Here is a 60,948-nt window from a genome sequence, read left to right on the forward strand (position 1 = left end):
CTAAGGATTGGGCAATCCGTATTTTAAAAATCTAAAATATCCTTTCATGTTAATCAAATGCCTTGGGGGCAACCTTTAGACAAGATTAAAACCAAAAAATTCTCGATCCACATATCTCTACCAAAACTCTTTCCATACCACCAATGCCAGAGATAGCTAGTGTTTACAACGACCTCAAGACCAATCCTGCTATGTTATATCCAAATACAAAGGCACTAGAAACCACTTTAAGTCCAAAAGCATCTGCAGCCAGATGAATTTTGTCATTGATTGGCACTAAATCTGTTTGTCAATCCCAATTAACTCCTAACTACTCGGTTCCATCACCCAATACCATGATCATGTTTTACAAACCCAAAGCAGCTCAACCGAATCTTTACCATTAACCAAGCTTCCAAAAACTGGCGTCTTTTAATTCAATAAGAATTAGCCAGTTCCACACAGTCAAGTCAGACAGCAATGTCCAATGCACAATCATGAATCATAGCAAAAGACTTTTCCGTCTTCTTGCGATGCTATCTTTATAGAATAATTCAGGTCGAGTCTGCCAAACTTACTTGCAAGCTGCAACTGGGAAGAACCTGAGAAGTGTCGACACGCCCTGGATGAGCAAAGTCCTGGCCTTCAACACTTCCTGCGCGACGGGAACCATACCCGGGACCGGATAATCCTGGGCCCTGCCTTCAATCCTCTTCAGAATCATAGGCCGGAGCTCTTTCAGGTCCACTTTCGCGCTGTAAAACCGAGCATACATGCTGCGAAAGCGTCTCCCTTCAAGAAAGATTCGACACAGTTCCCTCCCAGGAACCATTTGCAACTCCCCCAGCTAATGAAAATGGAAAAAACTCGCGGGTCCCTGTCAGTGAGGAATTTCATCAACTACCTGGCGGGCAAGGGAGCCAGGTGATTGGAATGTACGAGGAAGGAGAAACTGAAGATTGAAGATGACACCCAGTTGCTCGAAAAGAGAGGACGGATCGAAAATCGACGGTAGTGCTTTGGTTACACAGGCTAAGCGAGTGCGAGTCGTCTCCCTCCGGCTCGTTCGCTGCCTTGGGAGCAGAAATTCAGCGGATTCCGATGGTGGGTCGGAAGGAGATGGTCGTGGGGTGGATCAAGTCGGGATTTTGATTCGAATGTGCAGTTGGGTCTTTGGCCCCGGCGCCGAAGTCCTCAGCTTTCGCTATGCCTATCAGCAGAAGGATCCGTCGGACCGCAGCACACACACCGACATCAGCTGTGTTAGCCAACATAACCAATAATCCAATTCATTATTTTTAAAAACTATTTTTTTACGAAAAAAACATGAGCTTAAATTAAAAAACTCAAGGACGACTTTTATCTTGTTGAAAGTTTGACTTCTATTTCACTGTACACTTCACGTCTCAAATTCATCTAAACCAAGTTACAATATTTTTTACACTTGTTATCCAGGAAAATCATAAGTACTTTCTCATATTTTAAGTAAACAATGTATTTTGTTTTGAAATACCAGTGATCTGGTGTCGGAACATAGAATATTCAAACAAATTATGGAAACTGTAACTAATAAAGATCAAAGTCCAGAATAAAAATTATAAAGACGTCCTTAAAACACCACCAATTAGTTGCAAAGAGAATGAGAAAAAAAAAGGAAAAGAAAAAGAAAGAAAGAAGGGAAGTGAGAAGTCAAGATATATAGTTTTTGAGTTTTCTTTGAAGGCGGGTTTTTTCGATAAATTAATGTCAAGTTACTATGAACGGAACGTAACGTAAAAATGGCTGAAGAGCAGTAACGAATTTCAAGTTTGTCTAACGGTCCAAATATCGCACCCTTTTTTTTGCGTTCGTATTAAAACGGACCAAACTTAAGAGGGGGGGGCGGGGGTTGACCCTAACAAAAATACCATATCTGCAAGATTGATTTTTCTTTTGAATTTCCTTGGTAAAAGAAGATATTAAAATTAGAAACCGGGTTGACGATACACATCCCATCCTAGATCGCTTTTCCGGTTCAGTTCCAAAACGAGTGAACACACTGTTACAGCATCTCTCTCTCTCTCTCTCTCTCTCTCTCTCTCTCTCCACGCGACGCTCTGAATCGCCGCCGCCGCCGCCATGAGCTCGCCGTCGTCCCCTCTCGTCGTCCCCTCTTCGCCCGCTAGATCAAGACCCCACCCCGGTCGACCCGCCCCATCACCATCCGGAATCGCCCGAGACCCAAACCCTAGCCCTCGAGCCGGACCCTTCCTCGAAGTCCGACGGAGACTCCCAGATCCTTGTCCAGGACGACGACTCCAACCAAGACGACCCCGACCCGGCCCCCGCGCCGTCCCTGCACGCCCAAGACCCGACCTTTATGGCCCCCGCCCCCGCCTCCTCCTCCTCCCGCCGCAGCCCGACGAGAGCTGCAAGCTTTGTTTGGCTGGTTCTCACTTCTTTTTTTAAAATTACCTTTTTTTTAATAAAGTGTGTATTAAAAATTAGTAATGGACAGAAAACGATGTTATTTTAGTCATGCCTTCACCATGTAATATAGAGAAAATAATAAAAAAATTCACGTCAGCATTTTTTGTTAAATAAGTTAGATGGATTAAACGGAAAGACTCGATTGCACCAATTTGATAGATTTTGGAACTTAATTATATTTTTTATAAGTTTTATAACTCAATTATACTTTTATGATAAATTTTAGGAGTTCCAGTGCAATTATTTACAATAATTAATAAGATGTAAAAGTTGGAGGTTCGAAGCTAGAAAAGTATCCCATGATAATCAATTTAAACAACATCTCAGTGTTTCAACTGCTAGATAATGATTATTTGAATAAACCTTTTAATCACGCCTTTCACGCCTGCTCGTACATCACTAAACCCTTACTGAAACATGTTTCTCTTCTTTTCTTTTTTTTATTCTTTGGCTGGAGAAGCCTTATTTGCTATTGATTCTAACTTACCAACAGCAGTAAGAATTAGAGCATGAATTGGCGATGATTGAAATTTCGATCACGAAGGGTAGACCTCAATAAGTGATCGCAAGCCAAGTACAGGGATGATCTTGTAGTCCCCGAAGCCAGCAGCAACGAAGAGCTTAGCCCATTCTGTTTCGTTCCTCTCTCTTCCGGACGCACTGATCATCATCAACATGTCGAAGAAGTGCTGGGTTTCGATCATCTCTGTCACCTGCTGGATCGTCCACCACCATGTCGATTATGATCACCCTCTTCTTCTCGCCTTTGCCCTTGCTTATGGCCTCCTTGCATCGCTTCAGTATCTTCATGCTGTCTTCGTCGCTCCAGTCATGGAGTATCCACTGCACACCGCTTAAAATAAGCTATCAGCAGTCTATCGTTTTGTCCGTGTATCGTTCACGTGTTATTTCATAGATTCTCTTTGAACTTTAGGAGGACTTCTTGCAATAATTTAGATCGTCCATCACATGGAGAATCAATTGGAGTACTTTTCATGAATTATCTACATGCAAACTTTTTAGTAAGAGCACGTCCCAAGAATAGGGATTGGGAAAATTGTCATTCTCTTTTTGTTTTCCTTACTGCTTTTTTCCCTTCTCCACCACGTTGCTTCTCCAACTTTACCCAATCAGATCTGATCTACATTTGTCGCACACGTACCTTCAATAGAATTGCATCTGCAGGAGGTATGGCCTCAAACATGTCCCCCGGAACACATCTCACGTTCTCGCTAACTTCTAAACCAGCCACCACATGCGGAAGATCAAATATTGTGCATTCCATATGCGGAAGGGCGCTTGCTATGTTCTTGGCCATCGTTCCAGTTCCTCCTCCTACATCGACCAACGAGGTTATTCCGTTGAACACCCCTTTGTGCTCGTTAACCACCAAGCTAGCCACCAATCGGGCATCGCTAGCCATGCCGTCATTGAAGAAGCGGTTAAGCATTGGCTCTTGACCAGCATGCCTCCAAAGTGACATCCCTTGCGCCATCTCGAATGGCGTTGGGTCGACACCGTTGCGGAACCACTCGCTCAAACAGTGCCACGAGTTCACCAGGATAGGGTCAAGCATGACCAGTGCGAACGGTGCGACGCTCGAGGGATTGTCCTTAAGGACGAGCTCTGACATGTGGTTGAGCATGTAGGCGTCTCCACCTTCTGGCGCAAGCTTCTGTTGTCCGAAAAAGCCGGAGTGGACTAGAATGCGCATGAGGCGGCCGATGCAAGGACCTCTTGAGGGGTGATTTTGAAGTGCAGAGACCAAGGCATCGAGGGTCATGGGTTGGCCATGGTGGTGGATGGTGTCGGGAATGCCTAATTGAATGGCACATTTCAAGCACATGGAGTTGATGAAGTTGAATATGTGGTTCCATATGCGAGCTTGAGCCTGTAGTTGCTCGCTTCCCATCTCTCCATTCACCATATTCACGGTATGAAGTTTTTATCTCACCTCTCTAGTGCAAATTCTCTCGTTCATGAACACCGAGAACATAGGAATGGTGCGTATTTATACGATTTGGAAAGTGGATATGGAGCATTATTAATTAGTATACCTTCCGTCAGCCAAATAATTGTCATGTTTGCATGATTCACGTTAATACAGGGGGCCCCATAACCTTAAAATATTAATTTACCTACATTGGATTTTCCCTCATTATTATACCTCATAGGAGGCCCCATTTGCAATAATTGTTGAACTCTGTGAAGAATAAGTTGTTTATTTAGAGACATGGTTGGAACCTCTAACCTCTTGGACACCATCCAGTCCCTATACCATCAGAATTGGGTAGTCTTTTGCTTTATGAATGGCAAGAGATTGATTTGTGCACAATTTCTTCACCTTTTCCAAATAAGGTTCTCATCAGCGCCCGGTGAGATACAACCCCATGACCCCTAAAATAACTGGACGTGACACTACCTATTCGATATGGGTAAATAATTGTTATTTTTTATGCCGTCTAATTTTTCTAGTTGAATTAGTGAACGGTGTACCGTCGGTATAGCCTCCGATACGGTTTTCATAATAATGCTTTTGGTTGGCCATGTTGTTGAAGCCGCCATGATTTGTCCATTTAATGAAGGAACAGTTGACGTGACATGTTATATGACTAAAAGATGCATAAAAGTTGGTAATCTTGTAACGCACCCACCTCGGGTCATTAACGTGACGTCCCATTCATTATTATCTTTTAATAAGCAAAAGCGGAAACGTAAACTCGGGACAATCACATTTAGAACAATAGCGGAATTTAAATAAGTAGCATCATGAGCAAACCTTATGTTTACAGTGCATGCAAACATATGTTAACAAGCCATTCGGGCCATAGCAAACATCACATATTTTATACGCATATTCTAGAGGCTCATCCGTTTCTAGCCGACTATGAATAGCAAAACTCGGCTTGGGTGATCCTATCCCCTCTACTTCATCTTCTCGCTTCTAACTCCATCCACATCTCCTCCCCGCTTCCCATTCGCATGGCCGATCTACATCCCACCCGTGGCATGCCCCGGAGCCGGCCCGCCTACACCGCTAGAAGGTCCATTGAACCCATGTAGGGGTCCAACCCATTCTCCGTCAGTGTAGCCATGCCATGCTACGTATGGGTGAGGCACCAAGTCCGTTAGGCCCTCGTTGACCGTCACATACGTCGTGATCCGGCAGTAGGCTCGGCCTTCTCGGGCATCTATCATAGTGAGCACTTCGGTTCTCATTTCCATGGGGTTGCCGAATCGGGTCAGGGGAGAGATGCCATTCTTTGGACCTGAAAAGGAAACAACGACGGATGAGTCGAGGAGACTCAGCAAGTAAACCTACTAATATCAAGCGAGGACGAGGGGATCGCCGTTAACATAAGTCGGCTCTTACCGCACCCGCATCGAGGACAGATCAATAGCAAAGTTCATACAAGAGAATACCACGCATGGCTATAATGTGTGCACTTTACTAGCCAAATCTCGGTTCTAGCTCAAGACAAACATCAAACATGAAACATGGTCAAATCAAGGGATTGAACCAACTACGACTAACCAAACGACCGAGAAACGGTCCAAGCAAACCGTGTCACAACGCATCACAACTTCCTTTCCCGATATTAGGAAGTTTACTTACACAACGGTATAAAACAAGAACTAGAAAATGAAAGGCGTGTGATGGACACGAGGGCCTCGGCGAGTCTCGAGCGGTTCTTGGTGTGTGGCTTGAACACTATCACACGGGCCTTGGATGTGGCTTCCTATTGATCGAACAACAAGGAGAGACACGGGCTAGTCGGTGAGCTCTCTCTCTCTTTCTCTCTTTCTCGGCGTGAACAAAAAGCGAAGAAGCAAGAAGCGAGATGGTGATGGCGTGAGAATGAAGAGGAAATGGCGTGAGAGCTTGAGAGAGGAAGTGGCGTGAGGGAGGAGGGCTTCACGTGAGGCTCCCTTTCTCTCTCTCTTTCTCCCTATTTATAGAAGTCTTTCCTTGGTCATCACTCAAGAATTTAATAAAGAATGGACAAAAGCCATGATGAAGGGGTCTTCTAAGTCCAACTTCATGTAAGGCTTGTCATCATGAAGGGGGCTTCTAAGTCTAAGCCAATTAATACTAGTCATGATGAACCTTAATAAATTAAAGGAAGCTTGAAGGAGAAACTTTGACCATGTCAAAGCCTTATTTTCTAGCCTCTTCTAAACTTTTCCAGACCGTGGAGACCGTGGACTCCCTAGAGCCTTATGGATTTGCTGGTTTCTTGCGTAATTGATTCGGGCCAATCGGGTCACACGAAATAGACTCATTGGTACTAAAATCATAACCCGCATCATGCTTAGTTCTCAAGATTTTCCGAGGGTTTTCCGCGACAAAACACGTATAATAATCTCGTTCAACCCGAGGTTCGGCGCGGGAATGTCCTCAAATATCACCAAAAGACACCAAGTCGAGATTTCAACGTTCTTATATAGAAAATGATGAATCTTTGAAATCTGACAAAACCGGATAGTTTTGCACTGTTCACGAAATCGGACTTGCAAACATAGTAAATCGATTCCAAAAATTCTCAAATTTGAATATGTCATAAACAAGGCCTTAACAAACATTTTTCATGAAGAACACGAAATCTGAATCTTTATGTAAACACCGTTTTTAGTAGCTCAAAAACAGACTAAAAACAGTTTACTGGAACAGAATTCTTGTTTCTAAAAGTAAGCTCTTTCCAGAATCCAAATCATCTCGAAAAATTCCCAAATTTATATATGTTATAGAAAAAGAAGTTCTCAACAATTTTTGTGAAGGAAACTTTTCCAAAATCGGCCCAGAAAAGCTTGTAGAAAATAAAGAAAGTGTGAACATCGCCGAAATACCCATTCTGGACAGTTTTATACGGTCCGGAAATTAGGCTGTCGTACTACTCATATCAAGTCCAAAAATTCTGAAATTAAAGTACGTAAAACTTCAAGATGTTTGGAGAAACTTTCAAGAAGGAAGTGTTTGGAAATTCGGATCACAAAAGTCTCCACAAAAATAACAAACTAAGGGGTACAAAGGATCCGAAATTGGGTTTTCTAGAACAAGAGTAAAAATTGGTTCCAATTGAAACACTACCAAACTAACCATAGCCATTTTCCAGGGACTGAAATTGAGGATGTTACAAATCTGGCGAGTCGTCCTTCTCCTTTCACGCCCGTAAAATGCGCCCTAGAAGGGTTGAGCTGGCATGACCCCCAAATTAGTCCAACTTCGTACCTTTCCGAGATGATTTTAAACGGCGTAAAGTTAATTACCACATTCTATATTCGTCAGGCTTTCGCCATTGAGAAAGATTCCCCGTCGATGCCTTTTGTAGGAGTTTGGACGGTGTCTCTATCCCAACGAGGGTTGGCAGTCTTCTTAAACTAGTTACAGATCATCGTCTTCGTAAGCCACTGCCTCATCCACGATAAAGAACTTGTATAATGTGTTATGACATTTAGGGGCTGTTTGGTAACCGGCCAAACAGTATCCGATTCTATTTTTTTATTTCTCGAAATAAAAAAAGAACAGAAATCCGTTGGGTAAATTTTTTGTTCCTGGGCACAAATTTATTCCCATAATCAGTTTTGAAATAAAATCAAGAATAAAAAAAATAATTTGATTCTTGATTCCGAAAACAAAAATCAGAAATGGAAAAGAAATTTTTTTTTCTTCTTCTTCTTCTTTCTTGGCCTGTGGCCGGCGACCAGCCATAGACTAGGGCCGATGAGGGCGAGGGTCACCCAGGCCGTGACCTCGTCCAGGCCGCGAGCAGGAAGGGTGGCCCTCGCCGGCCTTTTCCAGCCCTCGCCCGAGCCGGCGAGGGCTGCCATCGAGGCTCGCGGGTTGGGCGAGGGCCACCCTCATCGCCGCCGCCCTCGCCCAGGCCACGAGCCTCGACGGCGGCACTCGCCGGCCCGGGCAAGGGCTAGAAAAGACCAGCGAGGGCGACCCTCACCCAGGCCACGAGGGTCCAGCTCTTGCCCTCGCCGGCCATGGCCAAGAAGGAGAAGAGAAGAAAAAAAGAAAAGAAAAAAAAAGGAATTTTAAAAATTTTAAAATATTATTAATAAAAAGAAATTTTGTGCAGTTACTAAACGTATTTCTGTTTTTTTTTCTATTTCAAGAATGGAAATTTTGGGTCATTATCAAACGCTTTCAAATGTTTAGAAATTATTTTCGTAAACAGAATAAAAAAAATTATTTCTGAGTAAAAATTATTTTTGAGAATAAAATAATTACTAAACGTACCCTTAATGTTGTCCGGTGGCGTGAAATTGCTGCCGATGTTCCGTAAAAAGCCTTCATTTCGTGTCGCATGAGCGAAGACTTTTGTTGATGTTGTTTACATGTGGTTTGCCCAAAAGTCAAGGCTCCATATCCATGGATGGCACGTGTTCTCCCTAAGCGACGATTACGCTAAGAACTAGCTTTGTGTAGTACTCTTAATTGTTCCCCCACCACATTTGTTTAAAGTCAAGGCAACTATTTTCCTAAGCAACATACTGCTTTTAATGTTGAGGGTCTATCACTAACGATGACAGAAATCAAACTTGCGTCACCAAAAACATTATGGATGACGTGCGGTTGCATTCATGCCACCTACATCACTCTTTTAAGGCAATAAAATTTACCCAAGAAAATCCGCTGAGTATATCATGTTTTCTTATCAAGGACTTAGTTAATTAGTGTAGGCCTAAATGTCACTTTATTAAGTATCTAATTAAGAAAATTTCTTAGTTTTCTACTTTGTATGGTACTTTTAATTGTTGCCCCACCACATTTGTTTAAAGTCGAGACAACTATTTTTCCTAAGCAACGCACTGCTTTTAATGTTGTCTATCTATCGTTAACGACTAGGACAGAAATCAAACATGTGTCACGAAGATTATGGATGATGTGCGATTGCATCCCTGCCACTTACGTCACTCTTTTGAGGCAATAATTGTTACCCAAGAAAATCCGTCGAGTATAAAATGTTTTCTTATCAAGGACTTAGTTAATTAGTGTGGGCCTCAAGGACACTTTATTAAGTATCTAATTAAGAAAATTTCTAAGTTTTCTACTTTGTGTGGTACTTTTAATTGTTGCCCCACCACATTTGTTTAAAGTCGAGGCAACTATTTCTCCTAAGCAATGCACTACTTTTAATGTTGTCAGTTTATTGCTAACGACTAAGACAAAAATCGAACATATGTCACGAAGATTATGGATGACATGTGATTGTGTCCATGCCACCTGCATCACTCTTTTGAGGCAATAATTCTTACCCAAGAAAATCTGTCAAATATATAATGTTTTCTTATGAAGGACTTAGTTAATTAGTGTGGACCTCAAGGACAATTTATTAAGTATCTAATTAAGAAAATTTCTCAGTTTTCTACTTTGTCTGATACTTTTAATTGTTGCCCCACCACATTTGTTTAAAGTCGAGGCAACTATTTCTCCTAAGCAATGCACTACTTTCAATGCTGTCAGTTTATCGCTAACGACTAGGACAAAAATCGAACATGTGTCACGAAGATTATGGATGATGGGCGATTGCGTCCATGCCACCTACATCACTCTTTTGAGACAATAATTCTTACCCAAGAAAATCTGTCTAGTAAATCATGTTTTCTTATGAAGGACTTAGTTAATTAGTGTGGACCTCAAGGACAATTTATTAAGTATCTGATTAAGAAAATTTCTTAGTTTTCTACTTTGTCTGTACTTTTAATTGTTGCCCCACCACATTTGTTTAAAGTCAAGGCAACTATTTTTCCTAAGCAATGCACTGCTTTTAATGTTGTCTGTCTATCGTTAATGACTAAGACAAAAATCAAACATGTGTCATGAAGATTATAGATGATGTGTGGTTGCATCCATGCCACCTACACTCACTCTTTTGAGGCAAATAATTCTCGCCCAAGAACATTGAATTGAGGGTCATGGGTTGGCCATCGTGGTGGATGGTGTCGGGATTGCCTAATTGAATGGCACATTTCGAGCACATGGAATTGATGAAGTTGAATATGTGGTTCCATATGTAAGCTTGAGCATGTAGCTGCTTGCATCCCTTCTCTTCATTCACCATATCCACATTTGTTTAATGTCGATGCAACTATTTTTCCTAAGCAACGCATTGCTTTTAATGTTGTCTGTCTATTGTTAATGACTAGGATAGAAATCAAACATGTGTCACGAAGATTATAGATGATGTGTGGTTGTGTCCACGCCACCTACACTCACTCTTTGGAGACAATAATTCTTACCCAAGAACATGGAATTGAGGGTCATGGGTTGGCCATGGTGGTAGATGGTGTCAGGATTGCCTAATTGAATGGCACATTTCGAGCACATGGAATTGATGAAGTTGAATATGTGGTTCCATATGTAAGCTTGAGCCTGTAGCTGCTCGCACCCCTTCTCTCCATTCACCATATCCACATTTGTTTAAAGTCGAGGCAACTATTTTTCCTAAGCAACGCAATGCTTTTAATGTTGTCTGTCTATCGTTAACGAATAGGACAGAAATCAAACATGTGTCACGAAAATTATAGTTGATGTGTGGTTGCATCCACGCCACCTACACTCACTCTTTTGAGGCAATACTTCTTACCCAAGAACATGGAATTGAGGGTCATGGGTTGGCCATGGTGGTGGATGGTGTCGGGATTGCCTAATTGAACGGCATATTTCGAGCACATTGAATTGATGAAGTTGAATATGTGGTTCCATATGTAAGCTTGAGCCTGTAGCTGCTCGCCTCCCTTCTCTCCATTCATCATATCCACGGAGCGAAGTTATAATCTTTCACCTCTATAGTGCAATTTCTCGTTCATGAACTCCGAGAATATAGGAATGGTGCGTTTTTATCATGGTCTGGAAAGTGGGTATGGAGCATCATTTTTGGTATACCTTCCATCAGCCAAAATTTGTCATGTTCACATGATTCACGTTGATATAGGAGGTCCCATAACCTTAAAATAATTTACGTGCATCGGATTTTCCCTCGTTCTTATTCCTTATCTAATTACTCGAAATTTCAAAGTTCGATTATAGAAAGTTTGTCTTAGTTCAGACCGGTTGGCTCGTGCAAGGCTCTCTAGAATCCAATGGGATCGCATGCCCCAAACTCTTGAAGATCGACAGAGAATATATCAACTCCGCCAACGTGGTTTAGCCTAGTTTTGATGTAAGGCATTAGGGCATTGATCCGAGGTCACGAGTTTAAAGTACAACAGAGATCGTGCTGCATAATTCTGTGACCCGAATGAATATTACTAATCGCTTTTTTGACGTTCAGATAAAAATAGAAATATAGCATGTGCAGACACCATCAACCTCATAATAAGTAGATGTCTCTTTCCAATTTTTGACGATATTGACCATGTCGATTGGTGCTCTTCCTTTGTTAATCTTTAAGTCTCCATGACGGGTGACGATCTTGATCTTCAAAGCTTTGAAAAAATTGTCCAGCTCATCCAACGCGTTTCTCGTGTTTCCTTTTTAAGAAATATTAACATCCAGAGGATTATTCAAATTGATTTGAGTTTTCATTAACCTCATGGATCGGGTAAGATGCGAGCTAAGGCTAGGGCCAGTGGTCCAAACATGTCGCTCGAAGGATGATACATCAACATGTTGGATTTTTTTTTTGTCTAAAGAAAATTGTATTCATTGCTTAAAAGGATACGGAGAAGTCTATAGACTTTCATGGCAAAGCAAATTGAAGTAGCGCAAAGCCCAGAATACAACAAAACAAAGCAAAATCCAGATAATAAAAATAATCAACAGAACACCGACAGGGTTAAGCACACACTCATGCTATCATTCCAATTATTCGATTGGTCTGTAATGTATGACATTGTAACAAAAATCTGATTTCCAGGGTTCCTCGTGTCTCCCTTCATCCTCCAAAGAGGATCTTGAGTAGACAGATGCCTCCAATTTCTTCTGCTAGAAATTTGAGTTGATATTGTCCCACTTACATGCATTGCTAGTTGTTAGTCACGTGTATTGCGACTCATATTGAGGGTGACTCCACTTACTATGTTGAAGCTTTTATTCTGGAAATTGTCTTTGATCTTAACTTTTCCCAGATAACTTATGTAAACCCTATTATTTGGTTGAGTTCTATTGAACGATAAACCATTATCTAGAAGCATACATGATTTCGTGCATTCATTAGTCCACAACCAATAGCAATCTCATGCACTTGAAGTTAACTTGAACCGAAGTGACGGACGGGATAGCACGGTTCTCACCTTCAATGAGGGGGTCTGGATGGCTGCTCGACTCTTGGCCTCTCAAATGTATGAACTCGCCACTCGATACATGAATAGACACGAATAGCACTGTCGACACACACGAACACGCACTCGACAACTCGTGAACAGTCCCGGCACACCACACTTGCGCCTTTCTCCTTTCTCTTTTTCTTTCTTGAGAGGTCTCCCCCAAACGAAAGGACTTACCAGAAAATTGTGGATAAGGGGTTTGATTTAATTTTGCCACTTGACCTTCATTAGTGATAACCATTGGCAGTTATTACTTTCAAGTTTTAACAATCACCATAACCTAATAGAAAACAGCCAAAGCAAGCCACCTCAAGCCCAAAATAAGAAGAAAGGCAACATGAAGTAAAGGTGTTGGAGGCTTAAAACCATGAGCAGAGCTGCACCAGAAAGCGGTCAAAAAGGGTGTTGATTGATTTTGCCAATTGACCTTCATTAGTGATAACCATTGCTCAAACTTCCACCAAATTCGATCAAGTCAATTTTCTCATTTGGACACACATGTTTACATTCAAGATAATGCCTGTATTCTTCACGGTATGTACAGCTAGTGATCAACAGGTCCACATCCTATTTTCAACAGAAAAGCTTGCATGGAGAAGACAGATCAGACTGAAGTTCATAAGGGCCCCTTCTATGTCCCTGGCCCTCAAGGGATGGTTCTTGTAGTGACGTGGTATGTAGCCACGCTACACATTCGCATTGCAAGGTATCACATTACAATGCACACTTTGAAAATCTAGGGTAATCTGATGACTACGGTCTCTAAGAAACAGTTCCGTAGCCCAAATTTAAGCAGGAAAATTTATCAAAACAGAGGGCCAAAGAATTCCGGGTGACTTGGAAGTGCTATCAGAACCAAACATAAAGTACAATCTAGCACAAAAGAGAGCCTTTCCTCGTAGCAAATCAACAACCGAGAGGCTTTCAGACGTCCAAGTTGCCCTAATTACAACACATACGAGATCAACAATACTCCTCGAGCAAAGGGTAAAAGAAGTTATGCACAAATCCACGACAAACAGCAACACATGTATCCTCTCAGACATACTACTTCACTGTACTACCTCAAAACCCCGAGCTTGTCATCTAAAGGGAAGGCGCGACCAAAAAGAGAACACCCCACCTCAAAACGACGACGACCTTTCGACCCCGGAATCGAAAGAAGGGGAGACGTCCAGCACCTCAGGGGTCTTCAGCGGGAAGGAGCCGCGGTTGCGGGCGGTGCGCGGCTGGAGGGAATCCAGCATGCGCCGCGCGATCGCCCTGGCGTATGCCTGGAGGACGTCCGCCCTGTCATCGTCGGCGGAGGCGGCGGCGGCAGTGGTGTCGTACCCTCCTGCTCGATGGCGCGGGCGACGGGAGCCGCCTTGTCCCGGGGCAGGGTGCCGTAGCGAGCGGGCAGCGCCGACAGAGCGGACGGCATCTCCACGAGGCGCGAGACAATCGCGTCGCGCGTGGTGCAGGTTGGGGGCCAGAGGCGAAACGCGGTGTCGGGGCCGGGCTCTTCGGGAGGCGCTTCTATTTGCAGCGGCGGCGGCTGCGAATCCTGCTCCTGGAGGAGGAGGCAGCGACGGCGGCGGCGACGGAGCCACAGCTTCTTCCGATTCAGACATGGGAGAAGAGCAGGGAAAGGATGAGAGTACACGAAACGAGTCGAGGGATGAGTAGAGCAGGAGAGCGAGCAGGGGATTTACACTAATAACTAAGTAAAATAACTTCGCGACGATAATTTATTTACAGAGCTCGTAACACGAAAATGATAACGCGATTTTACTCTATCGATCGTATCTTATACGTACTAATAGTTGCACTTGGAACTAGTAACATCCATTGATAATGATAAATTTATTTATAGAGTTTGTAACATGAAAATGTTAGCATTCAATTCGAGAAGTAATTCAGATTGTTATAAGTGACTGCAGCTATATTTAGTAGTTGTCCTTAATAATGGTAATTTCTTTACAAGTTCTTGTCAATGAAAAGTTAGTAACCATCTTTTGCATGTAGTTATTAACCTTAAGTCCGGTAAGGTTGAACATTCAAGCCTCAATGACCTTGTATGAAAAATCACAATAATCTTGAATTCATTGTAAATGTCTTTTCCTATTCTTAGGAACCTACCTATATGATCGTAACAATTCTTTACGGTTTGTGAACTAAAAGACCCTATCAGTGGGCAATAGTCCTCACATGTCATTATCTTTCTTAATCACTAGTAACATTGACAGTTTTATAGTCCATTATTTCCTTAAATGTTCATAAGCTACTATCTTTTTAAAGTCATTCCACGTTTGAAATTTTCTCCACAATAGTGAACATGACAAATCGGACCGGTTTCATAAATTGCTAGACTGGATCGCAGAATTTCCCCAAGCAGGGCATGCACTGATCCATAATGTTGCTTACCAACAAGGAAAGTATTCAATGACTGCCACATAGTACTGAAATGCATTTAAACGGTCCGCATTGTTTCACATGAACTTCATTTGAGAGTCATCATGTTAAATGGTCAAGATCCATTTTAAAATATGAGTCACGGTAGGCACTCATCAAGTATACCATATTTAAAATAATTTAATTTTCATTGCACTAATCGTGCATAACAGAAAGGCAATCGACACATTAAACACTATAAAGTTTTCTTAATTAGTTGCTTAACAAGTATGTCCGGGGTCCTCATTAATATAATCCTTAAAAAGTTCGTCACACACCAAGTAAATAATATTTCATGTAAGTGTGCACAGGTACAAGCGCAGTTGAATGAAAAAAGTGCAAATTACATGAACTAAGCAACCAAGCAAACCAAGTTAAAGAACTCTCTCCAGAAAGCAACTAAGTTCTCATTGGGTGACCAAGAAAGCTTCAGGAATTTCGTGAAGTGATCATCAAGACCGATCCGCCATGGGAAAGTGAAAGCGAAAGCGGGGGTTATGGCAAGTTAGGAAAGACAGAGCCGAACGAGATGTTTCCAAGAAAAGCTTTCCATCTTGAGTGGAATTGTTAACAGAGAAGATGAGAAAGGAAGTCGCACCTAGCAAAGAAACCTAGGAGGAGACGCCAAGAAACTAGCAGCAACGATTCCACCAAGGAACAAGATATGTACCGATTATAACTGTCAGACTCGAACTATCAGGTATGAGCAACTCACTCCAAGCAACTCACCCACTCTACGTCCTATGCAGAGCCACTGTCCACCACCACTAGTAGCCACCACCAGTTGCCATCGGCCACTATGGTCGACATCGCTGCCTAGCATTGCTCTCTCTCTCTCTAGCTTCGTTAGCTCTGTCATGCTTGCGTTGCCATCACGATGACACCAATTGTAAATCTATCTCTTTCCTTGACGGCCTCGAAATTTAGAGTATACTAAAGCGCTCTCTCTCTCAAACCAATGTGTTTTCTCTGTGCAACTGCCAAATCGCTGTACTTACACAATAACCTCTAACCCGATGACATTGGATTTGCCTAGGGACCGATATGATGTCCAGAGGAGATGTCAATCAAACCTCGAAATCCAGAGTATACCAAGGAGATGAAAATCATATTGTAACTTTACTTAACGGCAGGTCCATTCTTCAAACATACATATCATCTTACAATAATAATTGTCCAAAGTATTCTCAAACCGTTCAAAGACCTAATGAAAGTCCATGTGAATGGGCATTTCATTAATATATTACACATCCCGTCTTCTTGTCTTTTCCTTTAACACATTATCATTAGACACGAACTAGAATTCTTATTTCATTCCACTCTACTTTGTGTTTTTTTCTCCCTTCCATTCATTTCCACCTCATTTCATTCATACCAACTTACTTTGTTATTACACATTAGTTCATAAGCATTGCGGCGGTTGAACATGACCAAAATAAATTCACTGGAGAACGACCTTCTCAAAGCTGTGCAAGAACATTAGCAATCATGCATTGGCGCACTTTGCACATAGCCTCCAATGGCTGTCTCTTGGGCATTGTGAGTCCCGTGCCTTCCGACAAGTCCACCGGCTCTTTGTCGGCTCATTCCCACTCGAAGCATTGAATAAGCGCCAATAGAGCCAAACCTACCACTCTATTGGCAAGGCCAGCACCGGGACACCTCCTCCTCCCCATGCCAAACGGCAACAACCGGTACGCATGATCCCCTTCCAATCCCTCGTATCTCCTTGGTTTAAAATTTGTTGGATCGTCCCACACTTTTGGGTCTCTCTGAATTGCCCACGCATTTACTAGGATCATGGTGCCTTGGGGTACGTCGAACCCGCCGATTGTGCACTCCTCAGAGGACTCGTGAGGCACTCGGAGTGGCGCCGGCAAAAACAACCGAAGCGCTTCGTTGATGATGTTTTGAAGGCAAGGCAGCTTGTGGATGTCTGCTTCGTCAGCTAGACGGTCTCGGCCAACGACGCCGTCTACTTCTGCTTGAACTTTCTTCAGGACGTCCGGATGGTTCAGTAGGAGGGACATGGCCCATTCTATTGTCACCGAGGACGTGTCCGTGCCCGCAGCTAACATTGACTGCCGCAGATTATGGTTAAGTAATTTGCTAAGTATGCTCATTGGTTTCAAAGAGTGATGAAACTGGTTTTCAAAATTGAAGAACCATCGGGTTCAGACGTAAAGAGGAAAATGCAAAGGAAAAGGTTCGGTTTAAGTCGATATCAATAATTGGCTGCTCTTATGGTCTTGTTTATGTGTAAGTGCAAAATTTACCTGTTTCATGCATCATGTAGATGTAGAAGTGATTTTCCATGGTGGTTTGTCTTGTCAATGGTGACAGTTTTCGAGACGACATGCTTTGGTATGGTTCGACGGGTATTCAGCTCGAATCAATCGGAGTTGAAAAACATGCGTAAATCCAAGAAAGAAAAGTAGAACTTGATCTGAATCATTTACCTCACACATGATGGAAGATTGATCGACTTGTGTAATTTCATTTTGTCCACTCTCTTCTTTCTCCATTTTAATCTACAACAATCTAAAATAGCGGCCACTGTTCAAGAAAGTAATGGCATGATCTCGGCACATGCAAATCCTTGGATGTGAGCCCAATTCAGAAGAATCGGTGGACGAAACGGGCTCCACAAGAGACCATATGATCCAATGGCGCATATACATTGGGCTCACATGCACCGGGATCATTCAATAAAAACTAATAGTAGAAAAGAAAAATAAAACCTTCTATGGGATATATCATAAAAGGTTTTTAATTAATATAAATCGTTGGATTTGTAATATTCTAGAAAGGGACCCCGTTTTTAACGGTCTAGATCCATATAGTTACATGTATTAGGAGATTTTAAACCATCGTTCAAACCTAAGGGTCACAGAAAATGCCTTGTTTGGGAAGAAGTCATATTTTTGTCCATTTGCTCCTTCATCTCTAGTTTCCCTTCTTGCCGGACATGTTCTTATCACTTTTATTCTTATTTTGGTGAACTTGAAGGAGTGGATCCTCAATAATTTATAATCATTTATTATTCATTTTTGTAATTCAGAACATGTTATTAATTTCACGGTAAATTACCGTACGTCATTTAATCATTTTTCTTTGGAGAGCGCCAAGACTTGTCCCACAAAATGCAGAAACATGCATAAGTCAAGTGAACAGAACAGGAGTTATACACATACCAGGATTTGGCCCTTGATGATGTCGTCCGAGTAGCTTTTTGACAGCATGGTATCGATCATCGTCTTGCTCTCCACCTCTCTGCCGCCGTCGCTCCTCTGCCTTATCGACTTGACCTCGTCTATCATGCCCTGCAAGATCCTATCAGACCTCTTGGCGACGTCCACCATCCTCCGCTCTCTCCCCTTGAAGTCCACCACCTTCCTCAGCGCAGGCAAGAAATCGCTCGGGTCTGTCCCGCTTAGCTCGAATACCTCCCTTATCACCTCCCTAAACTGCTTGGCCACCTCGGCATCGTCTGCGTCAATGGCGGCCCCAAAGTAGCGCTTCCCAAAGATCATCCTCATGATGATGTTGAAGGACAGCTCCTGCAGCCTCGACATCATCTCCACCCTTGCACAACTGCCGCCCCGTGCTGCCACCACAGCCACCTCATAGAGGCTCTTCAGGAGGAGCCGCACTTCCTCCCGCCGGAGGGCGAGGGAACCGGTGAGGCAATGCGAGGAAAGGATTTCGAGGGCCATGAGGCAGCGGAGGTTGTGCCAGTGGGAGCCGTAAGGGGAGCCGACAATGGTGGTGTTGCCGTAGGCCATGATCTTGCCGGAGAGTGTGCGGGGGCGGTTGCCAAGGATGATGTCATTCCTGGTAAAGCACTCCTCGGCCGTGGATGGGGAGGATACAACGACCACGAAGCGGGAGCCGAAGTTGAGGGAGAAGACCAGCCCGTAGCGATCGGAGAGAGACTGGAGGGTCCGGTGGACCGGCTCTTTTATAAGGAGGAGGTGGCTGATGATAGGGATTGAAGGTGGGCTCGGTGGGAGATTCCTCTCGTTGCTTCTTTGCAATTTGAACAAGCAGAGAAGGAAGAGGAAGGAGGATGCTGAGATGATGTACACCCACACGTCTTCCATGAACATGTCATGGAGAGAGAGAGAGATGAAACAAGTTAGAGGTTTTTTATAAGGTACGATGGGTCTAATTTTTCACCCTTTGTACCATTTCTCCATATAAAGTAACACATCAAAATTATTCATAGAAATTGGGATACAATACTATATGTTGCCTATATTATCTGTTATCTCGACATTCATGAGTTTTAACTACAATAAGTTATTATTTAACATGAATTTTTTCTTTCCATCAGCCAGTGTAAATACTTTCGAACAATACCAATAAGGTATTTTTCGCTTGAAAATCACTCCCTTCAAATCGTCTACTCTTTGTGAGTAAACAAAATCGTTTCGTACCTCAAAACTCAAAATCCTTTTGAAGGTTTAATGATAACCTATCAATTTGGCGACCCGAGGGAGGCTTTAGGGTTAGGCCGAAATCCAAACATGTAGGACGTGGTCCAGAACATGACCCAACAAAAGAAGAAATCTGGCCCTAACTCTGAGTCTAAATACGATTTGTATTTATTATTATTATTATTATTATTATTTGTGTGTTATCCATCCGTAGCAATATTTGGGGTTTTTGTTTGTTGTTAGGGTTAATACCACGAAAAACCCTAAACTGGTACACTTGTGACACATTTACCCCAAACTATTTTTTTGACCATAAAAAACCCCAAACTGGTACACCTATGACAATTTTACCCCGAACTATTTTTTTGACCATCAAAAACCCCAAACTGGTACACCTGTGACAATTTTACCCTGAACTTACCACAAAAAAACCCAAACTGGTACATATGTGACAATTTTACCCTGAATTAAAAATTTAATATTATTTTTTTTATTTTTTCGAATTTTTTTTTATTTTTTTATTTTTTTTTCTTCATCTTTAACCTCTGGCCGGTCGTCGGTCCGGCGACCGGCCAGAGGCGGAAGCCGGCGAGGGCCGCCCTCGCCGGCGTCGGGCGAGGGCCGCCTCGCCGGCGTCGGGCGAGGGCCGTCCTCGCCAGATTCGGCGAGGGCGACCCTCGCCGGTATCGGGCGAGGGATTGCCTCGCCTGCGTCGGGCGAGGGCCGCCCTCGCCGGCGTCGGGCGAGGGCCGTCCTCGCCAGATCCGGCGAGCACTACAAAAAAACATGTTTTTTCCGACGAAATTTCCAACGAAAAATTTGGAAAAATTCGTTGGAAAACGAATTTCCAACGAATTTTCCAACGAAAAAAAATTCGTTGGTAATAAGTCGTCGGAAAATTTTCCAACGAAAAATTTCAATTTTCGTTGGAAATTTGCGATAAATTTTTTTCGTTGGAAAATTCGTTGGAAAACTCGTGGCTAAATTCGTTGGAAACGAATTTTTTTCGTTGGAAATTACAAATTTTTTTTTGGTCGAGTTAAAAATCGTGGAAATTTTTTTTCCATCGAAAAAGAATTTTTTTTTGGTCAAAAATTTTTTTTTTGATCGAAAAATAGCCCTCGTCGCCGGCGAGGGCTCGTCTCGTCGCCGGCAAGGGCAAGCCTCGTCGTCGGCGAGGGCCGAGCTCGCCCAGATCTGGGCGAGCTCGAGCTCGCCGGCCATGGCGAGCTCGGCCCTCGCCATGGCCGAAGATGAAGAAGAAGCAGCAGCAGCAGCAACACGGGCGGGAGTAGGCTTCGGGGCCGCCGCCCGTCAAGTCCGTCGTCGTCTCCTAGCCTTGCCGGCCATGGCGAGGGCCGAGCTCGCCATGGCCGGCGAGCTCGAGCTCGCCCAAATCCGGGCGAGCTCGGCCCTCGCCGGCGACGAGGCTTGGTGGCGTCAGGGGCGTCGGGGCCGTCGGGGGCGTCGGAGGCTTGGTGTCCATGGCGCTGAAGCCGGAGGAGGAGGGGGGGCGGCGGGGGAGGCGGAGGGGGAGACGGAGGGAGAAGGTGAAGGCGAAGGAGAGAGAGAGAGAGAGTGAATGTGGAAATTGAAAGTTGTGGGAATAACGAGCGCGAAAATATTGAATAAGGAACAAGTAGGGTTTTCGTTGCAAAATTCGTGGGAAATTTCCCACGAATTTTGCAACGAAAATTGTACACACTAAAATAATTGCCCGGAAAATTGAAATTCGTTGGAAAATTCGTTGGAAATTTCCAACGAAAATTATACACACTGAAGTAATTGCATGGGAAAATTGAAATTCGTTGGAAATTTTCAACGAATTTTCCAACGAATATAAAAAATACCGAACAGTACCGGGTTTTTTTTGGAATTCGTTGGAAAATTCGTTGGAAATTTCCAACAAATTTTCCAACGAATATCAAAAATGCCGAACAGTAACGGGTTTTTTTGTAATTCGTTGGAAATTTCCAACGAAAAAAAATTCGTTGGAATTTTCCAACGAATTTTCCAACGAAAATTGTACACACTGAAATAATGGCCCGGAAAATGGAAATTCGTTGGAAAATTCGTTGGAAATTTCCAACGAATATAAAAAATGCCGAACAATACCGGGTTTTTTTGAATTCGTCGCAAAGTTTGTTGGAAATTTCCAACGAAATTTGCGACGAAAAATTTTTCGTTGGAAAATTTGTCGCAAATTTGCAACGAAAATTTTTTCGTCGCAAATTTTCGTGGCAAAAATCCAGTTTTTTTGTAGTGGAGGCCGACCCTCGCCAGCATCGGGCGACGGCCGCCCTCGCCGGCATCGGGCGAGGGTTGTCCTCGCCGCCCGGGGCCGGGCGACCCTCGCCGCGTCGGGCGAGGGCGACCCTCACCTGCGTCGGGCGAGGGCCGCCCTCGCCGGCGTTAGGCGAGGGCTATCCTCGCCTGGGTCGGGCGAGGGCAACCTCGCCGGCGTCGGGTGAGGGCCGCCCTCCCGGCGTCGGGCGAGGACAGCCCTCATCCGACGCCGGCGAGGGCCGCCCTCGCTAGATCCGGCGAGGGTCGCCCTTGCCGAGTCGAGCGAGGGCGGCCCTCGCCAGCAGCTGCCGAGGGCCGCCCTCGCCGGCTTCCGCCTCTGGCCGGTCGCCGGACCGGCGACCGGCCAGAGGTTGAAATTGAAGAAAAAGAAAAGAAAAGAAAAATATAAAAAATTCAAAAAAATTAAAAATAATATTAAAAATTAGTTTGGGGTAAAATTGTCACATGTGTACCAGTTTGGGGTTTTTTGTGATATGTTCGGGGTAAAATTGTCACAGGTGTACCAGTTTGGGGTTTTTTATGGTCAAAAAAATAGTTTGGGGTAAATGTGTCACAAGTGTACCAGTTTAGGGTTTTTCGTGGTATTAACCCTTGTTGTTATTGGTTCCTTTTTGGATAATCAAAAGTAGATGGCACTATATGAAAAATTTTATTAGGCCTCTTTAGGATATTTATATATTAAATGGTATGATATAATTTTATTGGATGTCGGATATCAGCCACTAGTTTAAACTGCCGATCGCAATTTGTCATATTATATGATATATCAATCGGTAAACTGGCCTTTTTTTAAATATGATACCGCGTTTTATTGGTAAGATCAATTGATATTTGGATTGGTGCATGCACCTGCCATCTGGTCCAAGACAATTTGCCCTCCGCTAGATGCGTTTGTACATCACACGACTTGATTGAGCAAAAGGTCTTGGAAATGCCGACTTTTTCTTTTGACATTGTTCTATATTAGAGTCGGCACTTCCTTTAATAGCTTTTATGGACACGATACGTTGGTGACCATTTCACGTAAAGGGTTATCTCGAGGGAAATTGTGTACTTTCAATAGACTTGATCGTTATAACTATAGCTACATTTAAGTTGGTTTACATTAACTAAAGCTTGGAAATTTAGATTACCCCGATGCTACTTAAAAGTGTAAAATGAGCAAAATGATAGAGTTACCGTGCAATATATGCTTATGTTTGGTCGTCGGGATAAAACTCAGGATAGGATAAATTTTATCATATCCCGTGTTTGATGTTTGCCCAAGATCGGACAAAGTCGGATATAGAAGGGATATAGCCCAGATAAAATTATCCCATGGGGAGGTGGGATAAAGGTGAATAGGATTTCTAATAACTATAATATAAAAGTTAATTTCTCGAATAACAAACTTGTTAAATTAATAAAATTAAAATAATATTTGAATTTTAATATAAAAAATTCAAAATATCAAAAAATAATAATAATTTCGTTTTTATTTATATATTCAAAATTTCTTTATATCTTGTGATATATCTTTCATACATATAAATCAATATTAATGTATTTATATTTATTACATATTTTAGGAATATTAGTATAGTTTACTATTCAATAAAAATTTATTAGAGAATGATGGAAGGGGAAAAAGGAAATAAAATAATTAAAAAATTAAAAAAAAATGGAAAAATGATATAAAAAAATAAGCAAATAAAAATGAAGTAGGTAAGAGTGTCGTAAGAGATTTTGATCATCTCCGTTTGTGCAATTTTTAGGTTCATTTTCACTGATATGACATTCATAGCAAATAATGAATATGGTAAGATGTGAAAATATCCGGCTTTATTTTCACGATTCACCAAATAGTAGATAGGATATAGCAAATCCCTTGAATTTCATATCATATCCTATCCAGTCATATCCTGGCTAGAAATCCAGACGACCAAACGCAGCCTTATGTTAGCATATAAGGCAATAATCCTTCTTCTTCTTTTTGCGTGCTTTCATCAAGTCAAAAGGCGGATTATGCTTATTTTAAACAGATAGCGAGCAAAATCACTCTAAAATTTTCATTCACCTAATAAAGAAGTCTGATTTATTCAATACTCGACCGCATCAATTTTAAAAGTTTTAGGATTTAATCGCATGATAAAGAAATATATAATAACATTACAACTCGAATATAAATTGCAAAGAGTCCTAATGCATGTCGCGACCTCCCCGTGCTCCAAATCATGTTGCTTGAACTGGGGTGATTTTTGTTTTGAGGATGATCACCAACTGGGTTTATACAAACCAAAACTATAGGCTCAATTAGGTTAGCAAGGAATAAGAGTGTATGGAATAATACCGGCCGTTTCATGCGAGTTCTGGCCCATACTAGATATCACCAATGCATTTTTCTCAATCAGATGCAGAAGTAGTATCAGTCCTATTTATTTCAAGGAATGAATGGATGCGAACGGTTCCCAAATTTCTGCACTCCTTTGTGAAAACGGGAAGATTGATGGGCCGAATACGCTAATCTTTTTGGGTCGTTTCGTCCTGGCCACTCATCATACGAAAAAAACAAAAATGGAACGGTACGGTTGAAGGTGATGATGCTCTCTTACTTGTTGTGGCCCTTCATTGAGGAAGAAAAAGCAAAAGGAAATTGACATGTCTTATCCTTACCAAACAAGCGGATACCAATTTCACAGGACACTTCTATCGCATCTGGATTGTAGCCGTACAATCACACGACGTGCCGTCGTAATTAAGCTCGATAATATTGTAACATGTCATGAAAATATTTTATGATGTGATGACATGATGTCGTGTTCAAATTCAATGTCGTAACCCGTTAGTCCATGCCGAAGGTATAAGGCCCGGGCGCTCATGCCCTACCATTCAACATGAGGTGCCCACGAAATCCCAACAAATTCAATATCTTTTGCAAAAAAGCAATAAATTTATTGTAATTATGTTAATTCAATTCCGAAATTTTTTACCCAAAAATAGTTCTTATTAACAAATAATTGGGGACTTTTTTAAACATATATGAGAAAAGTTTTGATATCTAAGACAATTAATGAATTGAGAATGGATATGATTTATAAGCCCGTTTTGAGCTTGCCCCTTGATTTCATCGAAAGCTGTAATATTTTGTTAATTGAGAAAATTACCAAAACAATCTTAAACCTATTACAATTGTGTTAATTCGGTTATAAACTTTTTTTTACCAATCGAGTCCTAAACATTTTGCATTTGTTCTAATTCAGTCAATCCAGTTAATTTTGGCTGGCCAATGCTAACGTAGACATATTTTAATAATATTTCAATAATATTTTTGGATTTTTTATTAAATTTATTCTTTTCTTTTTTCCTTTTTTATTTCTCTTTCTTTTTTTTTTCTTTCCTTCATCTTCGTCCTTTGGCCGGCGAGGGTGAGCCTCTCCCACCCCTGGCGAGGCCTGCAGAAACAAAATCACAGCCCCATCAGTTTGGTCCCTTGAAATCTAGCGCCATCGGACTGGCTTTTCGAAGGAAATGGGTCGGCGTCAAATCCGTCGTCGAGCACAGCTTCAATGTTGCAGTCCATGGCGAACTCATTCCTGAGGGGAAAATTGTCCAAAAAATCATAAACCTATTGTACGGCGGCCAATTCAGTCCTAAACCTTTTAATTTTGTCAATTCAGTCTTAAACCTTTTTAAAAGTTGCTAATTCAATCCTAAACTTTTCAATCGTGCCAATTTAGTCCTAAACCTATTGACTATTTGCCAATTTAGTCCTAAACCTTTTAACGAATTGCTAATTTAATCATTCTAGCTAATTTTGGCCGGAAATCAATGACGTGACGATCCAGTCGGCGCCGGCCGTCCTACGTGGCGATGACGCGGATAATTTTCTATTTAAAAAAAAAAGCAAAATTTTATTGATTTTTATTCATTATTTTACTATTTTTCTTTTCTTTTCTTTTCTTTTTTTCATGGGGGAAGAATAGTAGAAGTGCCAAAACTTGTGTATGACACTCACTTTAGTGCCAAAATTTTTCGCCAGCTCACTTAAATGCCAAAATCGGAGGAAAAACAATCACTTAAGTGCCAACAGCGAGAAATTCTGACCAAATTAATACGTGGCTTTTATAATTAAAATTTTAATCTGAGTTGGATTTTTTTTTTAAAAAAAAAAATCAGTCTACGTGGCATTTTCATGTGTATATTTCGATTTTTTAAATATTTCTTGTGATTTTTTTCTTTTTTCCTTTTCTTCTTTTCTTTCTTCTTCTTCTTCAACCTTTCGTCTGTGACCAGACACCGGCCACCGGCCATGGCCGGCTGCCTGGCCTCGCTTGCACGAGACCGCCGTTGCCCGCCACAGGCAAGGCTTGGTCGACCCTGGCCTGGGCGAGGGCAGGCGAGCCCCAGCGAGGGTCGGCCTCGCTTCGCCTGGGCAAGGGGAGCCTAGATCCGGTGAGGCCGGCCCTCACCCAAGCCACGGCGGCCTCACCAGGCATCACCTTCCCTCAGGTGACGCTCGGCGAGGCCACCGTGGCCTGGGAGAGGGCCGGCCTCGTCGGATCTGGTGAGGGTCGGCCTCATCTCGTCGGGGCTCGCCTGCCCTTGCCTAGGCAAGGGTTGGCCGAGCCTCACCTATGGCGGGCGATAGTGGCCTCATCCAGGCGAGGACAGGCGGCCGGCCATGGTCGGTGGCTGGTGTTCAGTCACCGGCCAAAGGTTGAAGAAGAAGAATAAAGAAAAGAAAAAATGAAAAGAAGGAAAAAAAAGAAAAAAATCACAAGAAATATTTTAAAAATCGAAAAAAATATTAAAATATTATTAAATATTGTCCCCGTCAGCGCTGACGTGCCACGTAGGACTGAGAAATTAATAAAATATGGCCACGTCAGATTTCCGGCGACCCAAATCGGAATTGGCATTTAAGTGATCGTTTTTTTTAAAAAGTGGCACTTAAGTGATCCTAAAAAAGCTTTTTGCACTAAAGTGAGCGCCGTATACAAGTTTTGGCACTTCTAGTATTCTTCCCCATTTTTTCCTTTCTTCTTCTTCGTTGAGCTCACCGGCTCGGGGGCGAGGGCTGCGAAACCCTCGCCCGCCTTCGCTGTTGCCGGCGAGGGCCTGGGCGAGGGCTCTCGACGCCCTCACCGGCCACAGCGAGGGCTCGCGAGCCTTCGCCAAATCCGACGAGGGCCACGATACCTTCACCATATCTAGCAAGGCAAGGGCGTCACGGCCTTCGCCTAGGCCGTCGCCGGCCACAGCGAGGCAGGCGACGGCTTGCGACGCCCTCGCCGGCCACAGCGAGGACTCGCGAGCCCTCACCAAATCAGGTGAGGGGCGAAGGCGTTGCAGTTTTCACGGATCAAGGATGATGGAAAATGCCCCTCTTTAGTAAATGAAAATGCCGAAACTACTATGTTAACTCAAAATCCATTTAAAATTTAAAAACTGACCGAAATAATTGTGACTTATGTCTATATCTGTAACTCGCAAAAGATATCTGGTTGGAGTAGTTTTCATTGATGATGTGTGATTCGGTGATCGGTCCCCAATCTTTTCCCTTGGTTGCAGTCACATATGCGTTCTTGAATGACGAGCGTGTGATTATCTCTGCCAATTATGCCATGATGATCTACCTTGATTTCCGATTTTTAGTTTGTTTTAGAGCTTTACAAGCTTGCCTTGGTATTGTGACTTTTGATATTTCCTATGAATCTCTCAATCTATCATTTTGGTAATGAATGGAAATTTCTTTTGACCAAACGAAAAATAGATATCTAAGCAAAAGAAGTATTATTCAATCGAAAATAGAGAAATTAAAAAGTAAAAAAAACACGGCTCTTTGTGAGTAAACAAAATCGTTTTGTACCTCAAAACTCAAAATCCTTTTGAAGGTTTATTGATAACCTATCAATTTGGCGACCTGACGGAGGCTTTAGGGTTTGGCCGAAATCCAAACATATAGGACGTGGTCCAGAACATTACCCAACAAAAGAATAAATCCGGCCCTAACTCTGAGTCTAAATGCGATTTGTGTTTATTATTATTATTATTATTATTATTATTATTATTATTATTATTATTATTATTTGTGTGTTATCCATCCGTGTGTTATTATTGGTTCCTTTTTGGGTAAGCAAAAGTAGATGGCACTATAAGAAAATTTTTACTAGCCCTCTTTAGGATATTTATATAGAAAATGGTATGATATAATTTTATCGGATGTCGGTTACAAGCCACTAGTTTAAACTGCTGATTGCAATTCGTCGTATTATACGATATATCAATCGGTAAACTGGCCTTTTTTTTTAAATATGATACCGCATTTTATGAGTAAGATCAATCGATATTTGGATTGGTGTATGCACCTGCCATCTGGTCCAAGGCAATTTGCCCTCCGCTAGATGTGTTTGTACATCAAACGACTTAAATTAGCAAAAGGTCTTGGAAATGCCGACTTTTTCTTTTAACATTGTTCTATATTAGAGTCGGCACTTCCTTTAATAGCTTTTACGGACACAATACGTTGGTGACCATTTCACGTAAAGGGTTATCTCGAGGGAAATTGTGTACTTTCAATAGACTTGATCGTTATAACTATAGCTACATTTAAGTTGGTTTACATTAACTAAAGTTTGAAAATTTAGATTACCCCGATGCTACTTAAAAGTGTAAAATGAGCAAAATGAGAGAGTTACTGTACAAAATATGCATTTATGGGTTAGCATATAAGGCAATAATCCTTCTTCTTCTTTTTGCGTGCTTTCATCAAGTCAAAAGGCGGATTACGCTTATTTTAAACAGATAGCGAGTAAAATCACTCTAAAATTTTCATTCACCTAATAAAGAAGTCCAATTTATTCAATACTCGAACGCGTCAATTTTAAAAGTTTTAAGGTTTAATCGCATGATAAAGAAATATATAATATCATTACAACTCGAATATAAATTGCAAAGAGTCCTAATGCATGTCGCAACCTCCCCGCTCTCCAAATCATGTTGCTTGAATTGGGGTGATTTTTCTTTTGAGGATGATCACCAACTAAGTTCATACAAAACAAAACTATAGGCTCAATCGGGTTAGTAAGGGATATAAATGTATGGAACAACACCGGCCGTTTCGTACGAGTCATGGCCCATATTAGGTATCGCCAATGCATTTTTCTCAATCAGATGCAAAATTAGTATCAGTCCTATTTATTTCAAGGAACGAATGGATGTGAACGGTTCCCAAATTTCTGCACTCCTTTGTGAAAACGGGAAGATTGATGATGGGCCGAATACGCAAATCTTTTTGCGTTGTTTCCTCCTGGCCACTCATCGTACCAAAAACAACAAAAATGGAACGGCACGATCGAAGGTGATGATGCTCTCTTACTTTTTGTGGCCCTTCATTGAGGAAGAAAAAGCAAATGGAAATTGATGTCTTATCCTTACCAAACAAGCGGATACCAATTTCACAGGACACGTCTATCGTATCTGGATTGTAGCCGTACAATCACACGACGTGCCGTCGTAATTAAGCTCGACAATATCGTAACATGTCATGAAAATATTTTATGGTGTGACGACATGATGTCGTGCTCAAATTCAATGTCATAACCCGTTAGTCCATGCCAAAGGTATAAGGCCCGGGCGCTCATGCCCTACCGTTCGACCTGAGGTGCCCACGAAATCCCAAACTCAATATCTTTTGCAAAAAGGCATAAATCTATTGTAATTATGTTAATTCAATTCCGAAACTTTTTACCCAAAAATAGTTCTTATTAACAAATAATTGGGGACTTTTTAAAACATATATGAGAAAAGTTTTGATATCTAAGACAATTAAAGCATTGAGAATGAATCTGATTTATAAGTCCATTTTGAGCTTGCCCTTTGATTTCACCGAAAGCTGTAATATTTTGTTAATTGGGAAAATTACCAAAACAGTCTTAAATCTATTACAATTATGTCAATTCGGTACTAAACTTTTTTTTACCAATCGAGTCATAAACCTTTTGCATTTGTTCCAATTCAGTCCATCCAGTCAATTTTGACTAGCCAATGCTAACGTGGACATATTTCAATAATATTTTGATTTTTTTATTAATTTTTTTCTTTTCTTTTTTCCTTTTTTATTTCTCTTTCTTTTTTTTTTCTTTCCTTCATCTTTATCCTTTGGCCGGCGAGGGCGAGCCTCTCCCACCCCTGGCGAGGCCTGCAGCAACAAAATCACAACCCCATCGGTTTGGTCCCTGGAAATCCAACGGCCGTTGGACTAGCTTTTCGGAGGAAATGGGTCGGCGTCAAATCCGTCGTCGAGCGCGGCTTCAATGTCACAGTCCATGGCGAACTCGTTCTTGAGCTTTTGAGAATGAGGAGGGAGTGGTACAAGCATGAGGAGATCGGAGCAGTACGTGCCACGCCATCGCGCGACGTGGGCGTCATATGACATGTCATACTTTCAACTTACATCCATGTTTTCAAAACATACACGAAACACACAACTAAACCGTGGCACGACTTGATGAGAACCTTTCGCTTGATTATGTCACCGAAAATTACAGTTGCATCTCATATTTTAGAAAATCAGTTGATAAATGCAAGTTGAAACTGAATTGAAATATGTGGTGCGGAAAAGATCATGCAGAGATGCTAACTGTTCCTCACATGTACCACAGAATTTCGACATAGCAGTCCCTAATGAAGTCATAGTTCGATTATTCATGTCGCTTCCTAACCCAACGTGTACTGTTAAGGTGTTTGGTGTCTCTAGCTAGCATTTCTTCATTGTTTCTTCACCAAAGCGATCATCTCCACCAACTAGGAAGGGCGTCATCATTTCCCGTGGCTTGCACAAAGCCTGCAAAGGCTCCGCCGGTGGCACGGTGAGGCTGTTGCCCTCCGTCATGTCAATCTCCTCCGAGCCAACTCTCCCCCACTCGAAGCACTGAAGCAATGCTCCTAACGCCAACCCCACCACTCTCCTCCCAAGAACAGCCCCGGGACAAGCTCGCCTTTCGGCACTGAAAGGAATCATTTTAAACCCTTTGTTGCTCTCTTCACCGCTGTCAAATCTCTCGGGCACGAACCTCTCGGCATCCACCCATAGTTTGGGGTCCCAGTGAAGGCTCCATGCGTTCACCAGCAGCGTCATGCCTCACGGAACGTGGAAGTTCCCGATGGTCGTGTCCTCTGAGGATTCGTACGGAAGCAGAAGCGGACCTGCTGTATACAACCTCATTGTCTCGCTAATGACGCTTTGAAGGTAGTTGAGATTATCGGGGTTAGATTCTTCGACGAGGCAATCATGTCCTACCTTGGATTCTATCTCATCGCAAGCCCTTGGCATTGCTTCCGAGTGGTTAAGGAGAAGTATTGCCGCCCATTCTATCATGGTGGCCGTGGTGTCGCCTCCAGCAAGCAGCATTACCTCCACAAGTCACAGAACTAATAATCTTCCTAAAGTGGGCATTCATGTTATAAATAAAAAAAGAACTGATAGGTTTACTAAAAATAACTTTAATCCGGTAAACTGAAAATCATTAAATATTCAATATCCCTACTCTGACAAGTACTCAATGACTGCCACATTGTACTGGAATGCATTTAAATGGTCACATTGATCCACATGAACTTCATTTGAGAGTTAGTATTCAAATGGTCAAGATCCATTTTAAAATATGGATAATGTTAGGCACTCAGTAAGTATACTTTATTTGGAATAATTTAATTTTCAAGGCACTGATTATGCATAACAGAAAGGCAATCGATACATTGAATACTATAAAGTTTTCTTAATTGATTGTTTAATAAGTGTGCCTGAGGCCCTCATTAATATAATCCTTAAAACATATAAAAGTAATGCAATGGAACACGTTTATTTCATATAAGTGTGTATAGGTACAAGCGCAATTGAATGAAAAAAGTGCAAATTACACGAACCTAAGTCTTAAAACTTATAAAAGTAATGCAATGGAACACTTTTATTTGAATTGTTTGTTTGTCTTAAATGACGAAAAGATATTATTGGATATTTCTCTAGTGTTCTCTTTCGTGATCGACCCTTTCTTTTCTGTATCTACACGGCTAACCCCAGTGAAAGCAGAGAGAAATAACCCCCAACGGACAAGCCACTTTGTGCGGAGACCTTCATTTTCAGAGCTGGCACAGTGAAGGCAACCAACCAAGCAAAGCCCAGTTTAAAGAAGTTCCTCAAGAAAGCAACTAAGTTCCCATTGAGAGACCAAGAATTTCGTAAAGTGATCATTGAGACTGATCCACCATGTGAAAGCGAAAGCGGGGTTATGGCAAGTTAGGAAAGAAGGAGCTAAAGGAGATAGTTTCCAAGAAAAGCTTTCCATCTTAAGTGGAATTGTTAACAGAAAAGATAAAAAAAGGAAGTCATACCTAGCAAAGAAACCTACGAGGAGACACCAAGAAGCTAGCAGCACTTATTCCACCAAGGAGCAGGATATGTACTGATTATAAGAGTCGGACTCGAACTATCAGGTATGAGCAACTCACTTCAAGTAAATATTGCGAGACGTTAACCATGCAAACACATAAAAAAGATCACCCATTCTTGGTCCTATGCAGAACCACCATCCAACGCCACTAGTAGCCGCCACCTGTTGCCATTGGCCACTACGGTCGACATCGCTGCCCAGCATTGCTTCCCCCACCCCCCCCCGGCTGCTCTCTCTAGCTTCGTCATGTCTGTGATGCTCGTGTTGCCATCACAACAACAACAATAGTAAATCCATCTCTTTCCTTGACGGCCTCGAAATTTAGAGTATACCAAGGAGCTCTCTCTCTTTCTCTCTCATACCAATGTGTTTTCTTTGCAACTACCAAATCTTTGTACTTACACAATAACCTCTAATCCCATGACATTGGATCTGTCTAGGGACTGATATGATGTCCAGAGGAGATGCCAATCAAACTTCGAAATCTAGAGTATACCGATGATATGAAAATCATATTGCAACTTTAGTTAATGGTAGGCCCTTTCTTCAAACATACATATCATCTTACAATAATAATCGTCGAAAGTATTCTTAGACCATCCAAATACCTAAAGAAAGTCCATATGAATGGCCATTTCATTAATACATTACACATCCGATCTTCTTTTCTTTTCCTTGAATACATTATTATTAGACACGAGAACTAGAATTCTTATTCCATCCATTCTAGTTTGAGTTTTCTTTCCCCTCCATTCATTTCCACCTCATTTCATTCATACCAACTTACTTTGTTATTACACATTAGTTCATAAGCATTGCCACGGTTGAACATGACCAAAATAATTCACTGGAGAACGACCTTCTCAAAGCTGTGCAAGAACATTTGCAATCTTGCATTCACGCGCTTTGCACATAGCCTCCAATGGCTGTCTCTTGGGCATTGTGAGTCCCGTTCCTTCCGACAAGTCCACCGGCTCTTCGCCGACTCGTTCCCACTCGAAGCATTGAATAAGCGCCGCTAGAGCCAAACCCACCACTCTATTGGCAAGGCCAGCACCGGGACAACTCCTCCTCCCCATGCCAAACGGCAACAACCGGTACGCATGATCCCCTTCCAATCCCTCGTATCTTTCTGGTTTAAAACTTGTTGGATCGTCCCACACTTTTGGGTCTCTCTGAATTGCCCATGCATTTACTAGGATCATGGTGCTTCGGGGCACGTCAAACCCGCCGATCATGCAATCCTCGGAGGACTCATGAGGCACTAGGAGTGGCGCTGGCGGAAACAACCGGAGCGATTCATTGATGATGTTTTGAAGGCAAGGCAGCTTGTGGATATCTGCTTCGTCAACTAGACGGTCTCGACCAACGACCTGGTCTAGTTCTACTTGAGCTTTTTTCAAAACGTCCGGATGGTTGAGTAGGAGGGACATAGCCCATTCTATTGTCACCGAGGACGTGTCCGTGCCTGCAGCTAACATCGACTACCGCAGATTGGGGTTAAGTAATTTGCTAAGTATGCTTATTGGTTTCAAAGAGAGATGAAACTTGTTTTCGAAATTGAAGAATAATTAGGTTCAGACGTAAAGAGGAAAATGCAAAGGAAGAGGTTCGGTTTAAGTCGGAATCTAAAATGGGCCGCTCTTATGGTCTTGTTCATGTGTAAGTGCAAAATTTATCTGTTTCATGCATCATGTAGATGTAGAAGTGATTTTTTATGGTGGCTTGTCTTGTCGAGACGACATACTTCAGTATGGTTCGACGGGTACTCAACTCGAATCGATCGGAGTTGAAAAACATGCGTAAATTCAATAAAGAAAAATTGAACTTGAACTAAATCATTTACCGCACACATGACAAAAGATTGATCGGCTTGTGTAATTTCAATTTGTCCACTCTCTTCTTTCTCTGTTTTAATCTACAACAATCTAAAATAGCAGCCACTATTCAAGAAAATTATATAAGAGTCCTTGGATGTAAGCCCAATTCACATGAATCGATAGATGAAAAGGGCTCCACATGAGACCATATGATTCAACGGTATATATACATTGGGCTTACATGCACCGAGATCATGCAATAATGACTAAAAGAAAAGACCCTATACTCGTAGTAGAAAAGAAAAATAAGACGTTTAATATGATATACCATAAAAAAAATTAAAATTAATATAAATCGTCGGATTGGTAATATCCTAGAAAGAGACATCGTTTTTAACGGTCCAGATCCATATTGGTACATGTATTAGGAGATTCTAAGCCACTATTCAAACCTAAGGGTCATAGAAAAAGCTTTGTTTGGGAAGAAGTCAGTCAAATTTTTGTCCATTTGCTCCCTCATCTCTCGTTTCCCTTCTTTCCAGAAACAAGGCGGACATGTTCTTACCACTGTTATTCCTATTTTGGTGAGCACCAAAAGACTTGTCTCACGAAACTCAGAAACATGCATAAGTCAAGTGAACAGAACACGTGTTATACACATACCAGGATTTGGCCTTTGATGATGTCGTCCGGGTAGCCATCCGACAGCATGGTATCGATCATCGTCTTGCTCTCCATCTCTCTGCCGCGGTCACTTCTCTTCCTTCTCGACCTGACCTCGTCTATCATGCCCTGCAAGATCCTATCGGACCTCTTGGCGACGTCGACCATCCTCCGCTCTCTCCCCTTGAAGTCCACCACCTTCCTCAGTGCCGGCAAGAAATCGCCCGGGTCTGTCCCACTTAGCTCGAATATCTCCTTTATCACTTCCCTGAACTGCCTGGCCACCTCGACATCGCCTGCCTCGATGGCGGCCCCAAAGTAGTGCTTCCCAGAGATCATCCTCATGATGCTCTTGAAGGATAGCTCCTGCAGCCTCGACCTCATCTCCACCCTTGCGCAACCGCCGCGCACTGCCGCCAACGTGGCCACCTCATAGAGGTTCTTCACGAGGAGCCTCACTTCCTCCAGCCGGACGGTGAGGGAGCCGGCAAGGCGGTGCGGGGAAAGGATTTCGAGGGCCGTGAGGCGGCGGAGGTCGCGCCAGAGGGGACCGTAAGGGGCGGATCCAATGGTGGTGTTGCCGTAGGTGAAGATCTTGCCAGCGAGCGTGCGGGGGCGGTTGGCGAGGACGACGTCATTCCTGGTAAAGCACTCCTCAGCCGCGGACGGGGAGGATACCACGACCACGCGGCGAGAGCCGAAGGATAGGAAAAGGACTGGGCCGTAGCGGTCAGAGAGAGACTGGAGGGTCTGGTGGACTGGCTCTTTTATAAGGAGGAGGTGGCCGATGATGGGGAGCGAAGGTGGGCTCGGCAGGAGATTCCGCTTGCTGCTTCTCTGCAATTTGAACAGGAAGAGAAGGAAGAGGAAGGAGGATGCTGCAGAGATGATGTACACCCACACGTCTTCCATGAACATGTGATGGAGGCGGGGAGAGAGAGAGAGAATGGGGAGAGAGATGTAACCGGTTAGAGGTTTTATAAGGTAAGGTTGGATCTAATTTTTCACTCGTTAGACCGTTTCTCAATATAGACTAACACATATCAAAATTATACATCAAAATTGGGATACAAAACTTTTTGTTACCTATATTATTTGTCATTTCTACGTTCATGACTTATAACTACAATAACTTATTATTTGACAAGAAATTTTTATTTATATCAGTCAATGTAAATACTTTTTTGAAAATCACTCGCTTCAAATCGTCAAATCGACAGCAAAAATTATCACATTTCGATTGATCAGCATCCTAATCAAACATCGCCAATCCTTGTACTTTCAATTGATGAATTGTGTACCAAAAAAGGGACAAAGAACTTGATGATTGGGTGTTAAAACTAATAAAAATGAATTCGTTGATGGTAACACAAATCTTTCGGAAAGAAGAAGAGCAAGTGTTTGATAGACAAAATGAAATAAACAACTCGAACAACTAAAAATAAGCTACTGGAAAATGACTCGGAATAAATTCTGAGTAAAGTGCATTGATAGAAGTAAATCTTGTTTTTTGTACGCATCCTTTCCTCTTTAATAAAAATGTAGGTTTATCAATAATTTTTCATTTTAGGATTTACACAATTTTCTATTAAAACTAATTTTTGTCAATGGAGAAGGGTAATATTGCAAATGATTTATCGTATTTGCTTTCGGATAATATCTATTAAGTAAACATTGAAACTCATCTAAAAAACATATCGAGTATCATAAAGGGTCATTTTTTACTCTAATCTTGTTCGGAGGGTAGGCGAACTTTACACTATTTTACATTATCCCCGGTTGGAGGGTAGGCGATTTGTGTTTATTACTTCTTGCTCATTGTTGTTAATAATAATTATTATTATTATTATTTGCGTGCTATTATTGGTTCTTTTTTGGTTAAGCAAAAGTAGATGTCACTATATGAAATTTTTTATTAGGCCTCTTTAGGATATTTTTATATTAAATAATGTGATATAATTTTATCGAATGCTATGTATGATCCACTAATTTAAACCATCGATCGTAATTCGTCATATTATACAACATATCAATCAGTGAACTAGCCTTTTTTTTGTAAAAAAATGGTTAATTCCATGAAAAATCCCAAACTGATGCACCTGTGGCAATTTTACCCTAAACTATTTTTTTGACCACAAAAAACCCCAAACTGGTACACCTATGACAATTTTGCTATAAACTAATTTTTTTACCACTAAAAATCCCAAACTTGTATATTTGTGACAAATTTACCCTCTAATAGTTTCCGTTAAATTAAATTAATACCACAAAAATCACAAAATGGTACACCTGTGACAAATGGAGGGTAAAATATAAAACTGGTACATCAGTTAACTGTCACGTGTCATTTAACAAAGCAATTTGATGGTAAAATTTAAAGAAAACAAACTGAGAGTAAATTTGTCACAAGTGTACCAGTTTGAGGTTTTTTATAGTCAAAAAATTAGTCTTGAGTAAAATTGTCACAAGTGTATCAGTTTGGAGTTTTTTGTGGTATTAATCCTTTAAAAAATTTGATACCACATTTTATTAGTAAGATCAATTGATATTTGGATGCACCTGCCATCTAGTCCCAAGGCAATTTGACCTCCGCTAGATGTGTTTGTACACCACACGACTCGATTAACTAATGCCAGAGGCGAAAGGTCTTTGAATGAAAGTTCATGTGCCAATTTTTTCTTGGCATTGTTCTATATTAGAGCCGGCACTTCCTTTAATAGCTTTTATGGGAACGATACGTTGGTGACCATTCCATGTAAAAGATTATCTTGAGGGAAATTGTGTACTTTCAATAGACTTGATCATTATAACTATAGCTAAATTCAAGAAGGTTTATATTAACTAAAGCTTGGAAATTTAGATTACCCCGATTCTACTTAAAAGTGTAAAATGAGCAAAATGAGAGAGTTACCGTACAAAATAATAAATATGCATATATCGGATAGCATATAAGGCAATAATCCTTGGATGCATTTATCGAGTTAAAAGGTAGATTACACTTATTTTAAATAGATGTTGAGTAGAATCACTCTGAAATTTTCATTCACCTAATAAAGAAGTCCGATTTATTAAATACTCGACCATGTCAATTTTTAAAAGTTTTAAAATTTAATCCAGTGATACAGAAAATTCATAATAACATTACAACTCGAATGTATATTGCAAAGAGTCCTAATGCAATTTTTCAATCAGATGCAGAAGTAGTGTGTATCGGTCCTATTTATGTCGAGGAATGAATGGATACGAACGGTTCCCAAATCTCTGCACTCCTTTATGAAAAGGGTTAATAAAACGAAAAACCCCAAATTGACACACCTGTGACAATTTTATTCCGAACTATTTTTTTGACTATAAACAATCACAAACTGGTACACATGTGACATTTTTATCTCGAACTAATTTTTTGACCACAAAAACCCCAAAATGGTACACCTGTGATAATTTTACCCCAAACTAATTTTTTTACCACAAAAAATCCCAAACTGGTACACCTGTGACAAATTTACCCTCCGTTTGTTTCCATTAAATTTTACTGTCAAATTGCTAAGTTTGATAACACGTGGTAGCTGACGGGTGTACCAGATGGGGGTTTTACCCCTGTGTTTGTCACAAGTTTATTAATTTGTAATTTTTCGTAATATTAATCTAATTTAACGGACATTAACGGAGGGTAAATTTGTCACAAATATACTAGTTTGGGATTTTTTGTGGTAAAAAAATTAGTTTTGAGTAAAATTGTCATATGTGTATCAGTTTGAGATTTTTGGTGATCAAAAAATTAGTTTGGGGTAAAATTATCACAAGTGTATCAGTGTAGGGTTTTTTATGGTCAAAAAAATAATTTGGGATAAATTTATCATAAATATATCAATTCGGAATTTTTTATGGTAAAAAATTAATTCGAGATAAAATTATCATAAATATATTAATTAAAAATTTTTTGTGATATTAATCTTTACGAAAATGTGAAGATTGTTGGGCCGTACATGCAAATCCTTTTGCGTCGTGTCCTCCTGGCCACTCACCATACGAAAAAATCAAAACGGGAACGGTACGGTCGAAGGTGATGATGCTCTTTTACTTTTTGCGGTGCTTCGTTGGGGAAGAAAAAGCAAATGGAAATTGACATGTCTTATCCTTACCAAACAAGTGGATACCAATCTCCCAATTTCATGTGACACTGCTGTCGCATCTCGATTGTAGCCATACAATCAGACGACGTGTCGTCGTAATTAACCTAAAAAATATCATAACATGTCACGAAATTGTTTTATGAAGTGACGACATGATGTCGTGTTCGAGTTCAATGTCATGACCGTTAGTCCGTGCTGAAGGTGTAAGGGCCGTGCGCTTCTGCCCTGCTGTTCGACACAAGGTGCCCACAAAATCCCAATAAACTCAATCTTGGTTCCATTTTAGGTCCCCCGACGATGTTCTAGCAAAATTTTTTAGGCATCCAGGTAATTCTAAAACTCTCTTCATGTCTAAAGTAATGTGTTATCATGTTGAAAATAGGGCTCATGTAATTTAAAACACGATTCAATGCGTGAGCCAATGATTCGTGATTGTCAACCTCTGAACTATTTCCCCAAAAAAAAAGTTCTTATTGACAAATAATCAGGGTACTTTTTAAAACGTACATGAGAAAAGTTTTGATATTTAAGACAATTAATGTGTTGAGATTGGATATGATCTATAAGCTCGTTTCGAGCTTGCCCATGGATTTCATCTAATTGAAAGCTGTAATATTTCGTTGATTAATTACTTAACAAGTGCAACGGGTGCATTTGTTAACAAATTCCTTTGGAAAAATCATAAATATTTTGGTGAAAAAGTTTAATCTTTCAAAACCGTCTATCAAAGAATGCTATGAAGGGATCATATGCATCCTTTGGGACAATAGAGATGCCCAAATAAGTCGACTAATAATAGTGATCTGGTCGCTCATGTCATCTCAACAAATTTTCCATTCATACACGTCACAATTAGGATTTATACATTCTCTTGTCACATGATACATCATCGTCACCACAACATGTCATTACACACCATGCCATCGTGCAATGTAGGTGAAAGCGGTCAACATAAAACGATGTATTTTGAATAAACTGCACCAACTTTATAGGTCTAGTGTAAAATAACTTACTTCTTGAAAGATTGAGTGAGATTACTCCATATTATTCCATGTTGCTTCCTAACCCAAGGCGTACTTTTTAGGTTTTTGGTGTCCCTAGCTAGCATCTCTTCATTGTTTCTTCACCAAAGCGATCATCTCCACCGGCTAGGAAGGGCGCCATGATTTCCCGTGGCTTGCACAAAGCCTGCAAAGGCTCCGCCGGTGGCGCGGTGAGGCCATTGCCCTCCATCATGTCGATCTCCTCCGAGCCAACTCTCTGCCACTCGAAGCACTGGAGCAATGCTCCCAACGCCAACTCCACCACTCTCCTCCCAAGAGCAGCCCCGGGACAAGCTTGCCTTCCGGCATCGAAGGAATCATTTTAAACCCTTCGGTACTCTCTTTGTCATTGTCAAATCTCTCGGGCATGAATCTCTCAGCATCCACCCATAGCTTGGGGTCCCGGTGAAGGCTCCACGCGTTTACCAGCAACGTCATGCCTCGCGGAACATGGAAGTTCCCAATGGTCGTGTCCTCCGAGGATTCGTGCGGAAGCAGAAGCGGAGCTATTGGATACAACCTCATTGTCTCGCTAAAGACGTTTTGAAGGTAGTTGAGATTAGTGAGGTTAGATTCTTTGAGGAGGTGATCATGTCCTACTTCGGATTCTATCTTGTCGCAAGCCCTTCGCATTGCTTCCGAGTGGTTGAGGAGAAGTATCATGGTCCATTCTATCGTGGTGGCCGTGGTGTCACCTCCAGTAAGCAGCATTACCTGCACAAGTCACGGGACTAATAATCTACCTAAAGTGCGTCTTCATGTTATAAATAAAAAAGAAATTGCTAGGTTTACTAAAAATAACTTGAATTTGGTACACTGAAAATCATTTAAAATTCAATATCCATACTCTGACAAGTATTCAATGATTGCCACATTGTACTTAAATGCAATTAAATGGTCCACATTGATCCATATGAACTTCATTTGAGAGTAACTATTAAATGGTCAAAAGCCATTGTAAAATCTGGCTCATGTTAGGCACTTACTAAGTATACTTCATCTGGAATAATTTAATTTTCATGGCACTAATTATGCATAGCAGAAAAGCAATTGATACATTGAATACTATAAAGTTTTCTTAATTGATTGCTTAACAAGTGTACATGGGCTCTCATTAATATAATCCTTAAAAAGTTTGTCACCCTCAAAGTAATTAAATTTCATGTAAGTGTGTATAGGTACAAGCGCCATTGAATGAAAAAAGTGCAAATTACACTAGCTAAGTCTTAAAATTTATCAAAGTAATGCAATGGAACACTTTTATTTGGTTTGTTTGTGTTGGCTAGGTCCGCCTATGTGGGGCCCAGCTAACACTTAAACTAAAAAAAAAAAAGAGAGAAAAGTCAAAAGTCAAAAAGTAAAAGGAAAGAAAAAAGAGTCCTCGTGCGTGGAGTGTGCGCCCAAGAGAGCAGAGGAGAGACAGAAAACAGAGTGTGGTTCACCGAGGGAACTCCCACGGAGAAGAGGGAACTCCCTCGTGATACGAGAATTACGAGTTGATCAGTTTTGTTCGTTGAGAACCTCCTTCAAATCCTCCAATCACCGTGAGGATTTTCTTGCTTCGTTTATGTTAACCCACCCTTGTGGTGAGGAAATACAGTTATATTGTTATGTTGAGCCTCTAGTGTTCTCTTTCGTGAGCGTCCATTTCTTTTTTATATCTTCACGGCTAACACCAGCGAAAGCAAAGAGAAAGAACCCCAACGGACAAGCCACCTGTGCGGAGACCTTCATTTTCAGAGTTGGCACAGTGAAGGCAACCAACCAAGCAAAGCCCAGTTTAAAGAACTCTCTCCAGAACCCATTTAGTTCTCATTGGGAGACCAAGAAACCTTCAAGAATTTCCTAAAGTGATAATTGAGACCGATTCGCCATGGGAAAGCAAAAGCGTGGGTTATGGCAAGTTAGGAAAGACAGCCGAAGGAGATGTTTCCAAGAAAAACTTTCCATCTTTAGTGGAATTATTAACCGAGAAGATAAAAAAGGAAGTCGCACTTGGCAAAGAAACCTACGAGGAGATGCCAAGAAACTAGTAGCAATTACTCCACCAAGGAGCAGGAGACACCAAGAAACTATCAGCAATTACTTCACCAAGGAGCAGGATATGTACCGATTATGATAGTCCGACTCAAACCATCAGATATGGGCAACTCACTTCAAGTAAATATTGCGAGATGTTAAACATGCAAACACATAAAAGATCACTCATTCTAGGTCTTATGCAGAGCCACCGTCCACCACCAATAGTAGCCACCACCTATTGCCATCGGCCACTATGGTCGACATCACTGCTTGACATTGCTCTCTCTCTCTCTCTCTCTCTCTAGCTCCGTCAGCTCGGTCATGCTCGTGTTGCCATCACAATGACAACAATTGTAAATCCATCTCTTTCCTTGACAGCCTCAAAATTTAGAGTATACCAAGGATCTCTCTCTCATACTAATGTATCTGAGTGGGCTCTATTTTTCTAAGATCCCCACCTTTGAGAGTGGGCTCCTGAGAGGGCATAATCTGAGTCCTCTTGGACGTGGGAGCCTGCCTCTTTCAATTTTTCTTATCCTTTGCCTTTTTATGCAGGAGCTCTCGGTTCTGGAGCCAAAATTGAAGCTAGGAGAGACCCAGAGGTAGACCGAGAGTCGAGAAATGGGGGAGAGGCCCAGATCAGAGATGCTCCCGCCGAGGGATCCCAAGATATGTCTCGGCTCCCTTCTTTTTTCTTCTGTTTCCTGCGCTTCCTCCTCCTCCTACCTTTTAAGAGATTGGACAACTCATTTTAGCCTTCCCCTTCACTCTTTGCCGAATGTGACTCTGCTCTCCCACAACTCCCAACAGCTGTCACAATCCCTGCCATCACCTCTATCTATTTCAACTTCAGCCTGCCACTCCTGGTTTGTCCACTCCAAGAAATGCCAATATTTAGCTTAGTTCATAAGCAGCAAAGTCAGCAATTTTGCAGCCGAGGCTCAGGGTCAACACAGCTGACTCCACTCGGTTTTGGGCTCTCTTTCTATCTCCAGGTCTAGTTCAATTTTAGTCCAATGGAGCTAAGTAGTGACTGGCCGTAGAAGGCTGAGTTATACATGGGAGAGTGAGATTAATCGGGTGATGAGAGAGAGAGAGAGGGAACGATTAATCAAGGGCTCAAATGCCCTCGTCAATTTAAATTTTTCTCGTCAGGTTCAATACCCTAAAATTATAGATCCTATAATTGTAATGCCCTTATGTCCCTAATTGCTAAGTACAGAAGAAATTAGAGAAAACTAACATAGGATGATGAAACGATGATGTTCTCGATCAAAGGTTGAATCTCTCGGTTTGACCGAACAAGTCAGCCTTTAACTTATACATGAAAATTTTAAAGTCTAAACTCCTAAATATATATATAAAAGGGAAAATGACACAAACAGTCCCTGAACTTTGACTCAATGTGCAATTTGGTCCCTGAACTTTTAATTTGTTCAATGTAGTCCATGAACTTTAACCTAATGTTCAATTTGGTCCATGAACTTTTAATTTGTTCAATGTGGTCCCTAAACTTTTAATATGTGTTCAATTTAGTCCCTGAACTATTTGAAAATGTTCAATATAGTCCTTCCATTAATTCAAGTGCATGGACTATATTGAACATTTTCATATAGTTCAGGGACTAAATTGAACACATATTAAAAGTTCAGGGACCACATTGAACAAATTAAAAGTTCAGGGACCAAATTGAACATTAAGTTAAAGTTCAGAGACTACATTGAACAAATTAAAAGTTCAGGGACCAAATTGCACATTGATTCAAAGTTCAGAGACTGTTTGTGTCATTATCCCTATATATAATGATGAAAGTGATGTCTATATGCAATGCAATATTATGAATATGATATTTTTTGTTTTCGATGAGGGGTTGACCTCCCGATTTGACCAGAGAGTTCCCTGAAGAAGCAAACCTTTTCCTTATTCGTGGAATGGTACACACACTAATGAAATGTAATGCTGTCAATGCAATGAATGGAGAGCTTGACAAATTGACTATTTTTGTTCGAAGATTGAGCTTTGTCAAGATAAGAAATCTCGAGCTTCGAAGTGATTTTTGTTGACACCTATTTTTAATATCCCCAAAAATTAATTACACAAAATTTAGGAATTAATTTTCTTTAATTCCTAAAACAAAAAAATATTTCTATTTAAATGCACTGCATATAGACATTAGGCATATGTGCATTAATAGGGCCTATTAGAGCATATTTTCTTAAATTTAAAAAAAAAAAAATCGAAATCGATTCGGGCCGGGTCGGGGCTGGGCCGACCCGGCCCTTTTCTTCCTTTTTCTTTTTCCTCCTGCGCGGGCCCAGCCCGTTTCCTTTTTTTTTTCCTCCGCGCGGACTGGGCCTGGCCCGGCCCGGCCCAGCTGCCCTCTTCCTTCTCCCCCGTCGCTCTCGCTGTCCTGTTCGTCTCTGCTCACCGACGGCAGCGTGACGCACGGCGGCGTCGCTTCTCACCGTCGCTGTCTGGCCAGAGGAGGGCCGGATGAGCACGCCGACGGGACTGGCATTAATGGCCAGTCCCGTCCTCCCCATTTCCCTTCTCCCTTATCCCCTCCTCCCTCTCGCCTCCCTGTTCCTCTCGGCCCCCCCTCTGCTCTGCTCTGCTCTGCACCGGCCTGCTATGGCCGCGAAAGTCGCGGGACAGGTAGGCCGGTGCAGGCCATCGTCACGCCGACGCGGGGAGGCACAGGTTCGTCGTCGCCGGCTATAATAGCCAGAGAGAGAGAGAGAGGCCGGTCGGCCATTTTTTGGAAAAAATACAGAGAGAGCGTGAGAGCGTGAGCCGGGAGAGACAGGGAGCCTCCGGCAGCCACCGCGCCTCATCCACCCATCCCCGCCGCCGAGACGACGACGGCGACACAGAAACAGAGTGGGTCGGCCAATTTTGAGAGAGAAAACGAGAGAGGAGAGAGAGAATAGAGAGGGAGAGAGAGTAAACCGAGGTCCGCCGGAGCTAAAGAAGAACCAGCAGCGGTCGTCGACGCCGCCAGACCTGCCGGAAGCCGCCCAGACGCGCCGTCGACCGGTGAGCCCCCTTCGGCCGCGAAGCTCCCCTGTTTTCCCCTGATTTTTGGCTCGGTTTGGCCGGGACCCGCGCCGGCCGTTTCGCGCGAATCCCGGCCCATACCGTCGTCGGTCCCGACTCCTAGTCGCCGTCGGAGGTGAACCCAAGCCGCTGGAGTCGACCGGATCGCCGGAGGAGGTCGGAATCCCCCGTTTTTCCACGCGCCCGCCAGGCGTTCGACGAAATGTCTCAACCACGCCGGTTTTTGTTTCATCGCCGGCCGGCGAACGGTGGTCCGACGGCGGCTCAGGTGAGTGGCACAGCCCAAAGGCGGTCCTAGTCGGGGGACTTGGGGCGGCGCCTGGGTGTCGGCGGCGGACGGCCAATTTTGGCCTCGCCGGCGCCCCCTCCCCACGGTGTTTGTTCGGGTCGGATTCGACCCGAATCACAATCCGACCCGGTCAACGCCGGGTCGGATCCGTTGACTCGGGTCGGTTCCGACCGACCCGGATTCACAGTTCCGACCCGGGTCAACGCCCGGGTCGGATCCGTTGACTCGGGTCGGTTCCGACCGACCCGGATTGACCGATCCGCCCGGGTCAACGCCCGGGTCGGATCCGTTGACCCAGGTCGGTTCCGACCGACCCGGATTGACCGATCCGACCCGGGTCAACGCCCGGGTCGGATCCGACCGACCCGGATTGACCGATCCGACCCGGGTCAACGCCCGGGTCGGATCCGTTGACCCGGGTCGGACCCGACCCGACCCGGTTATTATTATATTATATTATATTATTTTTTTTTCCCGAAAAAAAAAAACTTTTTTTTTCCGTATTTATTTATTATTTATTTTTATTTTTTTAAAATTTTTTTTTCTTTTAATTTGTGTGATATATTCTAAATGCTTAATTTATTGTAGTATTATTATGCATATTTTTATCTTGTTTAAATTAGACAAACCTGAGATTGCGCGATAATATTTTGCATGTTATGTTTATTATCGCTGTATTGTTATGCATGTTTTTAATACAATTGCATGAGCGTTGTGTTTTTGAATGTCATCTGACTTAGTTAAGGTTAGAACCTTAGGCTGCATGAATTGTTGTGTTCTTGACTGCTGATCGTTTCTGATTATGCACTCGTTTGATCACCTCACATGTTAGGAGAAAGGTCCTAAAATCAATCCAAATTGCCTGACAAATATTTTCATAAATGAACAGGGTAAAAAGGTACCGAAAGGGCATTAGTTATCCAACTAGTGTAACCAAGTCCCCGAATTCAGTTAATCTCTGGTTCGCAGGAATAGGGTGATTCTCCCATCACCCTATTTGGGTTTCTAATCGACCCACCCCAAATCGATTAGTGGCGACTCCTTGGTATAAACCACATGCATGTTAAATACTTAAACCCTAAGTCGCGATATGGTATGGGCTTGGGAGGGCCCGAGTTAAGTCCCGAACCTAGACTTAGCATGTACCAGGCGAGCCCCCCTTTTTTGCATGTTGTTTAAAAAAAGGGCTCGGGAGTTCGGTCGCGATAGACTGGCGACTCCGCTGGGGACTTGTTTTTTTTTAAAGTGGACTTAGGCCAAAAAATTTTATCCTGTTCAAAATGATTTTTGTTTGGCAGCAAGGACTCCAGGTATGAACCTGACATTAAGGTGTTATTTGTTCTTGCGGGTTCAAATTGATTGTTTATAATTTGTTGTGCATGCTTTAATGATTTAGCACTACACCATTGCACACACAACCACGCTGCCGGACCTGGGCCGCGATAGGGCATTTTAGGATGGTGTTAAGAAAGATACGACCTCGAACGCGAGCCCGCGGTGTAGAGGTTGCCTTTCTTTTCCTCGAAATTTATTTCTAAAAATCGTAAAGAAGTATCTTTAGCCGCTATTCGCGTGACTATAAGATATTCCTTTCGATTTGGCCGAGGTTAAAAGGACTTGACACCAACGCGAGACTGCGACGGTCAGGCACCCTTTTAATTTCATTTTGCTGAGCCAGTCTAGATAGAAATCGAACCTCACTCCTCATGTGCATGTTGTTGCGATTGCCATGGTTCAAGGAAATGTATATATATTCTATCCCTTCTCATTTTTTATATATACGGTCTACTTATTCAATTAATTTGTTACTGTTAGGCCACCCATTGATTGCAGTCTATATACTAGGGATACGCTTATTGCGGAGCTTGTCCGTAAAAATAAGCGCCTCCGAGAGACCGTGATTTCCCTATCGTTTATAAAATGAGTATCCGGGAATGGCGCCCTTTTGTTAAAATCCCTTGTCTTTTATATTTTCCTAGTATTTATGTTTAGGGGTTTTGGTTTTCTCCTGTAAAAATGTTTATGGGTTGTACAAATGTTAATATAACTCGGGCCGTTTTTTATGCTTTAAATAAAATTTTTTGCCCCTTGATGACACCATCGCGGCCTTCGGCCCAGTGGTATCCGGGGATGTAGCGTCACGGTCCGAGGCGACCGGGGTTCGAACCCCGGGGACGCCGCCTGTAATGTTAATATTAATAAAAACCTTTTTTGCTTATTTTTTCTTTGCAAATAAAGAAAATATGCAATAATAATATGAATACGTCATAGAATGATTCTTTATTGGGCATTATACTCATTCATATACGCGTTTTCGCAGGTAGTTACAAAAAATGGCCGAAGAAAACGTCCGTCTCAATAACATGAAAACCGAAATGAAGCAGGTCTTCGCCTTTCTTCAACAACTCTCAAAACAAGTGGAACATCTGTCGGTCCGCTTAGACCAACTCACCATGACTCCGCTTCGTAATCCAAGACCAGGAGTGATGATTCAAATGGAGCCCTCCAGTGTCAACCAGAAGGGTAAAGATGTCATAGTTGACAATGTCCACGAGTCCCCTGATCCTAAGGAATTGAGCACCCTATGCCCAAAGTTCATGCAACGTGAACAATACAAACCCGGTATCCCTCCACCCCAAAGGCGAAATAACAAAAAACAGTGCACGCCACTCCCTTTGCCTATGTCCCAGATCCTGCCTATTCTCCTGGACAAGAGGTTGCTTGCTAAAGAGCCAAAGCGTAAAAATCCTGAGCGTTTCCCCAACTACGATCCCTCCAAGGCATGTGACTATCATTTGGGCGAAATAGGACATTCCGTCAATGACTGTGTCGTCCTGAAAAATAAGGTCCAGAAATTATTGGATGCAAAGATGCTTTCATTCCACAATGCACCACCCAATCAAGCAGGAGGCGCGGATGTCGTCATTGAGTAAACTGTAGACTCAATTTTCCTCCCTTAGAATAGAGGCATATTTAATAGTTTGAATCCTCCCATACTTGGGAGCTTTTCTTGCTTTCTAAAGTCTCAGCTGTTTTCTAGAATTCCCAGTTTTCTGAATTTGTAATTATGCTTGGAATTTTAGTATTACAATTTCCATTCCAACAAATGTAATTCGCCTGAATTATTCAAAAGAATTACAAATGTTTTGTTTTGAGGGCCTGAGGAAGTACTCCAAACCGGCCCGTTGATGATATCCAGCCATGTAAAGGAAAGTGTTCTGAGGCCCGGGCTTCCTCATGCTTCCTTGTTTCTAAGCTTTTGAAAATAAAACAAATGTTTTATCATTTTTCAAAAGGACAAAAAAAGAATAGTGGAAAAGCATGCGTGCTCATAGCCCTGTTTGTTTTTCTAACGCGCTCACTTCGTGTCTCAGAGCATACTCCTTTTTGATTTGTTATTACGAAGGGGACATTTGAAAATGACACAAGCTGAAGAGCACATCAGACCCTGGGATGATCTCATCTGATAAGGGGCAGTCCGAGCGAAGAGCATCCAACCTTCAATGAAACATGAGGCAAATCTCACTACTACCAGTGGGTGATATCAACCCCAGAGAGTCAAAGAGAATGCTGACCATTCGTTGACCCCATGATGAGCGAAACATTATTTCGTACAAAAGTCGGGGGGCAGATCGAGAAAAGATTATCCCTGTTGAAAGAAAAAGGTATGTCTTATTCCTAAACAAATTTTGGAAATGACATTCCAGCCCTTTTCTTTTGCAGATAATGAACTGGGGAACATGCTAGACTCTGACGTGCTAGCGAGCCGGATAGAGCACCAATGTCGGGACCTCTCGAATGAAACATGACGAAGAAGTGCTTAATTGGAAGAGTAGACTAGGGGGCATGCGATCTCCCAGTCCATCAAAAAGGGTGTATTTCGTTCCTAAAGTTCATCCACTTTAGCATAGAAATGACATATCTTTTCCTTTTATGTAGGACAAATTTGAGTAAAGATCCTGTGCAAGCAGCTGGAAAAGACTTCGCACATGACAAAATGACTTCAAGGCAGATCCTGACAACCACAGAAGTATCGATGGTAGTCATGCCCATGTTCGTCAAAGACCTTTAAAGCAGAGATTAGCTTTGCTGCGAAGTTCTCCACGCAAGCAATTGCACATGCCTGTGCGATCGAGAATCGGAGCATCCATAAGAAACTCCTCAACATGCTGGAACCGCATTGACACAGCATCCGCTGACAAAAGAACCCTCTATTCGGGAGCACCCCTAATTATAGAGGATCTCATTCGAGCTTCATGACCAAGAATATGGAGGAGCAGACTGAGACAGAGAAGGCTGAACAAAGTAAAGAGGAGAAAAGACTCTGCTAGCTTTGAAGGCAAAATGGAAGAAGGGTAATTTGTATCGTTCTCAATTTACCCTCAATTATCTCATTTCTAACATAAGTTCATGTTTTTGTCAGAAAAGAATTATCGACATCCGAGGAAATTCAAAGAGTTGTCAATTTAATTTCAAATGAAGGGAATCACGAAGGGTAATGTTGTATCGTTCCCAATTCCTGTTCCTCAAAGAGCCGTTCATTAACACGGTCTTTCTTATTACCTTGCAGGTTTGCCCTACTGTTGCGGCACAGGTAAGTATTTCTTTCCCTTAAAACTTTAAGAGTTGAAAGAATCAAAAGAAAGAGGAAATATGTTAAAGCAAATAAATGCTTAACCTCCTCTAAGTGCATCGCATGTCTTTTGGAAAGAATTTCGCATGGTAATTTTACCTGTTTAATTCACCAATTCCCTGTGAAAATCTTGACAATTCGACGAATGGTGTCGAACTACTCCGAGGTATTGAACGAGGTGTGTCAGGAGGATGAGAGGCAATCCTTAGCCTATACACATTCTCAAGTACCAAACCCATGTAAGATGAGCGAAAAGGTTCCACTTCTACAAGGAAAAGGGATTTCTCGCATAAGGTACGGTAGCCAAAATGACAAGAGGCAGTTCATTTCTCTGCCCCATACACTACCATTAATCCTTTGCTTGACCATTTGAGCCCACACACTTGGAGGTTCCTTTCAAATTACCCCTGTCAAGAACCACCCCACATTGGGGCAGCTTGAGGTAAATCAGCATCACAGGGAAAATTCAAATTCAGAGGGAGCAAGAAGAGCGTCCCTCCCTTTCGATCACCGCCCCTGTGGCTTCGGCCTCGTCATCTTCACGGGTCCGGCGGTCCTCGACAGAGTCTTCCAAGACAAGCACACCATCGACGGCCGGACAGTCGAGGCTAAGAGGGCTTTGTCAAGAGAGAAGCAGCAAACTAAAGCTCGTCCAAAATGCCAACATCTTATTGATAACAGTGATGAGCAAGACAAGAAGGATGAGGAGTTTGTAATATCTAAAATTTTCTATGATCATCAGCTGCAACAACTCTCACAAGGTGACAAAGATGAATAGGAATTTTCTTGCTCTCACTTGCATTAATCTTTGAGTGTTATTATTGCAGGTGAACTCTCACGATAATTTGAGGGCCCTAGGATGACGAAGAGCAGTTCTTCTTCTATCCCATACACTTATATCCCTTGCTAGCCCAATTGAGCCGGCAATTTCATTTCGTACCAACCCAGTTGATGATCATCCCCTACACCGGGGCAAGGCAAAAGTCACCACAGCTTGAGCATCAGGGTCCGAAGTACCGAATCTCCAAGAGCCTAATTGTTCTGCTCAAACTTGTTTAGGCTAGTCCTGACAACACCAAAAGAGCAGCAAAAAAACAAATGCTGAAAACTAGGGGCATGAAAAAGCAATGTGCCTGGTAAAAGCAAGGCCAATGCCCATGAATAAAAAACAAAGAAAAAGAAAAAGGGGAAGAAGAAAAACGATGAAAAAGACGACCCCAAAGGGTTAAACTTGAGTTCTTCTTCGATACAAATTCCTACTTTAGGAACTCTATCTTGACAAAGATCTGTCACAGAGATAGAATGGTATCCAGGAAAATGCTGGACGCAGAAGCTCCTCAAGAAAAAGTTGTCAAAGATGTTAAAACACGGGATTACCCAGGGAGTTGCCCAAGAGGATCCTGATGATGAAGAAAAAGACAGGTGACAATGCCAAGATGATCACCAACTCTCACCCTTACGCACATTTTTGAGCCTAACGATCCTTTCGTTTCTCAACCTGTGAACCGAGACCACGTTACATCCCTCATGAAGTCTCTTCTGATTAGGGCACTTGATTTAACGTGGAATTTCAAATGTTTATAAACAACGCTCGAGGAAGTGTGAGCAAGACTATTTCTATCTCGTTTTGCAGGGTTCTTGACTTGTAAACCCGGAGATGATTGCAAAATATTTTCTTTCATGGCCTTGACTCGGACAGTCTCCTTCGTTAAGCCATTGACCAAGCCTACATTACGACCCTGAAGAAGACCTCTCAGATTGGCAGCGTCGTACCGCTTGCGAGAAAACTCAGACCCTTGCGGATGTGATAGCGGTCAGATTGAGTGTTTTCGATGTTCCCGCATTAATGGACGGGACAAATAGCCCTTTTCAACGAGAGCGAGTGGAAAGTCCTTTCTGACTGAGGATCCCTCGTTCAGCATCTCGAGAAGTCCACCTTGCGAGCAAATATTGTCTTGATTGATAATTACCCTCGGTGGATGTTTGGTGATGCAAACATGGCAAAATCATCATGCATGAACTTTCAAATACACATTCTGGGATAGCCTAGCTTGTCTATCCTTGATGAATGCATGCATGTTTGCGCTAACTCTCTTTGACAGGTAAAATATCTTCAAAGACTCAAAGAACATATGCCCTTTGGAGCGTCTCCAAAGATGTCACAAAAAATTTCTTCTGTTCCCCAAGCGGAATTGACACAGCATGCTTTTACAGCTCAAAGTTCTAATCCTCAGTGATAGAACACGAAAATTCGGGCGCTGGAGAAGCCCTCATTATCATTCCAAGAGAGATGCCCTGAAAAAGGTCGGGTATTCAGCAGATGATATATCAAACCTCCGGGTAAGAAATCCCAGGTATTTCATCAGTTTTCTTTTCAAACTACCCAGAAGGTAAACAGGGTGTTTCTTTGAAAAAGAAAAGCATCTTGACTAGCTGGTCAAGATATTTCATGCGATATTCAAGAATAGTCTCAGTTGTCTATTTCTCCGATGAATACGTATGTCTTTGCACAAAAAAAACTTGTCTGACAGGAGACACGTCCTTAAGAGGCAGGAACGTGCCCAGGTAAGTACATTTTACCCATGCCGGTTCCAAAAATCCAGGTACCTACGATTGTTATGGTACCCTTTGAACATCGGAGTGACCCCGTTGTTCACCCTCTGAACATCGGATTGACCCCGTTGTTCACCCTCTGAACATCGGAGTGACCCCGTTGTTCACCCTCTGAACATTGGATTGATCCCGTTGTTCACCCTCTGAACATCGGAGTGACCCCGTTGTTCACCAATTGAACATCGGAGTGACCCCGTTGTTCACCCTCTGAACATCGGATTGACCCCGTTGTTCACCCTTTGAACATCGGAGTGACCCCGTTGTTCACCAATTGAACATCGGATTGACCCCGTTGTTCACCCTCTGAACATCGGATTGACCCCATTGTTCACCCTCTGAGCATGGGACTGACCCCCATGTTCACAACAAATCCTCGGGCGAGGACCCCCAGGTGCTCATCGTTTGAGCCTTTTCAAGACCTGCTGGCGAGGACCCACCAGGCCAACCATCAAATCCTCGGGCGAGGACCCCCAGGTACTTTGGTAAAGCAAAATCCAGTCAGTCAAGGCGACCGAAGAAAGGTTCGGGTCCTAGACAGACAAAATCCAGTCAGTCAAGGCGACCGAAGAAAGGTTCGGGTCCTAGACAGACCAAATGAAATCCAGTCAAGGCGACCGAAGAAAGGTTCGGGTCCTAGGCAAGCGATTTCCCAGTCGAGGCAACCGAAGGTAGATTCGGGTCCGAGACAAATGAAATCCAGTCAAGGCGACCGAAGATAGGTTCGGGTCCTAGGCAAGCGATTTCCCCCAGTCAAGGCGACCGAAGAATGGTTCGGGTCCGAGACAAATGAAATCCAGTCAAGGCGACCGAAGATAGGTTCGGGTCCTAGGCAAGCGATTTCCCCCAGTCAAGGCGACCGAAGAATGGTTCGGGTCCGAGACAATTGAAATCCAGTCAAGGCGACCGAAGATAGGTTCGGGTCCTAGGCAAGCGATTTCCCCCAGTCAAGGCGACCGAAGAAAGGTTCGGGTCCGAGACAAATAAAATCCAGTCAAGGCGACCGAAGATAGGTTCGGGTCCTAGACAAACCATTTCTTCCGTCAAGGCGACCGAAGACAGGTTCGGGTCCTCGACACACAATATCAACTATCTGGAATTACTCTACCCTTCGGCAAGGTAAGTAGCCCCAGGTATGTTTTTATTTGCTTTAGCATGCATCATCTTATATCGCATCATAAAAATGGGACTCCGGTCTCGCCAAAAATAACATTCATTGAACATGCATGGGCCAAATTTAGGTGCCATTTTATCTTTGAACGTAACCTCTGCGAGCTCAATCTCTGCGAGCTCACCTTCAAAGAGGGGCAGCTGTTGACACCTATTTTTAATATCCCCAAAAATTAATTACACAAAATTTAGGAATTAATTTTCTTTAATTCCTAAAACAAAAAAATATTTCTATTTAAATGCATTGCATATAGACATTAGGCATATGTGCATTAATAGGGCCTATTAGAGCATATTTTCTTAAATTAAAAAAAAAAAAAAACGAAATCGATTCGGGCCGGGTCGGGGCTGGGCCGACCCGGCCCTTTTCTTCCTTTTTCTTTTTCCTCCTGCGCGGGCCCGGCCCGTTTCCTTTTTTTTTTCCTCCGCGCGGACTGGGCCTGGCCCGGCCCAGCTGCCCTCTTCCTTCTCCCCCGTCGCTCTCGCTGTCCTGTTCGTCTCTGCTCACCGACGGCGGCGTGACGCACGGCGGCGCCGCTCTCACCGCCGTGCCGGCGGGAGGAGGGCCGGATGAGCACGCCGACGGACCGGCATTAATGGCCGGTCCGTCCTCCCCATTTCCCTTCTCCCTTATCCCCTCCTCCTCTCGCCTCCCTGTTCCTCTCGGCCCCCCTCTCGCTTCGCTTCTCTGCACCGGCCGCTATGGCCGCGAAAGTCGCGGGACAGGTAGGCCGGTGCAGGCCATCGTCACGCCGACGCGGGGAGGCACAGGTTCGTCGTCGCCGGCTATAATAGCCAGAGAGAGAGAGAGAGGCCGGTCGGCCATTTTTTGGAAAAAATACAGAGAGAGCGTGAGAGCGTGAGCCGGGAGAGACAGGGAGCCTCCGGCAGCCACCGCGCCTCATCCACCCATCCCCGCCGCCGAGACGACGACGGCGACACAGAAACAGCAGTGGGTCGGCCAATTTTGAGAGAGAAAACGAGAGAGGAGAGAGAGAATAGAGAGGGAGAGAGAGTAAACCGAGGTCCGCCGGAGCTAAAGAAGAACCAGCAGCGGTCGTCGACGCCGCCAGACCTGCCGGAAGCCGCCCAGACGCGCCGTCGACCGGTGAGCCCCCCTCGGCCGCGAAGCTCCCCTGTTTTCCCCTGATTTTTGGCTCGGTTTGGCCGGGACCCGCACCGGCCATTTCGCGCGAATCCCGGCCCATACCGTCGTCGGTCCCGACTCCTAGTCGCCGTCGGAGGTGAACCCAAGCCGCTGGAGTCGACCGGATCGCCGGAGGAGGTCGGAATCCCCCGTTTTTCCACGCGCCCGCCAGGCGTTCGACGAAATGTCTCAACCACGCCGGTTTTTGTTTCATCGCCGGCCGGCGAACGGTGGTCCGACGGCGGCTCAAAGTTAGGGCACAGCCCCACGGCGGTCCTAGTCGGGCGACTTGGGGGCGGCGGTCTGGGTCACCTGGCGGACGGCCAATTTTGGCCTCGCCGCGCCCCCTCCCCACGGTCCGTTTGTTCGGGTCGGATTAGACCCGAATCAGCAGATCCGACCCGGTCAACGCCCGGTCTGGATCCGTTGACTCGGGTCGGTTCCGACCGACCCGGATTCAGCCCGACCCGGTCAACGCCCGGTCGAATCCGTTGACTCGGGTCGGTTCCGGCCGACCCGGATTGACCGATCCTCCCGGGTCAACGCCCGGGTCGGATCCGTTGACCCGGGTCGGTTCCGACCGACCCGGATTGACCGATCCGACCCGGGTCGGATCCGTTGACCCGGGTCGGTTCCGACCGACCCGGATTGACCGATCCGACCCGGGTCAACGCCCGGGTCGGATCCGTTGACCCGGGTCGGACCCGACCCGACCCGGTTATTATTATATTATATTATATTATTTTTTTTCCCGAAAAAAAAAAACTTTTTTTTCCGTATTTATTTATTATTTATTATTTATTTTTATTTTTTTAAAATTTTTTTTTCTTTTAATTTGTGTGATATATTCTAAATGCTTAATTTATTGTAGTATTATTATGCATATTTTTATCTTGTTTAAATTAGACAAACCTGAGATTGCGCGATAATATTTTGCATGTTATGTTTATTATCGCTGTATTGTTATGCATGTTTTTAATACAATTGCATGAGCGTTGTGTTTTTGAATGTCATCTGACTTAGTTAAGGTTAGAACCTTAGGCTGCATGAATTGTTGTGTTCTTGACTGCTGATCGTTTCTGATTATGCACTCGTTTGATCACCTCACATGTTAGGAGAAAGGTCCTAAAATCAATCCAAATTGCCTGACAAATATTTTCATAAATGAACAGGGTAAAAAGGTACCGAAAGGGCATTAGTTATCCAACTAGTGTAACCAAGTCCCCGAATTCAGTTAATCTCTGGTTCGCAGGAATAGGGTGATTCTCCCATCACCCTATTTGGGTTTCTAATCGACCCACCCCAAATCGATTAGTGGCGACTCCTTGGTATAAACCACATGCATGTTAAATACTTAAACCCTAAGTCGCGATATGGTATGGGCTTGGGAGGGCCCGAGTTAAGTCCCGAACCTAGACTTAGCATGTACCAGGCGAGCCCCTCTTTTTTGCATGTTGTTTAAAAAAAGGGCTCAGGAGTTCGGTCGCGACAATTTTTTTTATAAATGTATGCTTACTTGTCGGCGAAATTCAAGTGTCAACAGACATGTCTTACTTCCCTTAAATAAGTTCAAGCCGAAAGCAGTCCCACATCTGCAGAATGGTTCTCGAATAATCCTTTGGAACCAAGCACATCCAAGAAGAGAAAAATGTCCTTGCTAACAGTCTCTCCAAACCCAAAGATGGGCTCGATTGTACATGTACGTTTCTGGAAATGTAACTGGTAGGTTTGCTCCATCCGATACAGGTACTTACCCTCCATAAGTTTCTAAACTTGTTGCAGTGGGAAGATTCTTTAAAGGAACCACAAAACAAATACAGGCACATCGACCAAAAATTTTCAGCCGATATTGCGGGTTTGCTCTCAAACCCAGTGGGAAGTACGCAGAATTCCCATTTATCCTTGTGAAGGCATGGTTGAACCGTTGTTGACATTGTAGCGTAGTGTGCCAAGTAGTCACCATTACAAATCTCATAAATAAGATGAGGTCTAGACCTGAGAATGCCTTCTTGGGTGAGCGGGGAACATAAGGCCTCAAACCACAACAGGGCCAACTAGAGGAGGTGGAGCAATCGGTATATGATCTCTATGATGACTGCGAATTGAACCGATTATAGGAGGATTGCAAGCCTGATTGATCACATGAACATGTCCACCATGCCCTTGACCAGATTTTTGGCGCCCAGAATTACATCCACCCAAAATCCCCAAAATGGGGGAGTGTGTGAAGTGGCATGGCCAATCAAAGCATGATGAACATCGGATGAAGATGAGGCATTCGATTTTCGAAGAAATTGTTCTTCTTGGATGAGGAGTTGTGATCGAATGATCTTCAAAGGAAAGAATTGTAGGGCCGTTGGTGACCATGATGACAAAAGGATCGTACTCAGACAAGAGATAAGGCTTGAATCACCAAGTTTTTGTGGGAGATGGGGCAATTGTTCGTAGTGAAAGAGTCCACCAAATGACTTCAAATGCCGAAGATAGTCAAATAAGGATTGGTAGGGTTTCTTGATGGCATTCTAAAAGTTCAAGTTTTACACCAATTTCCTTGGCCACGTAGCAAGTAGTAAAGCGTCATCCAAGAGTAAGCCGAATCTCCTGAGATGTTCACAGTTCATGAACTTCTCGACCATGAGGGTTGAATTGATCAAACTACAAAGGTACCGATCTGTCTTGACTTTCCGTGAGCATGGAGAAAACCCATCTTCGTAGCCTAGCAGATCGTTACAAATTAAAATAGTTTCAAAGTAAAATTTCCATGGTATATAATTGTCTGCTTTGAGCTTTATGAAGATGAGACTTGTGATGTTGGGAAACCATGAGACGGTGAGGTTGAGTGCATGGCTGTAATATTAGCAAAATGAATCGGAGCAGCAGGAAGAGAGAAGAAGAGGTGGAAATAGGCACAATGTTTGGGAGAGGTGACAATAAATTGGGATTTAAGGAAATAGAAGACGATGGTTAAAGAGATTATAGAGAAGAACAAAAAGCCGAAGATGCACAAGACATTGTTCAAATAGAAATAGAAGCAAAGGAAGTGTTGATTTGAGTAGAGATGTTCACGAATTTGGTAAGTTCTACTCTGGTACCATATTGAACTTTAGAGATAGAGAGAGAATAACAACATAGTGTTTACGGAGACAGGACCCTAATTAAGGTTGCATGGTGTGTATTCATAAGAGCGACTAATTATAGTCAAGGAACAAACAGAAACATAATTAGAAAAAACTCCATAATACATATCAATTACAAAATGATGCATACGTGCACTACCATAGTATATGGCCAAAGAAGCCTTATTGCAATCGATCCTAATTTACCAACCCACATGGAGTGGCAATTGATAATTGATCATGAGGGGTAAACCTCAATGAGGGATCGCAACCCTACTATTGGGGTGATTTTGTAATCCCCGAAACCAGCATCGACAAAGAGCCTAGCCCATTCTGTCTCATTCCTCTCTCTTCCTGAGACAATGGTCATCATCAACATGTCGAAGAAGAGTTGGGTTTCGTTCATCTCCTTGTCACCTTTTCTGTTCTCCATCACCATGTCAATTATTATCACCTTCTTCTTCTTGCCCTTGCCCTTGCTTATGGCCTCCTTGCATCGCTTTAGTATCTTCACACCATCTTCATCACTCCAGTCATGGAGTATCCACTGCAAGTCTCTATCACAAATGTTCTATTAGTCTCTCAATATGTAGATACAATGAGTCGATATGTTGTATGCTATAGATTCTCTTTGCAAAAGTTGAATGCTAGTATTGCAATCGATGTAGTATCTTCCTCATTATAAAGATTGCGTATTGTAATGGTTTAGTATCCTCCTCAATAACCAGCCTTAAGTACATGAATTTTTAGACGAAATGATTTAGTATCTTCTCATTATAATGAAGCACCTCAGCAAGGTAAAAATATATATCGAATTGTTTGTTTTCCTTTTTCTCCAAACAAAACCTTATCAAAGAGTGAAGTTTATGTGCAAAGATAACTAAGATGAAAGTCACCCACTTGCCTTCAATAGTATTGCATCCCCGGGGGGTATCGCCTCAAACATGTCCCCGGCAACACATTTCACGTTCTTACTCAGTTCCAGATTGGCTACCACATGTGGAAGATCAAAATTTGTGCATTCAATATGCGGAAAGGTGTTCGCTATGGCATTGGCCATTGTTCCGGTCCCCCCTCCTACATCGACCAACGATGTTATTCCTTCGAACACCCCTCTGCACTGGTTAACCACCACGCTACCCACCAGTCGAGCATCGCTAGCCATGCCCTCATTGAAAAAGCGGTTGAGCCTCGGCTCATTATCTGCATATCTCCAAAGCGACATCCCTTGCATCATTTCGAACGGGGTTGGGTCGACATGGTTGTGGAACCACGCGCCCAAGCCGTGCCAAGGGTTCATCAAAATAGGGTCGAGCATGGCCAGTGTGAACGGTGCAACACTCAAGGGATTGTCCTTAAGGAGGAGCTCGGACACGCGGTTGAGTACGTAGGCGTCTCCACCGTCCGGTGTGAGCTTCTTCTGTTCGAAAAATCCAGAGTGGACGAGAATGCGCATGAGCCGCTCGACACCGTGATCTCTTGAGGGGTGAATTTGAAGTGCAGAGACTAGGGCGTTGAGGGTCATGGGTTGGCCATGGTGGTGGATGGTGTCAGGAATGCCTAATTGAATGGCACATTTCAAGCACATGGAATTGATGAAGTTGAATATGTGGTTCCATATGTGAGCTTGAGCCTGTAAGTGCTCGCTTCCCTTCTCTCCATTCACCATATCCATGGTACGAAGTTATTATCTCTCACCACTATAGTGCAACTTCTCGTTCATATGAACTCCGAGAACATAGGAATGGTGCGTATTTATTATGGTTTGGAAAGTGGGTATGAAGCATCATAATTGGTATACTTTCCGTCAGCCAAATAATTGTCATGTTCACATGATTCACGTTGATATAGGAGGCCCCAGAACCTTATAATAGTTCACGAGCATTGGATTTTCCCCCATTCTTATACCTTATCTAATTACCCGAAATTTGAAAGTTCGATTATAGAAACTTTGGCTTAGTTCAGACCGGTTAGCTCTTTTGAGGCTCTCTAGAATCCAACGGGATCGCATGCCCCAAACTCATGAAGATAAATAGAGAATATATCAACTGCGCCGATGTGGCTTAGCCTAGTTTTGATAGAAGGCGTTAGGGCAATGATCCGAGGTCACGAGTTCGAAGTACAACGGAGATCATGCTGCATAATTCTGTGATAAGAATGAATCTTAGTAATCTCTTTTTTGGCGCTCAGATAAAAATAGAAATATGGCATGTGCAGACATCATCATCCTCACAATAAGTGGATTTCTCTTTCCAACTTTGGACGATATTGACCGTTGTCTCTGTCAGAATCAACTCCTGGATTGGTTAATCATGCGATTGGCGCTCTTCCTTTGTTTTACTCTTAAAGGCGCTATGACTGTGACGATCTTGATCGTTAAAGCTTTGAAAAGATTGTCCAGCGCATCCAACATGTTTCTCGTGTTTCCTTTTTAAGAAAAATTTTCATCCAGAGGCTTAGTTAAATTGATTAGAATTTTCATTAACTTCATGAATCGAGTAAGATGCGAGCTAATGTTAGGCCGGCAGTCCAAACATATCGGTCAAAGGATGATACATCAACATGTTGGATATCAACAGCTGAGATGTGTCGTTTTGTTTTCCTTCCTTTTTTTCTGTGTTTTATTTTTCCTTTCTCACTTCGTCTTCCTCCTTCCTCAACCGGCAGCCCCCCTTCCTTCATCCATCATCAGGTACAGTTCTCCTAATTTGAATCAGAGCACTCGAGCAATCATTCTAACAATTCAATTGGTTTATAATTTATGACATTGTAACAAAAATTAAATTTCCAGGGTTCCTCAATCGAAGTTTGCCTCCCTTCATCCAGCAACGAGGATCTTCAGTAGACAGATGCCTCCAATTTCTTCTGCTAGAAATTTGAGTTGATATTGTCCCACTCACATGCATTGAT

At 42.8% G+C, this 60,948-nt stretch overlaps 6 protein-coding genes and 1 pseudogene across 6 annotated transcripts in view; all 7 read right to left on the minus strand.

Moving 5' to 3' along the window:
* The window catches only part of LOC115682817 (APO protein 4, mitochondrial-like), a 3,844-nt gene extending 2,580 nt beyond the window's left edge, over positions 1-1,264 (minus strand). Inside the window, exon 1 of the mRNA XM_030607167.2 lies at positions 558-1,264. Coding sequence (XP_030463027.1) covers positions 558-811 — 254 coding nt within the window. The 5' untranslated portion in view covers positions 812-1,264. The remainder of the gene's footprint in view (positions 1-557) is intronic.
* Positions 1,265-2,725: 1,461 nt separating this feature from the next.
* Positions 2,726-4,394, minus strand: LOC115682681 (probable O-methyltransferase 3; annotated as a pseudogene).
* An 11,865-nt stretch (positions 4,395-16,259) lies between these two features.
* Positions 16,260-19,283, minus strand: LOC115668529 (isoflavone 3'-hydroxylase-like). Its single transcript, XM_030589974.2, has 2 exons — positions 18,354-19,283; positions 16,260-17,240 (listed from the first exon to the last, which is right to left on the minus strand). Exons 1-2 carry the CDS (start codon positions 19,266-19,268, stop codon positions 16,743-16,745), a joined length of 1,413 nt encoding a protein of 470 aa, XP_030445834.2. The 5' UTR covers positions 19,269-19,283; the 3' UTR covers positions 16,260-16,742.
* Positions 19,284-30,642: 11,359 nt separating this feature from the next.
* LOC115665135 (cytochrome P450 81D1-like) lies at positions 30,643-31,023 on the minus strand. Its single transcript, XM_030587022.1, has one exon. The coding sequence runs from the start codon at positions 31,021-31,023 to the stop codon at positions 30,643-30,645; it is 381 nt and encodes a 126-aa protein (XP_030442882.1).
* Positions 31,024-33,174: 2,151 nt separating this feature from the next.
* Positions 33,175-35,754, minus strand: LOC115682672 (isoflavone 3'-hydroxylase-like). The gene is made up of 2 exons (XM_030606965.2): positions 34,819-35,754; positions 33,175-33,819 (listed from the first exon to the last, which is right to left on the minus strand). The coding sequence occupies exons 1-2, from the start codon at positions 35,734-35,736 to the stop codon at positions 33,199-33,201; spliced, it is 1,539 nt and encodes a 512-aa protein (XP_030462825.2). The 5' UTR covers positions 35,737-35,754; the 3' UTR covers positions 33,175-33,198.
* Positions 35,755-40,183: 4,429 nt separating this feature from the next.
* On the minus strand, positions 40,184-40,705 carry LOC115682711 (cytochrome P450 81D11-like). Its single transcript, XM_030607003.1, has one exon. It carries the CDS (start codon positions 40,703-40,705, stop codon positions 40,184-40,186), a length of 522 nt encoding a protein of 173 aa, XP_030462863.1.
* A 17,460-nt stretch (positions 40,706-58,165) lies between these two features.
* On the minus strand, positions 58,166-59,804 carry LOC115682771 (probable O-methyltransferase 3). The gene is made up of 2 exons (XM_030607104.2): positions 58,943-59,804; positions 58,166-58,585 (listed from the first exon to the last, which is right to left on the minus strand). Exons 1-2 carry the CDS (start codon positions 59,711-59,713, stop codon positions 58,277-58,279), a joined length of 1,080 nt encoding a protein of 359 aa, XP_030462964.1. The 5' UTR covers positions 59,714-59,804; the 3' UTR covers positions 58,166-58,276.
* Positions 59,805-60,948: the final 1,144 nt, after the last annotated feature.

Source organism: Syzygium oleosum, unplaced genomic scaffold (assembly GCF_021117445.2).
Source record: "Syzygium oleosum isolate NSW1041296 unplaced genomic scaffold, Sole_v2.1 Sole_v2.23, whole genome shotgun sequence".
In the NCBI taxonomy this organism is placed as follows: domain Eukaryota; kingdom Viridiplantae; phylum Streptophyta; class Magnoliopsida; order Myrtales; family Myrtaceae; genus Syzygium; species Syzygium oleosum.

Excerpts from the sequence above, each read along its gene's own strand:
- LOC115668529 (XM_030589974.2), bottom strand. The coding sequence starts at position 19,268 with ATGTTCATGGAAGACGTGTGGGTGTACATCATCTCAGCATCCTCCTTC. Across the intron at positions 17,241-18,353 it reads TCATCAAGGGCCAAATCCTG|TCAATGTTAGCTGCGGGCAC; the intron begins GTATGTGTATAA and ends AATCTGCGGCAG.
- LOC115665135 (XM_030587022.1), bottom strand. The coding sequence starts at position 31,023 with ATGACGCTGCTGGTGAACGCATGGAGCCTTCACTGGGACCCCAAACTA.
- LOC115682672 (XM_030606965.2), bottom strand. The coding sequence starts at position 35,736 with ATGTTCATGGAAGACGTGTGGGTGTACATCATCTCTGCAGCATCCTCC. Across the intron at positions 33,820-34,818 it reads TCATCAAAGGCCAAATCCTG|TCGATGTTAGCTGCAGGCAC; the intron begins GTATGTGTATAA and ends AATCTGCGGTAG.
- LOC115682711 (XM_030607003.1), bottom strand. The coding sequence starts at position 40,705 with ATGCTGCTTACTGGAGGTGACACCACGGCCACCACGATAGAATGGACC.
- LOC115682771 (XM_030607104.2), bottom strand. The coding sequence starts at position 59,713 with ATGGATATGGTGAATGGAGAGAAGGGAAGCGAGCACTTACAGGCTCAA. Across the intron at positions 58,586-58,942 it reads GGGATGCAATACTATTGAAG|TGGATACTCCATGACTGGAG; the intron begins GCAAGTGGGTGA and ends AGAGACTTGCAG.